This window comes from Coregonus lavaretus, assembly GCF_964263955.1.
Source record: "Coregonus lavaretus genome assembly, chromosome: 15".
NCBI lineage: Eukaryota > Metazoa > Chordata > Actinopteri > Salmoniformes > Salmonidae > Coregonus > Coregonus lavaretus.
In genome coordinates this window covers 48,405,519-48,477,607 of record NC_140002.1, presented here as the reverse complement: position 1 = coordinate 48,477,607, position 72,089 = coordinate 48,405,519, and the positions used below count along the sequence as shown (strand labels likewise).

The following is a 72,089-nucleotide window of genomic DNA, read 5'->3' as shown; positions in this document are numbered from 1 at the left end:
CATATCCTGAATGGCATGTCACAGCTACCGCTTTCACTCGATCTGGTCTGGAAACTGCTTTTTGTTGGTCAAGTAGAGGCTGTTTAAAGAGCGGATGATTGCCAAATTGTGGTGTTCGGTTTGGAAGTTGATGTTGCCATGTGTCAGTGCTAGAAGTATATGAACAAGTAGGAGAGATAAAGACGTTTTCCACCAGTGAAAACAAAACCAGTTGCTTTAACAATACTCTGAGCATGTTTGCCATTGTGAGCCCCATGCTGACAACTAAGTAAGAGGGAAATGTAGCTGTTCTTCTGTGGATTTGATATGGCGGTGGGCATCCAACTTTAAGGTGCATTACCACCACCAACTGGACTGGATTGTGGACCTCAGACAGTGAAGGTCTAAATCCTACCCAATATTCTCCTCTCCCTAAGGAAACGAAATACATAATTAAATACTATATCCCCTGAAGATTTCCCCAGCGATCACTTAATCCTGGCTCTTCAACCCAATTGCTCATCAAATCACAATCACTCCGTTTCCCTCCCATATTTCTGGCACTGAAATAGAACATGTGCTACTGTCTCCATCTCCTCCTGACAATGATCACACTTCCCAGTCGGACGTTTCCCACCAATTTCAATGTACTATTGATTTAGATTTTAGTCATTTAGCAGACACTCTTATCCAGAGTGACTTACAGGATCAATTAGGGTTAAGTGCCTTGCTCAAGGGCACATCGACAGATTTTTCACCTAGTCGGCTCAGGGATTCAAACTAGCGACCTTTCGGTTACTGGCCCAACGCTCTTAACCACAAAGCTACCTGGCGCCCCTGATCCTTGTTTGTCCCAGTCTCAACCTTGTGATTTACACTTTCCTCCCTTCTCTCTCAACCTAAGGACCTCCCTGCCCCCATCTTTTCCTGGATCTTATACAGGTGTCTTCCCATTCTCTCCCTGTTCCACAACTCTTGCCATTTGTTTTTAACCACTGTTCGTATTAACCCCTTGGCTTCTGCTTTACTGATTGACAATTCCATCTCAACATTAGGATATTTAAGAGCCTGCTTGGCGATAACATCCACCTTCTCATTCCCCTCTATTCCCACATGAGCTGGTACCCAGAGGAATATCACAAATACCCCCATCTGTTTCACCCTATACAAGCACTGAAAAACCTCATTCAATACATCCTGTTGGCTCTGAGAGACAAATTAATTTAAGCTCATCAGTGCTGCACAGGAGCAGATGACTACTCTGTCTGGCCTCACCTCCTCCACCCACTCTGCAGCCAACAGTATGGCCAACAACTCCATTTTGTCACTATCACAAACTCAGGAACACTAAAAGCTACACCTGTCCTCCCTGTTTTTGGGTCATTAGATCCATCTGTGAATATATTCAAGAAAGCATAGTATTGTGTTCTTAAATGTTCACTTACAACTGAATCTACTCCTTCCTCAACATCTCTTACCCTCTCAAGCAGCCCTAGAGCTATCACTGGCTGAGGGAGAAACCAAGGTGGTGTTGTGGAAATAAGGACTCTAAGTCAAAGTTAAATGAACAGATCTTTATTATCACAGCTGGAGAGGTTACAACAAACTTAATACTCAAAGTACAAGTCTGTCAGAAGCTCTGAAGGGATGCTCATGCACAAACTAGGCGTCTCTGCCTTCAGGGTGCAGTAGGCTGATCATGACCTTGCACACACAGTTTCTAGGCATTGGGCCAAAGTAACAATGTGTTCCCTTCTTTCTGTTCTTCTATCAATCCTTTCCATGAGAGCAAAGTCACAGAACATCCTAACACAATAACAAGAAACAATACACTACAAGTAGTCACGCATTTGCAGAGATATAGAAAACACTAAACATTTCCACTACACTCCCTCCTTTTATGACCAAATGTGATAACAAACAATTATTTTACTTCTTAACATACATTCAGTCTATCAACAGGAGTGCATTTAGTAAATACCGATTAGTACATACAATAGGCATAACAACAGACAAAAATCCATCTTCATATTTTATCCTTTTTCCGTTACCCTTTACATTATAAGGTTGCTGTCATTTAACAACCTAACTTAAAACCTTCATGTACTTAATCAAACATGGATACTAACTCATTATTTAATATTATCATCCATTATAGGGGGAAAGGGGAGTTCCTGGAGAGACAGCAAGCTATCAGTATCACCTTCTTTCGTAGCACTGAACATGATAGTTGCTGAGACTCGAGTTGCCAGGGAAGTACAAATGGCCTTACAACACTAAATCAATGTTATCACACACCCAAGGACATACACCCAACATAGCCCATTTTGCAAAGTTCACAGACTATGATTCAAACATAGTTGACAGCCAAGCTGTCACCCCCTCATTATCTTCATTGCCAGAGCAGCTTCTAGCAGTTTCTGATAATGACATTTCAGCTGGAGCTTTTGACTTTCTCTTCCTCCTTCGGGTTCCTAAGAGAGTGACAGCAAAAGGCTTGAAAAGAAAAGAAAAACAGAAAATATGACAAGTATTAGTAATGCTTTATGCTATTGTAAAGGACATTTTACTTTGTGCATCTTATCTTTGGTGTCATAAACAATCCTTGGTTCCTGCCTGTGTCTGGTCAAGATATGGGGGGTGGGGATCGTCGTCATGGCCTCCTCCGGAGGAACATCTGGCAGAATGGCCAGAATATGTTCTTTAAGTTAAGACCGGAGACGGCGCCAGTCACATGTAGGAACCAATCCAATGAATCATGTTTATGTAGGTTTAGGTAGCCATATATAAGACTCTATGTAAGGAACGCCCTTTTAGAGCTCACTTCAGACCGTTACTTTATGCATCTAAGTTTGACTGTGACCTCTACAGCTTGCTGACAATAAAGAGTGATTCATTTAAGATTGACTTCGAGTGTCCCTGTGTAAGAATGTCCACAACAATTTGGCGTCAACAAACAGGATGATTGATTCTGCCTGCGGAGCTTAGAACAATTTGGCATCAACGAACAGGATGATTGATTCTGCGTGCGGAGCTTTCCAGTGGGGGTCTGCGAGGAAAACCGGTGGCACATTTTATGAAGCGTGAGGGACATTCCCGTCTGACCAAAAGATGACGAGACCCGCCCAGAACAGATCCTTACTGTGAGCTGCCCAGGAGGAGACACATCATCCGTGAACAGTTGAGGGATGGCAACTGATTTCAGTAAGTCCATTTAAATGAAACTGTATACAAATTTAAAATAAATGATACAAAATAAAATCAAGGCGAGTAACGCATAAAAAGGTACCCATAGTCTTATAGAAAAGGCTATTCACTAGTTTATGAGAAGACTAGAGCGAGGGCGTAATGGTACCATGGAAAGCTCTCCTGACAGCTGTCTGTTGGCATTTATAAGATATGTCTACGTGGTCTGCAGCCACTACAAATAACACAAGGTATTTTTGAAAATGGGATTATACATGTGGTGCATAGCAAGTAACAACAAGAGAATCATTGAAGATGCACATGGGTAATAAGGGAGATTACCGAGTGTGTTTGAGAATAGTACTAAGTGAATGTGGATGTGAAAGTTGTGTGATTGTGAGATATGACACATTAAGCTGATTGAAATTTGGATAATAAATAGATTGAAATTAGTACTATTAAGAATGAAATTTGGATTGAAATTTGGATATTAAGCTGATTGAAATTTGGGTAATAAATTGATTGAAATTATTACTATTAAGCTTAAAATTTGGATGATAAGATTGATTGAAATGTGGATATTAAGCTGATTGAAATGTGGATAACAAGATTGAAATATGGATAATACACTGATTGAAATTTGGATAATAGGAGATAGAAATTTTGCTATAACGTACAGAGTGAATGAGAGCTGTCAGGGGACTAGCTCCAGTGTGAATGTGAGCGGAGTTTTCCAGTTCTGTGTGAGAGAGTTTTTCCATCTATAACGTTATCTAGGCGTTCCGTCCACCACCACCCATCGTAGTCTTGGACTACTTATAATAGCATATTATCAAGGGGTTCCGTCCACCACCACCCATCGTAGTCTTGGACTACTAATAATAGCACGTGATGTTATTGAACACGGTGTTGTTTTATATGTATAGGAAGTAGCCGTCTATAGGCATTTCTGAATTGTCTATGTGGTCTGGGACCACTATCTCTGGGAGGCTAGAAGATACACTACCAGTCAAAAGTTTGGACACACCTACTCATTCAAGGATTTTTCGTTATTTTTTACTATTTTCTACATTGTACAATAGTAGTGAAGACATCAAAACTATGAAAGAAAACATGGAATCATGAAGGATCCAAAAAAGTGCTAAACAAATCAAAGCATATTTTATATTTGAGTTTCTTCAAATAGCCACCCTTTGCCTTGATGACAGCTTTGCACACGCTTGGCATTCTCTCAACCAGCTTCATGAGGTAGTCACCTGGAATGCATTTCAATTAACAGGTGTGCCATCTTAAAAGTTAATTTGTGGAATTTCTTTCCTTCTTAATGTATTTGAGCCAGTCAGTTGTGTTGTGACAAGGTAGGGGTAGTATACAGAAGATAGCCCTATTTGGTAAAAGACCAAGTCCATACTATAGCAAGAACAGCTCAAATAAGCAAAGAGAAATGACAGTCCATCATTACTTTAAGACATGAAGGTCAGTCAATACGGAACATTTCAAGAACTTTGAACGTTTCTTCAAGTGCAGTTGCAAAAACCGTCAATCGCTACGATGAAACTGGCTCTCTTGAGGACCGCCACAGGAAAGGAAGACCCAGATTTAACTCTGCTGCAGAGGATAAGTTCATTTGAGTTACCAGCCTCAGAAATTGCAGCCCAAATAAATGTTTCACAGAGTTCAAGTAACAGACACATCTCGACATCAACTGTTCAGAGGAGACTGTGAATCAGGCCTTCATGTTCGAACTGATGCAAAGAAACCACTACTAAAGGACACCAATAATAAGAAGAGACTTGCTTGGGCCAAGAAACATAAGCAAAGGACATTAGACTGGTGGAAATTTGTCCTTTGGTATGGAGTCCAAATTGGTCTGGAGCTCCAACCGCCGTGTCTTTGTGAGACGCAGTGTGGATGAACGGATGATCTCTGCATGTGTAGTTCCCACTGTGAAGCACGGAGGAGGAGGTGTTATGGTGTAGGGGTGCTTTGCTGGTGACATTGTCTGTGATTTATTTAGAATTCAAGGTACACTTAACCAGCATGGCTACCACAGCATTCTGCAGCGATACACCATCCCATCTGGTTTGGGCTTAGTGGGAATATCATTTGTTTTTCAACAGGACTATGACCCAATACGCGTCCAGGCTTTGTAAGGGCTATTTGATCAAGGAGAGTGATGGAGTGCTGCATCAGATGACCTGGCCTCTACAATCACCCGACCTCAACCCAACTGAGATGGTTTGGGATGAGTTGGACCGCAGAGTGAAGGAAAAGCAGCCAACAAGTGCTCAGCATAATGTGGGAACTCCTTCGAGACTGTTGGAAAAGCATTCAAGGTGAAGATGCTTGAGAGAATGCAAAGTGTGCAAAGCTGTCATCAAGGCAAAGGGTGGCTACTTTAAGGAATCTCAAATATAAAATATATTTTGATTTGTTCAACACTTTTTTTTTTGGTTACTACATGATTCCATATGTGTTATTTCATGGTTTTGATGTCTTCACTATTAGTCTACAATGTAGAAAATAGTAAAAATAAAGAAAAAAACATGAATGAGTAGGTGTGTCCAAACTTTTGACTGGTACTGTATATATGGTGCATAGATGCACATGGAGTGGTGTGGGTGTGAATACCTAATTATAGTTATATAGGGAAAATAATGAATACCCCAACCAGTTCTGTGAGCTGAATCTTTAGATCTATAACGTTATCTAGGGGTTCTGTCCACCACCGCCCATCGATCTACAGGAGAAGCCATTGAAATATATGAGAGGGTAACAGCCCCCGGACACTGATTTCCTCGATATGAAAGAGATGTGTACCTCTCAGGCTGCTGCGTTGTGATCGTTGCTGCAGTGTGGAGGTGAAAACCTAAAGATTTATAACGTTATAGAGGGATTCTGGATGGAGATATGAAAAAATAGAGTATTATTCCCGAATATGCTGTTAAATAGAACACTAGTGTAAATATCTAAACCCCTGTATAAATAGTACACTTGTCTAAAGGAGGAATTGGTGAAGAAAAGTATAATGGGTTACTAGAGATCTGATGAAGTAACAATATAAATAATTATAATATACAACTTGCACACTCCTACGTAGACGTACGTAAGTGGTGTAAAAAATATTCTGAGAAATGTTCAGTGGTCCCTTTATGGATCATTTGAGGTATGACGAATACAATAACACACAACACACAATGCACGACAGAGGGTTAAATAGGGGAAACAATACAACATAATGGGGAACAGGTGTACACAATCAGGACAAAACAAGTCAAACACCGAAACATAGATCGGTGGCAGCTAGTACTCCGGGGACGACGAACGCCGAAACCTGCCCGAGCAAGGAGGAGGAGCAGCCTCGGCTGATTCCGTGACAGTACCCCCCCCCCCCCCCCCCTTGACGCGCGGCTCCAGCCGTGCGCCGACCCCGGCCTCGGGGACGGCCAGGAGGACGCGGAGCAGGGCGAGTCGGATGACTCCGGTGGAAGTCCCTCAACATGGAGGGATCTAGAATGTCCCTCCTGGGGACCCAGCACCGTTCCTCCGGACCGTACCCCTCCCACTCCACGAGATACTGCAGGCCCCCCGTCCGACGCCTCGAATCCAAGATGGAACGGACTGAGTACGCCGGAGCCCCCTCGATGTCCAATGGGGGCGGAGGAGCCTCTCGTACCTCATTCTCCTGGAGTGGACCAGCCACCACCGGCCTGAGGAGAGACACATGGAACGAGGGGTTAATGTGATAATACCTGGGCAGTTGTAACCTATAACATACCTCGTTCAATCTCCTCAGGACTTTAAAGGGCCCCACAAACCGCTGACCCAGCTTCCGGCAGGGCAGGCGAAGGGGCAGGTTTCGGGTCGAGAGCCAGACCCGGTCTCCTGGTGCATACACCGGAGCCTCACTGCGGTGGCGATCGGCGCTCGCCTTTTGCCGCCTGATGGCACGCTGCAGATGGACATGCGCAGCGTTCCAAGTTTCCTCCGAGCGCCGAAACCACTCGTCCACCGCAGGGGCTTCGGTCTGGCTCTGATGCCAAGGTGCCAGAACCGGCTGATAACCTAACACACACTGGAAAGGCGTCAGGTTAGTGGACGAATGGCGGAGGGAGTTTTGGGCTATCTCTGCCCAGGGAATATATCCCGACCACTCCTCTTGCCGGTCCTGGCAATATGACCTCAGAAACCTACCCACATCCTGGTTAACTCTCTCCACCTGCCCGTTACTCTTGGGGTGAAACCCTGAGGTAAGGCTAATCGAGACCCCCAGACGTTCCATAAACGCCCTCCAGACTCTAGAGGTGAACTGGGGACCCCGATCAGACACTATATCCTCAGGCACCCCATAGTGCCGGAAGACGTGTGTAAACAGGGCCTCAGCAGTTTGTAGGGCAGTAGGGAGACCTGGCAGGGGAATGAGACGGCAGGCTTTAGAAAACCGATCCACAACGACCAAGATCGTAGTGTTCCCCTGGGAGGAGAGAAGGTCCGTGACAAAATCCACCGATAGGTGAGACCACGGCCGTTGTGGAATGGGTAGGGGTTGTAACTTCCCCCTGGGCAGGTGTCTAGGTGACTTACACTGGGCGCACACCGAGCAGAAGGAAACATAAACCCTCACGTCCTTAGCTAAGGTTGGCCACCAGTACTTCTCACTAAGGCAATGCACTGTCCGACCAATACCCGGATGACCAGAGGAGGGTGACGTGTGAGCCCAGTATATCAACCGGTCGCGAACCTCGAGCGGCACGTACCTCCGACCCTCTGGACACTGTGGAGGAGTCGGGTTGGAACGTAACGCCCGCTCGATTTCCGCATCCACCTCCCACACCACCGGTGCCACTAAACAAGACTCCGGGAGTATGGGAGTGGGCTCAATGGACCTCTCCTCTGTGTCATATAGTCGGGACAGGGCGTCTGCCTTAGCGTTCTGGGACCCTGGTATATAGGTGAGCTTAAATACAAAGCGGGCAAGAAACATTGACCACCTTGCATGGCGAGGATTCAGCCTCCTCGCTGCCCGGATGTACTCCAGGTTACGATGGTCAGTCAGAATGAGAAAAGGGTGTTTAGCCCCCTCAAGCCAATGTCTCCACACCTTCAGGGCTTGAACCACAGCCAGCAGCTCCCTATCCCCCACATCATAATTGCGCTCCGCCGGACTGAGCTTCTTAGAATAGAAAGCACAGGGGCGGAGTTTAGGTGGCGTACCCGAGCGCTGAGACAGCACAGCGCCGATCCCAGCATCGGAGGCGTCCACCTCCACCTCCACCTGGAATGCCAAAGAGGGATCCGGATGCGCCAGCACCGGAGCCGAGGTAAACAGGTCCTTCAGACGTTTAAACGCCCTGTCCGCCTCAGCTGACCACTGCAGGCGCACCGGACCCCCCTTTAGCAGAGAGGTAATGGGAGCTGCTACCTGTCCAAAGCCCCGGATAAACCTCCGGTAGTAATTGGCAAAACCCAAGAAGCGCTGCACCTCCTTTACCGTGGTGGGAGTCTGCCAATTACGCATGGCAGAAACGCGGTCAATCTCCATCTCTACCCCTGATGCGGACAACCGATGTCCCAGGAAGGAGATGGACTCCTGGAAGAACAGACATTTCTCCGCCTTCGCATACAGGTCATGCTCCAACAGTCTACCAAGCACTCGACGCACCAGCGACACATGCTCGGCTCGTGTAGCGGAATATATTAGAATGTCATCAATATATACCACAACACCCTGTCCATGCAAGTCCCAGAAAATCTCGTCCACAAATGATTGGAAGACTGAAGGAGCATTCATTAACCCGTATGGCATGACGAGGTACTCATAGTGACCCGAGGTGGTACTGAATGCTGTCTTCCACTCATCTCCCTCCCTAATGCGCACCAGGTTGTACGCGCTCCTGAGATCCAATTTTGTGAAGAATCGCGCCCCATGTAAAGACTCCGTCATACTAGCAATCAGAGGGAGAGGATAGCTGTATTTGATGGTGATCTGATTTAGACCACGGTAATCAATACACGGGCGTAAACCCCCATCCTTCTTCTTCACAAAAAAGAAACTCGAGGAAGCAGGGGAAGTAGACGGCCGTATGTAACCCTGTCTCAAAGATTCGGTGACGTAGGTTTCCATAGCGGCCGTCTCCTCCTGAGACAGAGGATACACGTGACTACGTGGAAGCGCAGCGCCTACCTGGAGGTCTATCGCACAATCCCCCTGTCGATGAGGTGGTAATTGAGTTGCCTTCTTCTTACTGAAGGCGAGAGCCAAATCGGCATACTCAGGTGGAATATGCAAGGTGGGAACTTGGTTCGGGCTTTCCACCGTCGTTGCCCCTACGGAAATGCCTACACACCGCCCAGTACAGTGATCAGACCATCCCTGGAGAGCTCTCTGCTGCCATGAAATGTTGTGGTCATGAGCGGTTAACCAGGGAAGCCCCAACACCACGGGAAACGCAGGAGAATCAATCAAATACAAACGTACTATCTCCTCATGACCCTCCTGCGTTTTCATCCGGAGAGGCGCCGTGACCTCCCTAATCAACCCAGACCCCAACTGGCGTGTCACGTCCGTCGTAAGAAGTGGACCAAGGCGCAGCGTGATATGCGTACATCTTTTAATGAGTACTTTTCAACAATAACAAAACAACAAAACGATACGTGAAGTCCTAAGGTTAACAAAACACAAACATCTCCGGAACAAGATCCCACAAATGACAAGTGCAAAACAGGCTGCCTAAGTATGGTTCCCAATCAGAGACAACAAGCCACAGCTGCCTCTGATTGGGAACCACCCCGGCCAACATAGAAACACATGAACTAGAACATGAACATAGAACACTAAACATAGAAACTAACACCCTGGCTTAACATATAAGAGTCCCCAGAGCCAGGGCGTGACAGGGCGGCTATCTAGGGCATGAATGGGGAAGGGCACATCAACAGGTACGATAGGAATCCCTAACTTATAGGTGAACTGGCGATCAATGAAATTCCCAGCTGCACCTGAATCTACTAGCGCCTTATGCTGGGAGTGAGGAGAAACCTTGGGAAACACCACTTTAATACACATATGATCAGCAGAGAGCTCTGGATGAGTTGGGTGCCTACTCACCTGGAATGACTCATCAGTGCGTCGCCCACTGCCTCGATTCCTAGGAGGCCCTCCCCAGCACCGACCAGCAGTGTGTCCTCTGCGGCCACAGTTGGTGCAGGGGACGGCCTCCCTCCTGGTCTCCCTAGCACCAGCACCCCCGAGCTCCATAGGGGTCGGCTCGGAAGTGCTGGGGGATGGAATGGACGGCCCCGAATCCGGACGTCCGCGGGTAGCCAACAGGGTATCCAGGCGAATCGACATGTCCACCAGTTGGTCAAAGCTGAGGTTGGTGTCCCTGCAGGCTAATTCCCAACGCACGTCCTCCCTCAGGCTGCATCTGTAGTGGTCGATGAGGGCCCTCTCATTCCATCCCGTGTTGGCTGCTAGCGTCCGGAAGTCCAGCGCGAACTCCTGCGCGCTCCTCCTCCCCTGTCTAAGTTGGAATAGACGCTCACCCGCCGCTTTACCCTCTGGGGGATGATCGAATACTGAACCGAATTGTGAACTCTGCATAGCTGACCGTAGCGGCGTCTATCCCACCCCATTCGGCGTTGGCCCATTCCAGCACCTTGCCGGACAGACAGGAGATGAGGGCGGACACGCTCTCGTATCCCGAGGGCGCCGGGTGTATGGTTGCTAGGTAGAGTTCAACCTGGAGTAGGAAACCCTGACACCCGGCCGCAGTGCCATCATAAGCCCTCGGGCTGATGGTGGTGGTATCGTAGGATGAGGTGTGGGCAAACCTCCACTCTCCCATCGCCTCAAGGTGTCCATCACCCCTTGGATGGTGGTGCCCAGGTGCTGGATCACGGCCTCTTGTTAGGTTACACGCTCCTCCAGTGCTCCCCTGAGCGCGGACGATCCTGCTGACTCCATCGGAAGGTGTGTTATTCTGTCAGAAGGCGACGGTGAAATGCGGTAGGCGAAGTCAAACGCAGGACACAGAGCTTACTGGAGGAGCAGCCTCGGCTGATTCCGTGACAACATCCGACAAGCGTCGGAGCCGGTGTAGTACGATTCAATCTCAGTCCTGTATTGACACTTTGCCTGTATTGACTCTTTGATGGTTCGTCGGAGGGCATAGCGGGATGTCTTATAAGCGTCCGGGTTAGAGTCCCGCTCCTTGAATGCGGCAGCTCTACCCTTTGGCTCAGTGCGGATGTTGCCTGTAATCCATAGCTTCTGGTTGGGGTATATACGTACGGTCACTGTGGGGACGACGTCATCGATGAACTTATTGATGAAGCCAGTGACTGATATGGTGTACTCCTCAATGTCACCGGAAGAATCCCGGAACATATTCTAGTCTGTGCTAGCAAAACAGTCCTGTAGCTTAGCATCTGCGTCATCTGACCACTTCATTATTAACCGAGTCACTGGTGCTTCCTGCTTTAGTTTTTGCTTATAAGCAGGAATCAGGAGCATAGGATAAATTGTTGGTAATTTTGTACCTCTGCGCTTCCATGGCTTTCTGTTGTACTTCTCATCCTCCATATGCTGCACTATGTTATCCGTCACAGTTACAACATTTAACATCAGGCCCACATTTCCCATACTCGTGATCAGTGGCGACGCGTCATTCAGGGCAGGTGAGCCCCACCTGTTTAGCTTGCATGTTATTTTGGCATTAATACGTGTCACATATCAGTTTGCAAACAATGTAAAAATATATATAATCATTGAGTTAATAAAGCCGCAAACAAACAGTCTCTTTTTTGCTTTCTTGAGTAAAGCAGCTCCGAAATGCAGGTGTTTCAGCCTAGCTCAGCGCTTTCTGTGGTGGTGGGGCAGTCATCAGAAAATACGGAGCGTAGGGGTTGGTAATGTTCTCTAGTTGTGCCGTGATTGGCTCAGTGTTCTGTCAGTCATGGGGACACTACGTCACTGCAAAATCTACAGGTAAAGCTCGAAAATTCAAGCCCCTTGTGTGCTGCCATAGACTTACATTGGAAGTGCCCATCCAAGGAGGCTCAAGGTCATTGTCCACAGATAAAATGACTTAATATCACGTTATATCTACCGTAGCTTTGATTGGACTGATCATGTCAACATCATACTTTCAAAATCTTAGCTAGCAAGCTAGACAAGCAGTCATCATCATGCATCAAGTCAGCAATCTACTGGCAAATCCTTTTCAATCCTTATCATGTGAAGAGAAATTATAGATAAAACGTATCAGTGCTCATCGGCCATTGGACATAAACATTACAAGTTGGAAATCGCAAATTCAACAATGAGTGCTAAGGCGCCACTGCAGCCCCGAGTTCTAGCGACTCCTTGTGGCGGCCTGGCGCCAGCAAGTTGACTTCGGTCATCAGTTCGACAGTGTTTCCTCCGACACATTGGTGCGGCTGGCTTTTGGGTTAAGCGAGCAGTGTTTCAAGAAGCAGTGCGGCTTGGCTCTCGACCTTCTCCGAGTCCGTAGGGGAGTTGCAGCGATGAGACAAGATCATAACTACCAATTGGATATCACGAAAAAGGGGTTAACACCATGGACCAGAAAAGTTTGAATACATTGGCCATGCTGTCAATCCAGCATGACTTCTGCCGCGTTCAAAACAACTGGAAACTCGGAACTGGGAAATCTCAGACTTCAGTGAGTTCAAGACAAATGGGAACTCGGATAAAACTAGCTCAGACTGGGAAAATATGGAAAATAATTTTGAACGGTCATCCAACTTGGAATTCCAAGTCGGGATTTCGGGCCTCTTTCTAGAGCCCACAAGAAGGACCGCCGCGCCACCTTCCTGTTCAAGTGAGCACAGCACAACAAGGTGAGTCCAAAAATGTACTATATGCTGCTTCATAAATGATGTAATATGCCAGGGAGATATGTATACTGTAGCCAAGAAAGTAATATTAAGTGTATGTTGTGTAGTAAGCTGTTAGTAGCCCATGTGCCTCACCCTAATAATTTGGTCCCTTTCCCCCTCATAACTTAGCCTACTGTTCTGACTTGATGGTGCACATGTAGCCTATAGCCTATAGCCTGTTTTAGAGAAATGTAATCATTGAATATTATAAGAGCTTTCATTGTCTGCTTATATGCCCCCTTTATTTATCCTACGGTTCTGACTTGGTGTACAGGGAGAATACTGTAAGATCTGGCCCATGTCCTGAATTATGTACATTTCAAAAGTGCTGAACAAATAGTTACATTGACTACGTCCATCCTAGCTCGCTCATTAATGTCGTAATCGAAATGACAGATTGTCTCTTATCCGCTCGTCGTTCCCTTATGCCATAGTTTGTACATCTCAATATTCAGTAGAAACCGCAATTGTTTAAGCAAGACAGCCATATCAGCTATGTTTTCTAAAAAAGCAGTAAATGAGGCTGAATGAACTGTTTCGCTGCCAGACAAGGCTCTGCTGATAGCCAGGTGTAGCGGTGTTAAGGATTCAGCTTTATGTAGGCCCTAACAGTTTGTGGGCACCGTTTGTCACCGTTATAGTGCAATGAATGTATTGTTTAATGTTGTGTTGTGTAGTGGCTTTGCTGGCATGCATCCCAAAAAATGTTTTTAGTTTGCCCCACCAAGTTTACATGCTAAAATCACCACTGCTCGTGATCCCTACCACACTTTGCACATCTCATTTTACCTTTGCACACATTAGCAACATGCCTCATCCGTTGGCACTTAAAGCACCGAAGTGGAGGCGGCACATACTTTCTAAATGGATAACTGAGTGATCCTAGCTGCACCCTATTCGGCAGGTTCCCCTCAAATTGTAACAATACAGTTGTAGTGTAACAGTACAGTTGTAGTGTAACAATACAGTTGTAGTGTAACAATACAGTTGTAGTGTAACAATACAGTTGTAGCGTAACAGTACAGTTGTAGTGTAACAATACAGTTGTAGCGTAACAGTACAGTTGTAGCGTAACAGTACAGTTGTAGCGTAACAGTACAGTTGTAGCGTAACAGTACAGTTGTAGTGTAACAGTACAGTTGTAGCGTAACAGTACAGTTGTAGTGTAACAATACAGTTGTAGTGTAACAATATAGTTGTAGCGTAACAGTACAGTTGTAGCGTAACAATACAGTTGTAGCGTAACAGTACAGTTGTAGCGTAACAGTACAGTTGTAGCGTAACAATACAGTTGTAGCGTAACAGTACAGTTGTAGTGTAACAGTACAGTTGTAGTGTAACAGTACAGTTGTAGCGTAACAGTACAGTTGTAGTGTAACAACATACAGCCCCCTGTAGCTCAGTTGGTAGAGCATGGCGCTTGCAACGCCAGGGTTGTGGGTTTGTTTCCCACGGGGGGCCAGTATGAAAATGTGTGCACTCACTAACTGTAAGTCGCTCTGGATAAGAGCGTCTGCTAAATGACTCAAATGTAATGTAAATGTAACAATACAGTTGTAGTGTAACAATACAGTTGTAGTGTAACAATACAGTTGTAGTGTAACAATACAGTTGTAGTGTAACAATACAGTTGTAGTGTCCACTCCACTGCCACTCTTTTTGCTTTTCATCCTTTTCGAGTCAATAACTTTTCCTCCTTTCAGGGAAGCCTTAACTTCTTCCATGATAATTTCCAATGACATCCCAGCAATTACTCCTCTCATTTTAGATATAGCACTGGGAATGTGACATCCTTAAATCACCCCAATCTCTTCCCTAGTTGCTTTTGTCAAATGCAATGGATGAAAGTACTTAATTGCTGTTTCTGGGAACACTACCATAACTGTATAACTTTACTCCAACCTCTTTGTCTAGAGTGGTCCTGTTCTTTACAGGTCTACTCTCAACACTACTCATTGTTTCCCCAGCAGTCTTCTTTCCACCAATATATTTAATTGGCAGGCATGTTATCGGTGACGTTCAATACCTTAAATTTGGTTGCCAACCACCATATAAATCCACAGAAGAAGAAGAAGAAAGAAGAAGAAGAAGGTGACGTTCCAGGTTGTCTTTTTTGCAGTCGTGTTGGCGCTTGGATAAGTGTTCTCAGGAATCACATCCATATGATATAGCAATCTTCTGAGCTGTGCAGCGCGACTGCAATAAAGACAACCTGTAACAGACCTGTGGATTAAGGGAGGAATGCATTGTAGGAACTTGGATAGGGCAAACGGCTAGTAAAAATGGAACAATCACTGCCAGGCAGAACTAGGGATTGGGGACTACAGTGGGGAGAACAAGTATTTGATACACTGTCGATTTTGCAGGTTTTCCTACTTACAAAGCATGTAGAGGTCTGTGATTTTTTTTATCATAGGTACACTTCAACTGTGTGAGACGGAATCTAAAACAAAAATCTGGAAAATCACATTGTATGATTTTTAAGTAATTAATTTGCATTTTATTGCATGACATAAGTATTTGATACATCAGAAAAGCAGAACTTAATATTTGGTACAGAAACCTTTGTTTGCAATTACAGAGATCATACTTTTCCTGTAGGTCTTGACCAGGTTTGCACACACTGCAGCAGGGATTTTGGCCAACTCCTCCATACAGACCTTCTCCAGATCCTTCAGGTTTCGGGGCTGTCGCTGGGCAATACGGACTTTCAGCTCCCTCCAAAGATTTTCTATTGGGTTCAGGCCTGGAGACTGGCTAGGCCACTCCAGGACCTTGAGATGCTTCTTACGGAGCCACTCCTTAGTTGCCCTGGCTGTGTGTTTCGGGTCGTTGTCATGCTGGAAGACCCAGCCACGACCCATCTTCAATGCTATTACTGAGGGAAGGAGGTTGTTGGCCAAGATCTCGCGATACATGGCCCCATCCATCCTCCCCTCAATACGGTGCAGTCGTCCTGTCCCCTTTGCAGAAAAGCATCCCCAAAGAATGATGTTTCCACCTTCGTGCTTCACGGTTGGGATGGTGTTCTTGGGGTTGTACTCATCCTTCTTCTTCCTCCAAACACGGCGAGTGGAGTTTAGACCAAAAAGCTCTATTTTTGTCTCATCAGACCACATGACCTTCTCCTATTCCTCCTCTGGATCATCCAGATGGTCATTGGCAAACTTCAGACGGGCCTGGACATGCGCTGGCTTGAGCAGGGGGACCTTGCGTGCGCTGCAGGATTTTAATCCATGACTCCGTAGTGTGTTACTAATGGTTTTCTTTGAGACTGTGGTCCCAGCTCTCTTCAGGTCATTGACCAGGTCCTGCCATGTAGTTCTGGGCTGATCCCTCACCTTCCTCATGATCATTGATGCCCCACGAGGTGAGATCTTGCATGGAGCCCCAGACCGAGGGTGATTGACCGTCATCTTGAACTTCTTCCATTTTCTAATAATTGCGCCAACAGTTGTTGCCTTCTCACCAAGCTGCTTGCCTATTGTCCTGTAGCCCATCCCAGCCTTGTGCAGGTCTACAATTTTATCCCTTGATGTCCTTACACAGCTCTCTGGTCTTGGCCATTGTGGAGAGGTTGGAGTCTGTTTGATTGAGTGTGTGGACAGGTGTCTTTTATACAGGTAACGAGTTCAAACAGGTGCAGTTAATACAGGTAATGAGTGGAGAACAGGAGGGCTTCTTAAAGAAAAACTAACAGGTCTGTGAGAGCCGGAATTCTTACTGGTTGGCAGGTGATCAAATACTTATGTCATGCAATAAAATGCAAATTAATTACTTAAAAATCATACAATGTGATTTTCTGGATTTTTGTTTTAGATTCCGTCTCTCACAGTTGAATTGTACCTATGATAAAAATTATAGACCTCTACATGCTTTGTAAGTAGGAAAACCTGCAAAATCGGCAGTGTATCAAATACTTGTTCTCCCCACTGTATGTGGCGGACCAAATATTTTCCGATAGAAGACGAAGGCCAAGATGTCGACACAAGTCCAGAGGATAGAATAGACGCTGGAAAGGAAAGGAGGGGGGAAATGGAGTCCTTTTGAGAAGGCAAGAAATAGATATTGGTTAGGAGAAATGCAGTATTATCATAAGGAGACGTATACTTGGAGGAATGAGGAGGAATGGAGGGAAAAAGAGAGGCAGAGGAGGTCTAAGAGAGAGAGGAAGACTGTGAGTTTGAGTCTGTAAAAAATGGCGGGGAAAAGGGAGAAGGTTTGTTAAAGAAGAGTGGTAGGAAATGTAAGCAAAGTGAGCTGAAGACAGGAGGAGAAATGGAAGAGCGTGAAGTATCGGAGGTGGTAGGTCAATTTGTGGTTTCAAGATGGGTGAAAAAAGCATTGGGTATAGTGGAATCGGTGAGGGTAACCAGAAGTGGTCTAGTGATAATTGTTTGTGTTTCTGTTGGGCAGAGGGAGAAGGCGCTCAGAGTTAAACAAATGGAGGAAAGAATTGTGAATTGTTTTACATTTTACATTTACGTCATTTAGCAGACGCTCTTATCCAGAGCGACTTACACTGGAAGAAAAGGGCGCCATTGAGAGGAGTGATTACTGGGGTAGCAGTAAATGTAAAAGTGGATCAACTGAAGGAGAAGATTCCCGGTGTGTTTGATGCTCGTCGTTTGGTGCGACGTAAACAGGGTGGCGAGAATGGGGAAACAGAAGAGTCATTGTCTGTTCTTTTGAGTTTTGAAGTTGAGTCTTTGCCGGATAAAGTGAAGTTAGGATATACAAGTTATCCTGTGCGAGCGTATGTACCGAGTACGTTAACTTGTTACAGGTGTCAAACTTATGGGCATGTGGCAGCAGTATGTAGGAGGGAGATTCCAAGGTGTGAGAAGTGTGCAGAAGGGCACGAGACTAAGGAGTGTGAAGAAGTGGGGAAAGTAGTGGTATGTGCTAATTGTAGGGGTGGCCATGGGGCTGGAGATCAGACATGTCCAGTGCGAGAGAAGCAGGTTGAGGTTTCCAGGGTAAGAGTAGAGAAGAAGTTGTCATATGCGGAGGCAGTGAAGAAAGTAGAGGAAGAGGGGTCAAGGGGGGGGGGGAGTGGTGAGAGTAGGAGATATGTACCAGTACAGTGGGATAGGCAAGCAAGTGATATATGTTTCAGTAAAGATTGGGTTTTTAGCGTTTATAGCAATGGTTATTAATTGTACTGCAGGGATGGAACGCAAATCGAAGAAAATTGAGGTTGTGGTGGCAGCTGCAGAGAGATATTTGGGTGTGCGAGACCTGACAGCAGAAGAGTTACAGGGAGTGTTAAGTGGTGAAATGTAAAGTGTTAAATGACTAAAATGTAAATGTAATTGTGATGTCCCATCAATTCAGGTTGAGGGCATGAGGTAGGAGTGAGTATATTTAAATAGTGGAGAAGGGTGGGGTTAATTATTAGTAGTAGTTTTGAAGTTGTGAGTGTAGTGTTAGATGGTAGGATATTTCTTTGCTTTGTTTTATTTTATTTTTCAAGAAAAGATAAGGGAGTTGTACTCCAGTATAGTAGGTGGCGGTAATGCAACAAATTGGATGCCAACCGCAGTTAAACCTCATTGAAGAAGAAGAAGAAAAAGAAGAAGAAGAAGAAGAAGAAGAAGAAGAAGAACAGGCAGAACTAGCCGATTGATAAAAACATCCAACTGATCCATGCAGATGTGTAGTGTAAAATATTTCTAAAATTGTTTTTTAAACAGTAAATTGTTACGAAATCATAATTTATACTATATTTGACAATAAGACCAACTTCATAAAAGTGTATACCACCATAGATACAAATGTAACACGCTTAAAAATATAGGATGTCACTTCATTCACGTAAACATGTTTGAGGACCTTGAAAGGTAAAACAAAATGGCGGGATTTCAGAAAACAGGGTCAGAGCTGCAGACCATAAAGCAGTTAAAATAAATCTACAAATGAATATATACTGTAATGATCTAGATTGGCAAACGAACCACTATCAAACATTTTAATAGTATTCGTTTCTTTTTAATTAGTTTTAACTTTCTCCTGTTGGTGTTTACCGGCCGTATTTGTAACTTTACAAAGGTAAGAGCGCTATGCTAGGCTAATCAACTTGGCTCTCTAGCATTATCGAACGTTAGCCAACTAACAGCTAGCTAGTAAATCAACAAAATGTACCAAGTTGTCTGGCTTGCCCGCTGTATAAAAATGGTTAAAATAACACATTTTGGAGAGTTTGCTGTATGTGTTGTTTTTGGTTCTGATTTGTAGTTCGCTAGCTAACTATAGGGTAACTAATGATCTCAGACCGAATAAACTGGAATGGTCTCGCTAGCTATGGTAACTACTAGCTAGCCAGCAAGTTATTACATTTTGGTTACTACTGTTTGAAAGAACTAACGCATATGTTATATTACTAGGCTGTTGATCCTATGGAAAGTAGAAAACACATGCGTCTAAAGATTTTGCCCATTCATCAGAAAGAGGGAACATCAGGGTGTATTCATTACCTCTTGCAAAGGAAACAGTTTACCGTTTAAGAACCAAACGACACGGAGGGACCTACCCGAATTTGTCCAATAAGAACTCGCGTTTCCGTTGCAAAACGTTTTCCGTTTGGAGTAAACTGTTTCTGTTGCAAAACGTTTTTTAATAGACGGAACGTTTGGCAACAATCGGCATAATGAATACACCCCAGCTTACTGCTGGTTCGTTCAGCCATTCATGGGGGGAAAGAATCGGGTTTTGGGATAAACGCCGAAAATAAGCTCTGAGGTTTACACAGGCTTAGGAGAACTTATACGTTTTGTTCTATGAGATAAAATCAGTCAGTTAACATGGCCTTTATGAATTATGAAGCCTTTATGTGCTTTTTCTGATTACATAAATGCTTAAATTCACAAAAAGTAACATTAGGTCTTGAAAATTAGATATCCTAAGCCTGTGTTGGCCACTTACCTTATTTTCTGCATTTATCCAACCACCCCCCCCCCCCCCCCCCCCCCCCAAAAAAAAAAAAAACTCAATTAATTTCCCCACAGGCTTTGTCCAACGAACCATGGCGGAGTTAGTGCCTATAAAAATACGCCATTACTATTGCTCCCTATGAGAGTTGAAATGTTGTGTTTAGTGACGTTTTACAGTAGAATGGGAAAGCTGGCCAGTGGTGCTGCTCAGTCATCTGATCTGTAATATCTCTACCACTTATCATGAGATGTCATGTTTCCCCCTTGATACATGTAATCTTGCATTTCTCCACCATTCGTTCAATTCACCATCCATTCGTGAATTGCCAGAAGCCTAACATTAGATACAGTGATGGTCTGGGACATGGCCTGGATTCAGATGCATGCTTTGTGTTCAAAACAAGATGAGTAGTTTTTGAATGAATCAGAACAGTATGTTTTCTTTCTAAGATGCATCTAGAAGTTATTTATAACATGGACATTATAACTCAAAACTAAGAAAAAAGACAGTTCCCTTTGTCGGTCAACACTGTACAACATAGCTATGGGGAGATCGCACGCTAGCTCCCTCTACTGAAGAACATTAGAATGACACCTGATGTGATTCAATTATATATTATGGTAAGTTTAATTGAAACGACTGTTGCTGGTTAAGCTCTTTCTGTAACTTTCCTTAGAAGGTTTGGTGGGACTGAAGTTGACTTTCCTCCCCTGGGTGCCTGTACCTTGGTGGAGTCGGAGTTGCAGGATACGGGGTTGGATCTGGGCTTGGGATCGAATCACATGGAGCTATACTCCCAGCATGGCAATATAGAGCCGGCTGATATCTCGGTGTCCTTCGGTGTTACATAGGACTCACGTTCGGATGACGACGTGGTTTCTCTGGCCGGTTAATTTTTTTCTGAGACAGTGATGGAGGGTTTGGCTTTGGGGCAGCCACATGTCCCTGATACGGATGTAGCAGGGGAATCCCTGGCTTCTAGCGTGCCGCTCATTGAGCTATGTCGCCAAGCGGCTGCGCACTTGTCAGTGGAGTGGCCGTCCTCCCCCCGCGGCAGAAGGCATTCAGGTTTGGTGGGAAATATCTGCCACCGGTCAACCACCGCTTGCCTCTTTTTCCAGACTTCGTTCGATGAGCTTAAGACGACCTGGGCCCAGCCGCATTCAGCCAAGCTGATGTTGAATGGGTAGTCCCACTTCATGAATATGGAGGGGGCTTGTCCACGTGGCTCTGGTGGATGGGAAGCTAGCTGGCTACCTAGCCCCTTTGGCTAACAAAAGGATGGCTAACCCCAACCCGTCACTTCCGAATAAGCACTGTCATTTTGCACTACTTTGCGCTCTGCTAATGCCATTTAGAATTGGTTAGGCTAGGCTATAACCCCCTAAACATAGGCAGGTTCCACACTGAAAATATGTAAAAACATTAGTTTGATAAAGACAGAGCGTATTTTCATCAGAATCATTAAGCATATGCCTTCTCACTAAACAGATGTTGTGGCCGTGCATCACCATGCAGTGTTCAATGTGGAATTGTTCATCCATTTAGAAAATTCTAAAGAACAGGCAGAATAAACTAATTGAAGATCGTGTTCCACGATATAATAGAACAAGTTGATATTACGGTTTCAATAAATGGCACTTGCTTTTTTATTGACTGAATATATGCGCTCTATATGGGGAAATTTAGCCATTAGGATGTGTTATCTGTAATGGTTATGATAAATTAGGCATTGCTGCGATCTGATGGCATATAGATAAATGCGCATATTTTTTTCCAGTGCTGGCCTTGTCTTCTAAAAATATATAACCACCCATACACAAAAATGTATGCACGCATGACTGTAAGTCATGATCCCTAGTGCGGATCTGCTATCCAGGGTGGGGGCCCCCACTCTCGGGGGTGGAGGCTGCACCCCTGGGTGATCTTCCAGATATAGGAAATGGTCGGCAGGGCTGACGTAGCTCTTTACTAGGGATGCAAATTAGCCGTTTTGATCTCAGAATAGACCATCCACGTGAATCGTGTAGATCTGAAGGAAAAAAGATATTTGGCGGAGCCTCTGGACTGAGCACAGAAAGTTAAATGTATTGAACTAACTTATTAGAAAAGTAGTTCAATTGCACTCGTTTCTCATAATTCCTGAAAAGAATGCATCAGTGAATCGTATTCCTGCAACTATCTGAAGAAGTAATGCCTGTTCTTGTGTGCCTGTGTGTGGTTGTGTAGCCTGTTAGCATGCCTAAACAGTCATTTCTAAAACCTTACCAATTAAATGTTCACTGCAAATAGGCCTACCTGGCAGAATGATATCATGTTGATTTGTATCAATCGGGTGGGCATTTGTTTCGCATCCCATGAAACATCGCTACAAGAACCGCTACAGAAACTCCGCTACCAAACACAATGGTCTCTTGCTGGTGCACAATTGAATTAAATGGCAACTACAACTTATTTGTCACATGCGCTGAGTACATTGATATATAGAATGAGCTAATTATTTCAAAAGGCATCAAACGTATTTGGTTGTAATGTTATAATGTTTTACATCAGGGTTGGTCAACCATCTTTTAGGAGAGCTAATAGGTGTGCAGGCTTTTATTCCTGTCCACCTCTAAAGGCATCAGCATGCTTCAGTTCGGCTGGCGCCTAGCCAAACTCGGCTAGCCGAACCGAACGCGTGTGCTCGCATATTCCCATAAAAGACCTTCGCTTGAAAAATGAGAAAAAAGTGGCAATAGTACTGTTTGTCCATTTTGAGACTCGTAGCCAGTATTCACTTCCTCAAAATAGTTAACCCTAAGATAACTCAAGAAATCTGTCATTAATTTACATGTTTGGTGCAGTATTTCGCAATGAAAAAATGTGCATGAAAACAGGTAGTCTCTCGTTGAATGACTACAAATACTTTATTGAAGAATCCCTACTGTTGACCAATCACCGACGAAGGGGCATAGACTTCGGCTCCAAACTTCGGCTTGCCTCCAGAAAACATTTAGTGTGCCCGAACAGCCGAAAAAACCCTCACCGAAGTCCAAAACGTCGCATAATGTCATGATAATATATGCACGAACTCTGCCAAACTGTTTAGTTTGGGAAGCATGCGGATGCCTTAACAAACCACATTTTAGAAATGAGCTAGTCAACCGGACCTTGATAAACTGTCTCTGATGTGTTTGAGCAGGGCTTGATCAAAAGCCTGCACACCCAGTAGCTCTCCAGACTGAAGGTTGACCACGTGTTTTATACAGTTGCCTAACAGGTATTCATTCTACTTTGTGGTATGAAGTGCCTTGCTCAATGACAGGAGATGGTACATGGGATCAGAGTGCAGCCTCCCAGTGTTGATACCACATTACGCTTACCTTTGTATACGTACATAGAGAGGCCACCAATTGTTGGTCATGGAAATTTGGTTAAAAGTTATGGGGAAACCATGAAATTCCAGCTGTCAAAATGTGTATGAACCCTGTTACTAGCGTATGCGCCTAAATATTTTGCTGTGTGAACTGGAATTTTAATTTAGGAGCACCAGTGCACCTAGAAAAAAAAGCTTTATTACCTCAAAATGTTTCATTGTGCTCCTAAATTTCTTTGTGTGCACCTACATTTTTCAACGTATGTGCACACATGCTCCTTGTAAAAAAAAGTAGACTCTAAGGTGACGTTGCGTCGTAATGTGGCCTTCGCCCTTAAGGTCATGAATGCCCTACAGGTCTCTAGCTTTTGAGCCTTTTCCCTTCTCTGTTTGCTTCTTTACATTTACATTTTTAGTCATTTAGCAGACGCTCTTATCCAGAGCGACTTACATGATCTGTTTATTTTATTTTTCATACTGGCCCCCCGTGGGAATCGAACCCACAACCCTGGCGTTGCAAACGCCATGCTCTACCAACTGAGCTACATCCCTGCCGGCCATTCCCTCCCCTACCCTGGACGACGCTGGGCCAATTGTACGCCGCCCCATGGGTCTCCCGGTCGCGGCCGGCTACGACAGAGCCTGGATTCGAACCAGGATCTCTAGTGGCACAGCTAGCACTGCAATGCAGTGCCTTAGACCACTGCGCCACTCGGGAGTCCGCTTCTGTGGAGCAGCGGCAGTTACATGTCCGGTACGAGTGTTGCGCATGTACATTGAGCGTACCAGGGGTGTCTGTTTGTGTGACCAACTTTTTGTCTATTTTGCTAATCCAGCTCATGGTGGAGTGCTTTCTAAGTAGCGTCTCTCCCACTGGATTGTGGAGGCTATTTCTCTGGCATATGACAGCAGAAGGCAGGAATTACTTAATGGTGTACGCGCCCACTCCGCCAGGGGTCTGGTGGCGTCTTGAGCGTTGTTTAAAGGGTTGCCTGTAGGAGATATTAGTGCTGCGGCGAGTTGGGCATCACCACACACTTTTGTGAGGTTTTATCACTTGCATGTCACTGCCCCCAGTGAAGCCCACAGTGTGCTTACGGCTGGGGTGGGAGAGGGTCATTAGTCAGTGTGCAGATTGTGCAATACCTGGGTTCCACACGTTTTCCTGTTTGGTTGTAACTCTGGGTGGGCTGCCGTGGGCCATTTCATTTGGTGTCCACTGAGGTCGGCTTGGGGCATGATTTTGTATCCCCATAGCTGTATTGAACCGAGTTAACCGACTAAAAGGGAACGTACAGATGACTATAACTACTGTTCACTGAAGGAGGGAAACAACGTGCAACACCTGTTCGGCCCCGCACCGCCCAGTTCTGGACTCGGTGAAGATCGGTACTGAATTGAAGAAATTAATCTGTGCTTCGAGTTATCACCTGTGGAAGGTGGCCTTGTCAGGCGTGATTTGAATGTTCTTCGGTAGAGGGCGCTAGCGCGCGAACTCCCCATAACTGTGTTTGACCTCGTTTCCTTTCTTCAGGAAACAGTAGTTATAGTCATAAGTAACTGTACGGTTTCTTTCAGCTTGACATCCCTCCTCATTGACCTCTGCGCGATCCCTCTTATCCAACAGCCACCATGGCTGAGGAGCGGAGGCCGAAGCAGTGCACTGTGGTTCTGCCCACTGAGTCGATGAAGGCCATGGCAGAGTCCATTGGAGTGGGGCAGCTACAGGAGGAGAGCTGTGCCGCCCTGAGCGAGGAGGTCAGCTACAGAATAAAGGAGATCGCTCAGGTAAGAGCAGGGCCGTGTTCCGTAGGGCACACAGAAGCAAAATGATTTGCAACAGAGAATGATAAACTGTGATCTTATCGGAAGACTCACTTTGACATGTCGCACCTCAGTTCGTATCAATACCAATGAACACACAGGGTAATTGTGTTACGAAATGTGATCCTTTGCTCATATCTTTTGTTTTCCACCTCCCTTTGTCTTCTAGGACGCGTTGAAGTTTATGCACCACGGAAAGAGATGTAAACTGACGACCAGCGACATAGATCATGCTCTTAAACTGAAGAATGTAGAGGTGAGGGGGACTATAATACGCCATAATGGAGAAATTGTTCTTTCTTTGGAGAACTTTTCGCAGAAACTCAATGGAATATTTAGGCTATATTGAAAGGAACATTTTAGGTTTCATTTGCATGAGCAGACTTGTGAATTTAATGATATCAATCAATTGGTGGGATACAGTGCCTTCGGAAAGTACTCAGACCTCTTGACTTTTTCCACATTTTGTTACGTTACAGCCTTATTCTAAAATGGATTAAATAAATAAAAATCCTCAGCTATCTACACACAATACCCATTAACAACAAAGCGAAAACAGGTTTTTAGAAATGTTGGCTAAACCCCCCCCCCCCCCCCCCCCCCAATAAAAACAGATACCTTATTTACATAAGTATTCAGACCCTTTGCTATGAGACACAAAATAATTGAGGTCAGGTGCATCCTGTTTCCATTGATCATCCTTGAGAAGTTTCTACAACTTGATTGGAGTCCACCTGTGGTAAATTTAATTGATTGGACATGATTTGGAAAGGCACACACCCATCTATATAAGGTCCCACAGTTGACAGTGCAAAAACCAAGCCATGAGGTCGAAGGAATTGTCTGTAGAGCTCCGATACAGGATTGTGTCAAGGCACAGATCTGGGGAAGAGTACCAAAAAATGTCTGCAGCATTGAAGGTCCCCAAGAACACAGTGGCCTCCATCATTCTTAAATGGAAGAAGTTTGGAACCACCAAGACTCTTCCTAGAGCTGGCCGCCCAGCCAAACTGAGCAATCGGGGGAGAAGGGCATTGGTCAGGGAAGTGATCAAGAACCCGATTAAGTGGTGAATTATTATTAATGAACTGTAGAGTTTTAGTGTACTGTGAGATGAAACTGGGTTAATCACAACAGTAAAGTTAGAATTCTTTGTTACTGGGCCAGGAATTGTATTGGGTCATTTAGTTTCACTGTGTGGGTGAGTAGAAAGGGAATCTGCCCTAGGGTCAGAGTGCTTGCTCTTACTTAAATCCATGGCTGTCTTATCTGATGAGAGACTGAAACTAGCTTGTGGCCTTTTGTCTCTCTTCAAACACCGTGAAGGGAGTGGCACCAGGGTTGAATAGAGTTTGGGCTAGACCTTTGTCTCCTTGGTATATTCTTGATTGATTACAGCATGATGGGGTGGGGTTTGTGTATGTTTCAAGGATTTAGGGCCTTGTCATGTTTAAACTAAACATGAGTGTGTGTGCAAGACAGGGGAGTGAGTGATTGGTTGGAGTACTATGTGCATAATAAAAGTCGAGTTTAGCCGCCCTCAGAGACAAAGGAAGTGGAGTGGAAAAGAGTGGGAGACTGTAGGAGGAGGGATTTTAAGTGAAGAGAGAGACGGAAGTAGGTATATATAGAGGGAGAGCAAGAGCGAGGCGGGGCTACTCTGCAGACCGGCCTGGCTTTGTTGAAACTCGAATAAAGTCATTTTTTTGCAACAAAAACTCAAAGTATTTTGATTTCTTATAAAGTACAGTGATTAATTTTCCACATCAATGGTCACTCTGACAGAGCTCCAGAGTTTCTCTGTGGAGATGGGAGAACCTTCCAGAAGGACAACCATCTCTGCAGCACTCCACCAATTAGGCCTTTATGGTAGAGTGGCCAGACGGAAGCCACTCCTCAGTAAAAGGCACATGACAGCCCGCTTGGAGTTTGCCAAAAGGCACCTAATGGACTCTCAGACCATGAGAAACAAGATTCTCTGGGCTGATGAAACCAAGATTGAACACTTCGGCCTGAATGCCAAGCATCACGTCTGGAGGAAACCTGGCACCATCCCTTCGGTGAAGCATGGTGGTGGCAGCATCATGCTGTGGGGATGTTTTTCAACGGCAGGGACTGGGAGACTAGTCAGGATCAAGGCAAAGTTGAACGGAGCAAAGTACAGAGAGATCCTTGATGAAAACCTGCTCCAGAGCGCTCAGAACCTCAGACTGGTGCGAAGGTTCACCATCCAACAGGACAACAACCCTAAGCACACAGCCAAGACAATGCAGGAGTGGCTTCGGGACATGTCTTTGAATGTCCATGAGTGGCCCAGCCACAGCCCAGACTTGAACCCCATCGAACATCTCTGGAGAGACCAGAAAATAGCTGTGCAGCGACGCTCCCCATCCAACTCAACAGAGCTTGAGAGGATCTGCAGAGAAGAATGGGAGAAACTCCCCAAATACAGGTGTGCTAAGCTTGTAGCGTCATACCCAAGAAGACTCAAGGCTGTAATCGTTGCGAAGGTGCTTGAAGGAAGTACTGAGTAAAGGGTCTGAATACTTATGTAAATATTATATTTCCGTTTTTTATTTTTTATAAATTTGCTTACATTTCTGAACCTGTTTTTGCTTTGTCATTATGGGGTATTGTGTGTAGATTGATGAGGGGAAAAAACGATTTAATCAATTTTAGAATAAGGCTGAAACTTCACAAAATGTGGAAAAGTTCAAGGAGTCTGAATACTTTCCGAAGGCACTGTAGTTATTGATGGAAGTCACTGCACTGGTACATGCACCATTTCAGTTTGTCTGTATCTATACAACCATCACAGTCATCCTACTTGGTTTCATAGCGGCCTCCTCTCTCTCCTCTCTCCTCCACAGCCTCTGTATGGCTTCCAGTCGCAGGAGTTCATCCCGTTCCGCTTCGCCAGCGGAGGAGGGCGGGAGCTTCACTTCTACGAGGAAAAGGAGGTGGACCTCAGTGACATCATCAACACACCCCTCCCTAGAGTCCCACTTGACGTTTCGCTGAAAGGTATTCTTCAATTTGTTTATATATTTTTTTTTTTTGGGGGGGGGATTTTACAAAAACGCAACTATATATATCTTAAACTATTTCAAAGGTAAAGGTATACCTTTGTTGATGTTGATTGCATTGAGTAAGTAGATTTAATTTAAAAAATATATTTAATCATTTTTCAAAAGTAATTTCAAACTCCTTGACAGAATTGTTGTGAACAACAGTGTTTGGGTTTGTTGATTATACAATTTCTTGTTGTAACTCCTCTCATGTTTTCTGTTCCTCAGCTCACTGGTTAAGTATTGAAGGTGTCCAGCCTGCTATACCAGAGAACCCACCCCCAGGTGAGACGTCTGTCCGTCCGTCCGTCTGTCTGTCTGTGTTTGTCTATGCATTCTTCTTGAAACAACCACATTTGCAATATGTGTATATACCATCTCCCTTCTGTCCCATTCTCTTTCCCTCAGCCCCCAAAGAGCAGCAGAAGGCTGAATCTACAGAGCCCCTCAAAGCGGTCAAGCCTGGTCAGGAGGAGGAGGGGGGCTCCATCCAGAAGGGCCAGGGTGCTACATCTGCAGAGGCTAAAGGTCAGTGTATTCTCTGTTTGTAATGTCTACTGTCTCTCCATCCGTCTGTCTGTACTGTCTGTGTGTCTGTACTGTATGCCATCTTAAAATTGTACATGCACAAGTAGAGTTGGATTATGTATTTTTTAAATATTACATTGAGATTTATTTAATTGTATGTGTGGGACAAAACAAACCACATCCATGACATTCAAGATATTCTTCAGTATTAAACACATTCTTAAAGGGGCAATCAGCAGTTTAAACAATATCAAAGCGTTCTCTCCGCTTTGGTTGGGTGATGTCAACCTTTGTCCTATCATGATTATGTACTCATAAAACATTGGGATATATTTACATTTTAGTCATTTAGCAGACGCTCTTATCCAGAGCGACTTACAGTCATTATTTTTTTCATACCCCCGTGGGAATCAAACCCACAACCCTGGCGTTGCAAAGAAACACAGTTGGGCTGAAACCACCGTTAGGCTATAGTGCGAAATCATATGCTACAACAGGACGAATCATGATGAAAGATAATGTTGTTGAAAGGCTAAGTACAGGCAAATATTTTCTAATATTCCTTTCTGGTGGAGCTTCGTTATGGAACAAGTTGTGTGTGTTTGTGTGTGTGTGTGTCTTGCGAGATGGTGGAACTTTGTTCAGTGAATTCATTGTTTGATCAGGAGAGAAAGCATGCATGCATAAAACGATGAAAGCGTAGCCTAGCCCAAAGTCATATTGAATGGAGAGACAAGGGAATATAGCCTACGTTTTTTTTAAACCGCTATACACAACATAGTTAAGTGTCCGTTATAATTTTTTAAAAATATGTTTAGGCTATAAGGCCCATGCATCCGACATAGCGAAAGAGAGAAAGAATATTTTCTGACTGGACAATTTGCGCCGCTTTGGTGGAATTCTCCACTCTGTCTAGCCCACATTCCTCTCTTGCGTTCTGTATGCCTGTTTAATCTAGGTTATTTACTGGGAATGTCACTTTTGTGCTGCCCTGCCGTGTGCTGCCCGACTCCGTTTACTGCACAGCGCCAGTTCAAATAGGCTAAACCATCGTCTGTCACACGATGTCGTCACCATCAACGATGGCTGTCAATCATCGTCGATAGATGATACTATGGTAATATCGCCCAACCCTACCCCACCCACCACTGTTTGGGATGGGGCCGGAAAATGTAACCATTCTCACATTCATAGACGGAGCTATATGGATGCATGACCATCCAGGATATCAACGTTTTAACCATGTTTTGAGGCTATACAGTGTTTTATTTTTGACATTTACTTTGTGTACAAACATTGGAGTAAAACAAGCTTATATGTCGGGTTGTTACAGGCTTTGGTTTTTCCATTTATGTTTTGAGATTCAGCACGTATAGCTCGTTAGCACGGAGGGCGCACCGATAGTCAGTATGTGTTACGCCTGTGCTGGTTGCCATCTCGTTAGTGGGAAGGTGTTTCACCTGTGCTGGCCCAGTGCTCCAGTTGTCTTGAAAGATGCGGAGGGTTAACACCTTTAGTTGGCTCTCCCTATTTGGTTTCTAGACAAACAATCCTTTATCTGATTTTGTTTTGCTCCACTTTTTGGTTTGCTTCCTGTCTTTTAAGTTTGGTGTGGTTTTTCTTTTGTTTGCCTCTTGGTCAAATTTAGTGAGTGCTCATGGTGGGTGTCTTTCAGGTTCCAGTTGTTGTTGCTAGTCAACTTTCAATGGAGTGTCTTTCAGAACCACTCCTAAAACCCCACCTGTTTCGTTTTGGTTGTTGGTCAGTGACACTTTGTTAGTTCCCCCTTCTGTTCGAGCGACATTTTTAGTTTTCTTGCTGGGGAACGTAACAGGGTTCTGATGGGGTACAACAATTGAACTAAGCCCATGAGGCATTTAGAAGTTATATTCTTCAAGAATCAATGGGTACATATAATTAAGTCAAAAAATGGATGTAGATCTGCAGATGGCCCCTTTTAAGGAAAAGCAATTCCTATTTAATAAACATTTGATTGCATGGCTCTCTTTCCCTGTGTGTTTTTCTACCTCCCGATTCCCAGGTAAGAAGGAGGGTCTGATGAGGATGAAGCCCCGCAGTACTCACGAGCTCTCAGTGGAGCAGCAGCTTTACTACAAGGAGATCACAGAGGCCTGCGTCGGATCCTGTGAGGCCAAGAGAGCAGTGAGTCAACTGTGTGTGCATGTGAGAGAGAGTTGTGTGTGTGTGTGTGTCTCCTCCAAAATTATTGGCACACTTGATGAAGATGAGCAAAAGACTGTAAAATAAACAATACAAATGCTGAGCTACACTACATGGCAAAAGGTTTGTGGACACCCCTTCAAGTTAGTGGATTCGGCTATTTCAGCCATACCCGTTGCTGACAGGTGTATCAAATCGAGCACGCAGCCATGCATTCTCCATAGACAAACATTGGAATGGCCTTACTGAAGAGCTCAGTGACTTTCAACGTGGCACCGTCATAGGACGCCACCTTTCCAACAAGTCAGTTCGTCAAATTTCTGCCCTGCTAGAGCTGTTATTGTGAAGTGGAAACGTCTAGGAGCAACAACGGCTCAGCCGCGAAGTGGTAGGCCACACAAGAACTGGACCGCCGAGTGCTGTAGCGCGTAAAAATCGTCTGTCCTCTGTTGCAACACTCACTACTTAGTTCCAAACTGCCTCTGCAAGCAACGTCAGCACAAGAACTGTTCGTCGGGAGCTTCATGAAATGGGTTTCCATGGCCGAGCAGCCGCACACAAGCCTAAGATCATAATACCAAGCGTCGGCTGGAGTGGTGTAAAGCTCGACGCCATTGGACTCGAGTGATGAATCACGCTTCACCATCTGGCAGTCCGATGGACGAATCTGGATTTGGCGGATGCCAGGAGAACACTACCTGCCCCAATGCATAGTGCCAACTGTAAAGTTTGGTGGAGGAGGAATAATGGTCTGGGGCTGTTTTACATGGTTCGGGCTAGGCCCCTTAGTTCCAGTAAAGGGAAATCTTATTGCTACAGCATACAATGACATTCTAGACGATTCTGTGCTTTTTAAAGTTTTAATGACTCCAACCTAAGTTTATGTAAACTTCCGACTTCATCTGTATGTGTGTATATTTGTATATACGGGTAACTGCCAAAATAAAGGAAACACCAACGTGTCTTAATAGGGCGTTGGGCCATCACGAGCCAGAACAGCTTCAATGTGCTTTGGCATAGATTGTACAAGTGTCTGGAACTCTAGTGGAGGGATGTGACAACATTCCTCCATGAGAAATTCCATCATTTGGTGTTTTGTTGATGGAGAACACTGCCTCAGGCGCCGCTCCTGAATCTCCCATAAGTGTTCAATTGGGTTGAGATCTGGTGACTAAGACACATTTTACATTTTAGTCATTTAGCAGACGCTCTTATCCAGAGCGACTTACAGTTAGTGAGTGCATACATTATTTTTTATACTGGCCCCCCGTGGGAATCGAACCCACAACCCTGGCGTTGCAAACGCCATGCTCTACCAACTGAGCTACATCCCTGCCGGCCATTCCCTCCCCTACCCTGGACGACGCTTGGCCAATTGTGCGCCGCCCCATGGGTCTCCCGGTCGCGGCCGGCTACGACAGAGCCTGGATTCGAACCAGGATCTCTAGTGGCACAGCTAGCACTGTGATGCAGTGCCTTAGACCACTGCGCCACTCGGGCGAATATGCACACACACACCCTTTATGCTCCTATGAGAGCACTCTTTGAAAGTCACTGAGATCTCTTCTTCTAGCCATGGTAGACAAAATAATGGTAAACTGGGCATTTCTATACATGACCCTAAGCATGATGTTAATTGCTTAACCACACCTGTGTGGAAGCACCTGCTTTTAAAATACTCAGAGTGTACAAAACATTAGGAACATGCTCTTTCCATGACATCGACTGACCAGGTGAATGCTATGATACGTTATTGATGTCACCTGTTAAATCCACTTCAATCAGTGTAGATGAAGGGGAGGAGAGAGGTTAAAGAAGGATTTTTAAGCCTTGAGACATGGATTGTGTACGTGTGCCGTTCAAAGGGTGAATGGCCAAGACAAAAGATTTAAGTGCCTTTGAACAAGGTATGGTAGTAGGTGCCAGTCACACCGGTTTGAGTGTGTCAAGAACTGCAACACTGCTGGTTATTTTACGCTCAACAGTTTCCCGTGATTATTAAGAATGGTAAATTGGAGTCAACATGAGCCAGCATCCCTGTGGAATGCTTTCAACACCTTGTAGTCCATGCCCCGACGAATTGAGGCTGTTCTGAGGGCAAAAGGGGTGCAACTCAGTATTAGGAAGGTGTTCCTAATGTTTTGTACTCTATACTTTGTATCCCTCATTTACTCAAGAGTTTCCTTTATTTTGGCAGTTACATATCTGCTGTATGTGTGTGGTTTTCTTATTGTTGCATCATGTCATCCCTCTGACCCATGTCTCTCTTGTCTCCTTCAGGAGGCTCTACAGAGTATCGCCACAGACCCTGGGCTCTACCAGATGCTCCCCAGATTCAGCACTTTTATTTCTGAAGGGGTGAGCTGTTTTTTCTGTCAATTACTCTCACCTAGGGCTCTAAAGTGCGACCAATTTGGGCGCATATGCAACAAAGTATTTAGCTGTGCGACCAGGAGTTTTATTTTGGGAGCACTGTGTGACTAGGAAAGAAATCTCCTAGATAAAAATGTTTTTAATGCGAAGGCTACGCTGTACCGTTGTTTCCGAGTTCCCTAGAGAAATAAGCGAATGCAGATTCGATAGCGTCATGGTCACACCATTACTACTACGAAAACGTCTTGCTTTGTAGTCCAACCAGGTCAAAAGATCTGACCCATATTACCAGCGCAACATTTTTTACTTCCTATAGCGGATCACCATTTGTTTACGCTTTATAGTCATGTTACCTCATTGGCTAGCTAGCTAACATCCTGGTAACTTTACCGGTATAGCCAAACATTTTGGGGCACAGAAAGAACGGAAAAGGGCTAGCTTCTTCGGGAGCTCAATGATCATAGACATTTGTATTATTTTGTAAAGCAATTCAAAATATGCAATTACATAAAAAACAGAGTATACAAACATTACAAACAACAGTCGGGAATACAGACAATACATTATGTAAAGACCTTGTAAAAAGTACAAACATTACGTTTTGATAGCTTTTTTGTTATGAGAAGAAGGAATTATTTTTCATATATTGTTTAATTTAATTCTAAAAAGGAGGTTTTCGAATATGGAATTTAGCTAAAATATCAATGAGGTTGATTAAGAAGAAAGGCTTCGCATAGTCTTTGCTATACCTTTTAAAAACAAATATCACATTTAAGTAGAAGGGCAAAATGTGGATGTACAGCGAGCTCCAAAAATATTGGGACAGTGACACATTTTGTGTTTGTTTTGGCTTTGTACTCCAGCTCTTTGAAATTATACAATGACTATGAGCTTAAAGTGCAGACTGTCAGCTTTAATTTGAGGATATTTCCAAAAGTATTGGGACAAATTCACTTATGTGTATTAAAGTAGTCAGAAGTTTCGTTTTTGGTCCCATATTCCTAGCACGCAATGATTACATTTACATCAAGCTTGTGACTCTACAAACTTGTTGGATGCATTTGCTGTTTTTTTCTTTTTTTATTCAGATTATTTTGTGCCCAATAGAAATTACATAATGTATTGTCACTTTTATTGTAAATGAGAATAGAATGTTTCTAAACACCTCTACATTAATGTGGATGCTAGCATGATTAGGGATAGTCCTGAATGAATTGTGAATAATGATGAGTGAGAAAATGAAAGACGCACAAATATCATGCAGGGTTCATACACATTTTGACAGATGGAATTTAATGACTTTTCCATGAGTTCTTCATTACTTTTGACCAAATTTCCATGACCAACAATTGGCGGCGTCTCTATGTACATACAGTGGGGGGAAAAAAGTATTTAGTCAGCCACCAATTGTGCAAGTTCTCCCACTTAAAAAGATGAGAGGCCTGTCATTTTCATCATAGGTACACGTCAACTATGACAGACAAAATGAGATTTTTTTTCTCCAGAAAATCACATTGTAGGATTTTTTATGAATTTATTTGCAAATTATGGTGGAAAATAAGTATTTGGTCAATAACAAAAGTTTCTCAATACTTTGTTATATACCCTTTGTTGGCAATGACACAGGTCAAACGTTTTCTGTAAGTCTTCACAAGGTTTTCACACACTGTTGCTGGTATTTTGGCCCATTCCTCCATGCAGATCTCCTCTAGAGCAGTGATGTTTTGGGGCTGTCGCTGGGCAACACGGACTTTCAACTCCCTCCAAAGATTTTCTATGGGGTTGAGATCTGGAGACTGGCTAGGCCACTCCAGGACCTTGAAATGCTTCTTACGAAGCCACTCCTTCGTTGCCCGGGCGGTGTGTTTGGGATCATTGTCATGCTGAAAGACCCAGCTACGTTTCATCTTCAATGCCCTTGCTGATGGAAGGAGGTTTTCACTCAAAATCTCACGATACATGGCCCCATTCATTCTTTCCTTTACACGGATCAGTCGTCCTGGTCCCTTTGCAGAAAAACAGCCCCAAAGCATGATGTTTCCACCCCCATGCTTCACAGTAGGTATGGTGTTCTTTGGATGCAACTCAGCATTCTTTGTCCTCCAAACACGACGAGTTGAGTTTTTACCAAAAAGTTCTATTTTGGTTTCATCTGACCATATGACATTCTCCCAATCCTCTTCTGGATCATCCAAATGCACTCTAGCAAACTTCAGACGGGCCTGGACAAGTACTGGCTTAAGCAGGGGGACACGTCTGGCACTGCAGGATTTGAGTCCCTGGCGGCGTAGTGTGTTACTGATGGTAGGCTTTGTTACTTTGGTCCCAGCTCTCTGCAGGTCATTCACTAGGTCCCCCCGTGTGGTTCTGGGATTTTTGCTCACCGTTCTTGTGATCATTTTGACCCCACGGGGTGCGATCTTGCGTGGAGCCCCAGATCGAGGGAGATTATCAGTGGTCTTGTATGTCTTCCATTTCCTAATAATTGCTCCCACAGTTGATTTCTTCAAACCAAGCTGCTTACCTATTGCAGATTCAGTCTTCCCAGCCTGGTGCAGGTCTACAATTTTGTTTCTGGTGTCCTTTGACAGCTCTTTGGTCTTGGCCATAGTGGAATTTGGAGTGTGACTGTTTGAGGTTGTGGACAGGTGTCTTTTATACTGATAACAAGTTCAAACAGGTGCCATTAATACAGGTAACGAGTGGAGGACAGAGGAGCCTCTTAAAGAAGTTACAGGTCTGTGAGAGCCAGAAATCTTGCTTGTTTGTAGGTGACCAAATACTTATTTTCCACCATAATTTGCAAATAAATTCATAAAAAATCCTACAATGTGATTTTCTGGATTTTTCTTTCTCAATTTGTCTGTCATAGTTGACGTGTACCTATGATGAAAATTACAGGCCTCTCTCATATTTTTAAGTGGGAGAACTTGCACAATTGGTGGCTGACTAAATACTTTTTCCCCCACTGTATATAAAAGTAAGCGTAATATCGACACTGGGAGGCTGCGCTCGGATCCCATGTATCGTCTCTTGTCATTGAACAAGGCACTTAACCCCCCCCCCCCCCACAAAGTAGAATACCTCTTAGGCAACTGTATGAAACATGTGGTCAACCCTCAGTCTGGAGAGCTACTGGGTGTGATCAAGCCCTGCTCATACACATCAGAGCCAGTTTGAGCGGTCCGTTTGAGCAGCTCATTTCTAAAATGTGGTTTGTTAGAGGGTGACAGAAATAGAAGCCTGCACACCCATTAGCTCTCCTGGAGGATGGTTGACCACCCTTGATGTAAAACACTGCAACATTACAACCAAATATGTTTCATGCCTTTTGAAATAATTAGCTCATTCAATATATCAAATGGCTATGGTAGGCCACAAATCATTTTATTCAGTTGAAGAAAGCCCACAAATGTTCTTCATGAAAATGTACCTTTTCTAGTTTAGTTATTTATCTTAGCTACCTTACATGTGTTTACTTTGCAGGCTGACTAGAATCTATTGCAATGTCCCATACATTGAATGCCCAAATCAACTGGAAGTATCTACAAAACAAGTTTTGAAGCCACATAATCCAAAAGAAAGGCTATCTCTAATATTTTTTCCTAAAATTAATGTTCACGATTCACAATTGAACCGAATACCAACTAATATTTCGGCGAAGTAAATCGTTTGTTTCGTTGAAAATAATAGTTTAATTGAATTATATGAATCATTTAAAAAAGTAAATCAACTTTGTGTGGCCTTATTCGCGAGTGTCGGCGATACGTTTTTTAGGACATGAGATGACAAACATTAATAGCCTACATGCTAATAATAGCTAAACAGTTAACTAGAGGGTACAAGATATGTTTTGAATTGGCTACCTAGTTAGTCTGTTCTCTATCATATTTTATAGGCTAGCCCTACCTGCTGCTGCAATGTCCGACTGTCTTTCTCTCTCCTTGAGCAACGGCCGACTGGTCTCACACACATGCAGGTGATGCGTGCTAACCCTGATCATAATGCTCACCTCCCCTGTTATTGTAATGGTGAGAGGTTAGCCCTGTCTTGGGGGTACGATATTTGTGCGTCAAACTTTCTCACTCATTATTCACGATTCATTCAGGACTATCCATAATCATGGTAGCGTCCACATTAATGTAGAAATGTTTAGAAACATATTATATTCTTATTTACTCCAAAATGACACTACATTATTTACCATTTACCAAAGTAATCTGAAACGCAACCAAAACAAACAGCAAATGCATCCAACAAGTTTGTAGAGTCACAAGCTTGATGTAATCATTGCGTGCTAGGAATATGGGACCAAATACTAAACTTTTCATTACATTAATACACATATAAGTGAATTTGTCCCATTACTTTTGGTCCCCTAAAATTGGGGTACTATGTTAAAAAAGTGCTCACTGACCCAATCCTTTTAGATCTCACTGTATATGATCTAAAACATATCCACAGATATCTTGCCACAACTTCCGGGTAAAAAGCAATACCAAAGTATATGTAAAAGTACAATAAGTCCAGAGGGGATTGCATCAATAATGATCATAGCAATAAATGAATGAATGACAGATCTTCTCTTGCATGTCATCCTCACAAACCTGACATTTTTAAAGAGACAGTGTACAATTTTCAATGTAATGCATCTTAATAGACAAAGTGCTTTTACACAATGTAGAAACCTAATATTCCACAAATGACTTTATTTCAATGACAGATATCTGTATCGACATCTTAGCTTTTATAGTAAACGTATGTCTTTACAGTGTTACATATTAGTTTCTAGGGCACAACATGTGCTTCAAAAGTAGCTAGAATTCATATATATGCCTTATTTCATTCAATTACATTTTTTTTTTCTTTTTTTTCTGGTGCTCCTAAATGTAATGTGGTACACCTAACTTTAAGTTATCAGTGAGAGCCCTGCTCTCACCTGCCATCTACCCTCCTAGATGCTGTTTTGCTGGGTTGTGTTCATTAGGGCACACAATAGAAAACTTTTCAAAACATATTTTCAACAAAAATATTGTTACCTGGTAGTGCCTCCCTGTTTCAATACATCTTTCATCTGCTTGGTACCTAATGAATATGATGCTGAGGTGTCTCAGTGCAGTAGGGATCATGACCCCGTTACCTTTAGCTTGTTTTTCTCTTACGTCTTTCTCTTCTCCTGTAGGTCCGTGTGAACGTGGTGCAGAACAACCTGGCCCTGCTCATCTACCTGATGAGGATGGTCAAGGCCCTCATGGACAACCCCACACTCTACCTGGAGAAATATGTAAGCACAGCCATGACACAGAACCTGCCTCTGTCAAATTCGAACAAAGCCAAATACCGTAAAAAGTCAACTGAAAACAAAATCAAAACGCATTGAAACCGAACTATGACGCGGATCAATATTACACACAGTAAACTGAAAACCAAATCAGAATAAAATCAACTTTATTTATAGAGTATACGGACCTCAACTCAGTGCTGATCATAAAATCCCTTTTGTGTGTCCCTCTCTTGCGCCTCACCCTGGTTCCCTGGGTCGTGGTCTAGCTGCATGAGTTGATCCCAGCGGTGGTGACGTGTATAGTGAGTAAGCAGCTGTGCTTGCGGCCTGACGTGGACAACCACTGGGCTCTGAGGGACTTCGCTGCCCGTCTCATGGCCCAGAGCTGTAAGACCTTCAGCACTACCACCAACAACATCCAGTCACGCATCACCAAGACCTTCACCAAGGTATGTGGAGATGCATCCGATTGATCAACTTTTACTAATAAGGGTGTGTGTGTCTTTTGTAAAAAATTAAAAATAAAAACATTTAATTAAACATATAATACTGGGATTGAGACAATAGACAATAAGCGGTGTTATTATTACTAGCCATGAACATCACCTTCCATCTCCTCAGAGCTGGATGGATGACAAGACTCAGTGGACAACACGCTACGGCTGCATCGCTGGACTGTCTGAACTAGGACCTGACGTGAGTTGTGCCTTTCTGTCTCTTGCACACTTGAAGAAATGTTCTCACCCCATAATGTTTTCTCTCTTTCTCTCTCTTCAATTCAAAGGGCTTTATTGGCATGGGAAACATACAAAAGTATGTGGACACCCTTTCAAATTAGTGGATTCGGCTATTTCAGCCACACCCGTTGCTGACGGGTGTATAAAATTGAGCACACAGCCATGCGCTCTCCATAGACAAACATTGGCAGTAGACTTACTGAAGAGCTCAGTGACTTTCAACGTGGCACTGTCATAGGATGCCACCTTTCCAACAAGTCAGTTGGTAAAATTTCTGCCCTGCTAGCGCTTCCCCGGTCAACTGTAAGTGTTGTTATTGTGAAGTGGAAACGTCTAGGATAAACAATGGCTCAGTCGCGAAGTGGTAGGCCACACAAGCTCACAAAACGGGACCGCCAAGTGCTGAAGTGCGTATCGCGTAAAAATCGTCTGTCCTCGGTTGCAACACTCACTACCGAGTTCCAAACTGCCTCTGGAAGCAACGTCAGCACAATAACTGTTCGTCGGGAGCTTCATGAAATGGGTTTCCATGGCCGAGCAGCTGCACACAAACCTAAGATCACCATGCGCAATGCCAAGCGTCGGCTGGAGTGGTGTAAAGCTCGCCGCCATTGGACAGTAAACATTACAAATGTCGTATTATGGCTATATACACTACCAGTCACACCTACTCATTCAAGGGTTTTTCTTTATTTTTACTATTTTTTACATTGTAGAATAATAGTGAAGACATCAAAACTATGAAATAACACATGGAATCATGTAGTAACCAAAAAAGTGTTAAACAAATCAAAATATATTTTATATTTGAGATTCTTAAAATAAAGGCAAAGGGTGGCTATTTGAAGAATCTCAAATATAAAATATAATTTGATTTGTTTGACACTTTTTTGGTTACTACATGATTCCATATGTTTTATTTCATAGTTTTGATGTCTTCACTATTATTCTACAATGTAGAAAATAGTCAAAATAAAGAAAACCCTTGAATGAGTAGGTGTCTACACTTTTGACAGGTAGTGTGCAGGGTTGTAACAATGTGCAAGTTGTACAAATGGGAAAATAAATAAACATAAATATGGGTTGTATTTGTATCAAGGCTATGCTCACAGAGTCTGTACATAGTCAAAGCTTTCCTTAATTTTGGGTCAGTCAGTGGTCAGGTATTCTGCCATTGTGTACTCTCTGTTTAGAGCCAAATAGCATTCCAGTTTGCTCAGTTTTTTAGTAAATTCTGCATGCAAAGTCTCAATTTGGTATTTGTCCCATTTTGTGAATTCTTGGTTGGTGAGCGGATCCCAGACCTCTCGACCATAAAGGGCAATGGGTTCTATAACTGATTCAAGTAAAAATAATACATTATTATTAGGATCTAAAAATACTTGAATCAGTTATAAACTCGGCAAAAAAAGAAATGTCTTCTCACTGACAACTGTGTTTATTTTCAGCAAACTTAACATGTGTAAATATTTGTATGAACATAAGATTCAACAACTGAGACATAAACTGAACAAGTTCCACAGACATGTGACTAACAGAAATTGAATAATGTGTCCCTGAACAAAGGGTGGGGGGTCAAAATCAAAAGTAACAGTCAGTATCTGGTGTGGCCACCAGCTGCATTAAGTACTGCAGTGCATCTCCTACTCATAGACTGCACCAGATTTGCCAGTTCTTGCTGTGAGATGTTACCCCACTCTTCCACCAAGGCACCTGCAAGTTCCCGGACATTTCTGGGGGGAATGGCCTTAGCCCTCACCCTCCGATCCAACAGGTCCCAGACGTGCTCAAGGTCCTTGGCACATCTGAGATCCGGGCTCTTCGCTGGCCATGGCAGAACACTGACGTTCCTGTCTTGCAGGGAATCACGCACAGAACGAGCATTATGGCTGGTGGCATTGTCATGCTGGAAGGTCATGTCAGGATGAGCCTGCAGGAAGGGTACCACATGAGGGAGGAGGATGTCTTCCCTGTAACGCTCAGTCCGATGATGCTGTGACACAGCTCCAGACCATGACGGACCCTCCACCTCCAAATCGATCCCGCTCCAGAGTACAGGTCTCGGTGTAACGCTCATTCCTTCAACGATAAACGCGAATCCGACCATCACCCCTGGTGAGACAAAACCGCGACTAGTCGGTGAAGAGCACTTTTTGCCAGTCCTGTCTGGTCCACCGACGGTGTGTTTGTGCCCATAGGTGACGTTGTTGCCGGTGATATCTGGTGAGGACCTGCCTTACAACAGGCTACAATCCCTCAGTCCAGCCTCTCTCAGCCTATTGCAGACAGTTTGAGCACTGATGGAGGGATTGTGCGTTCCTGGTGTAACTCGGGCAGTTGTTGCCATCCTGTACCTGTCCCGCAGGTGTGATGTTCGGATGTACCGATCCAGTGCAGGTGTTGTTACACGTGGTCTGCCACTGCGAGGACGATCAGCTGTCCGTCCTGTCTCCCTGTAGCGCTGTCTTAGGCGTCTCACAGTACGGACATTGCAATTTATTGCCTTGGCCACATCTGCAGTCCTCATGCCTCCTTGCAGCATGCCTAAGGCACGTTCACGCAGATGAGCAGGGACCCTGGGCATATTTCTTTTGGTGTTTTTCAGAGTCAGTAGAAAGGCCCCTTTAGTGTCCTAAGGTTTCATAACGCTGAACCTAATTGCCTACCGTCTGTAAGCTGTTTGTGTCTTAATTAATTAATTTAACGACCGTTCCACAGGTGCATGTTCATTAATTGTTTATGGTTCATTGAACATGCATGGGAAAGAGTGTTAAACCCTTCACAATGAAGATCTGTGAAGTTATTTGGATTTTTACTAATTATCTTTGAAAGACAGGGTCCTGTCTTTTTTTGCCAAGTTTAGAACCCATTGCCCTTTATGGTTGTGAGGTCTGGGATCCGCTCACCAATCAAAAATTCACAAAATGGTATGTCGAATTTTATGTTCCTCTCTCTCCCTCCCTCTTCTCTCCCTCTCCAGGTGATCAAGACTTTGATCCTTCCCAGGCTCACTGTAGAAGGAGCTCGTATCAAATCAGTGTCTGATGGACCCGTTGTCTCTAACATCGATAAGATAGGAGCAGACCACGTCCAAAGCCTTTTACTGGTGATGAACCAAACACAAACTGTTATTGTTCTATTGTTAACTCAAATTGTCATACTCATTTATGTTCATTCCATTTGATGCCTCTTTATGATAGAACATGTTTCTGTTTTATTCTCATGTACCTGATTGTTAAAACAAATAGGATCACAGACAACATACAGTATTATAGACACCTCTACATACATACATTTTAGGGCCAGTTTCCCAAATTCTGGACTTACATTTACATTTTAGTCATTTAGCAGACGCTCTTATCCAGAGCGACTTACAGTTAGCACATACATTATTTTATCGAACCCACAACCCTGGCGTTGCAAACGCCATGCTCTACCAACTGAGCTACATCCCCTTAAAAGTTTAAAAGCTCCACTGAACATGCTGGCTTAATCTGTGTCCGGGAAACTGGCCTTTAAAGTCACATACCCACCTGTGAGAGATACAAAGATACTTGACTAATATCCTCTTCTCTCTCAGAAACACTGTGCCAGCGTCATCGCTAAAACTCGTCCCCTGCCTGACAACGTGGAACAGTACCGGGTGGACTATGGTTATCTTGGGCCCATGCTGTGTTCTCATGTGGTCAAGGCCAGGGCCCAGGCAGCACTACAGGCCCAGCAGGTCAACAGAACCACACTCACCATCACACAGGTAGGGCACCTGGACGTCAAACACCTGTTGACCCGGCTTAGTTTTAGGTAAACATTACATGTTATTTAAATGTTGGTGTAAAAAATATGTACATGAACTGGGGTCATTTCCATTTAAATTCAGGCAGTTCAGGAAGTAAACTTAAATTCCAATTCTCTTCATTGAAAACAGTTGGAATTGACTTCAACGCTGATATGAACTGACAATATCAGCAACTTCATCCTGTTAGTGTAAAGTAACATAACAAAACCCAATCTGAAGTCCTACTGTATCTGTTTGTTTGTATTGCAGCCTCGGCCCACCCTAACAGTGTCTCAGAGCGGGATAGGAGGGTCAGGGGGGTCCCGTACCCCCAGCATCATCAAGGTACCCAGCTCCCTCACCCTCATGTCCACCCGACCAGGCACCCCAACACAGCCATCGCCCCCGGCAACCAAGTACATCGTCATGGCAACCAGCTCAGGCGCATCTTCCACCCAGCAGGTACTGTGGACTGCAGTTTTGTTTGTTTTTGTTTTCTTTGAAATAGTAACAAAGACGATTTTATTTAAGAGCATGAATACTATTCACTCTGTCCTCCTAGATTCACATATAAGGTGTGGTCGTAAATAAACATTTAATATACGGTCATTGATATCCTATACATTCACTTTTTAATAGACATTTAAGTGTCTCTAATAAAAGTCATTATCTAGATGTCCTAGTAGTGGTGATGTGTTATGTAATATTCCCCTCTCCTTTACTTCAGGTGATCACGCTGAGTTCCTCCTCTGCCTCCTCAGTGACCAGCACGGTCGCCAGCGCTACCTCCACCCTGCAGCCTCTGGTCAAGCTGGAGTCCGGAGGGGCCGGCAGCCTGGGGGGGTCGCGACCCCTCCAGAAGTACATTGTGGTGTCCCTCCCCACGTCCACCTCCTCCTCTCTGGAAAGTAAGAGTGGCGTGCTCCCTCCCTCCTCCTCCACCTCCCCCATCTTGCTGGAAGCCGGGATGAAGATGGAACGCTCAGACTCCCCCGGCGCCAGCACACATTCCCCGCACTGAGACTCTGGCTGTGTCCCAAATGGCAACCTATTCCCTAAATAGTGCACTACTTTTGACCAGGGTCCATAGGGCTCTGGTCAAAAGTAGTGCACTATATAAGGAATAAGGTGCCGTTTGGCACAGGCACTGGCTTGTAATTGGCTGAGTGTGGTGAGACAGCCCGCTGATGGTGACGACAGAGACCTCTACCTCTCTGATTGGACAGAGACTAGGTGCCTGGGGTTGGATGACTTTTGGTGGAGAGGTGGAAACTACCTACTGGAGTAGTGAAGGAATTGTCAGAAAACGGGGGATATTATGTGATAATATGGTGGATAGAGAGAAGAGGGAGGAATGGATGGGTGCACAAATTGCATCTCTCCCTCTTGTTCTTATTGTACATACATTCACACTTGCCTAAAAGCTGTGTGGGCATTTATAATGGTTCAACCAACATTCTAATTGATTTCATGTTCCTTTTTTTACACCCTATAATAAAACTGCTTTTGTAATGATTTTATGGCGACTGCTTTGTTTTTTCATTATAAGAGTGGAAGAGGGCAATGATATGGTTGATAGCTGATGATAGCAGTAGCACAAACACTGGTAGCTTAAAGGACTACATTCTTGCATTCATCGGAAATAATTCAGTAGCAGGTTATTTTGCCATACATAAGTTCTGTTGGACTACTTCAGTTATTTTCTCATTCTTGACAAGGAGCCGTTGTCTGTGTTGATGCTGGAAGACGTAATATGTGATTATAATATTATTATTATATTAAAATTATAATATGTCACTTCTATTGATGAGCAGCATGCAGAGCTGTGTCTGTGCTCTGTTCCAGGGCGTTAGCTCCTCCACAAATGTTATTTAGTCCTAACGCCCGCCCTCATGAAAAAGTACTACTGAATCACTACTACACAAGATCTACACAAAACCCACTGGTTTTACTACTTGATTGCTGTTGAGGTGTAGTAAAGCAGTAGTGATTTCTGTAGTAATTTAAGGAGTAATGAGTGATAAATTGGGACGTTTCATTACTGGTGAACACTACCTATTTCCTATTCAAATCACTACATAATTCTCCCTTAATATCGCATTTGGGTGTCTACTACTTAATACCTATACATACAGTGCCAGTCAAAAGTTTGGACAAACCTACTCATTCAAGGATTGTCATTTATTTTTAGTATTTTCTAAATTGTAGAATGCCAAGATATATATTTTTATATTTGAGATTCTTCAAATAGCCACCCTTTGCCAGCTTTGCACACGCTTGGCATTCTCTCAACCAGCTTCACCTGGAATGCTTTTCCAACAGTCTTGAAGGAGTTCCCACATATGCTGAGCACTTGTTGACTGCTTTTCCTTCACTCTGCGGTCCGACTCATCCCAAACCATCTCAATTGGGTTGAGGTCGGGGGATTGTGGAGGCCAGGTCATCTGATGCAGCACTCAATCACTCTCCTTCTTGGTAAAATAGCCCTTACACAGCCTGGAGGTGTGTTTGGTCATTGTCCTGTTGAAAAAAAAATGATAGTCCCATTAAGCCCAAACCAGATGGGATGGCATATCGCTGAGGAATGCTGTGGTAGCCATGCTGGTTAAGTGTGCCTTGAATTCTAAATAAATCACAGACAGTGTCAACAGCAAAGCACCATAACACCTCCTCCTCCATGTTTTACGGTGGGAACTACATATGCGGAGATCATCCGTTCACCCACACCGCGTCTCACAAAGACATGGCGGTTGGAACCAAAAATCTCAAATTTGGACTCCAGACCAAAGGACACATTTCCACTGGTCTAATGTCCATTGCTTGTGTTTCTTGACCCAAGCAGGACATTTCGTCTTATTGGTGTCCTTTAGTAGTGTTTCTTTGCAGCAATTCGACCATGAAGGCCTGATTCACACAGTCCCCTCTTAACAGTTGATGTTGAGATGTGTCTGTGACTTGAACTCTATGAAGCATTTATTTGGGCTGCAATATCTGAGGCTGGTAACTCTAATGAACTTATCCTCTGCAGCAGAGGTAACTCTGGCTCTTCCATTCCTGTGGCGGTCCTCATGAGAGCCAGTTTCATCATAGCGCTTGATGGTTTTTGTGACTGCACTTGAAGAAACGTTCAAAGTTCTTGAAATTTTCCGTACTGACTGACCTTCATGTCTTAAAGTAATGATGGACTGTCGTTTCTCTTTGCTTATTTGAGCTGTTCTTGCCATAATATGGAATTGGTCTTTTACCAAATAGTGATATCTTCTGTATACCCCCCCCTACCTTGTCACGACACAACTGATTGGCTTAAACGCATTAAGAAGGAAATAAATTCCACAAATTACCTTTTAAGAACGTGCACCTGTTAATTGAAATGCATTCCAGGTGACTACCTCATGAAGCTGGTTGAGAGAATGCCAAGAGTGTGCAAAGCTGTCATCAAGGCAAAGGGTGGCAATGTGAAGAATCTCAAATATATAACATATTTTGATTTGTTTAACACTTTTTTGGTTACTGAATGATTCCATATGTGTTATTTCATAGTTTTGATGTCTTTACTATAATTCTACAATGTAAAAAATAGCAAAAATAAAGAAAAACCCTTGAATGAGTAGGTGTGTCCAAACCTTTGACTGGTAGTGTACCTACAAAATTCCTACATGTTCACTATTGAATTACTACATAATGCCTACACCTTACTGCTGTATGCCTACTCAATCCCTATTGAATTTCTACTGCCATTTGTGTGGGTAGTGTTGTCACTACTGAATTGCTCCTGATATCTTTTCATTTCCAACATAAACCCTTGAATTACTATTGAAAACTGACACATTTACTGTTTGCCTATTCAAAATCACCATTGACATCTTGTTTCACTACTGTGTAACTACTAGACTAGTGTACATTTCCTCAAGTGTTTAACTAGTTTTATCAAACAAATAATACGCTTATACATGTAATTGCATTAAAAAATAAAATAATACATTAACTTTTTTAATAACTTTTGAGGCCTTGTGACTTGTCATCATTCAGCTTTGACGTAACTATCTTCAGATTCTCTTTTTTGTTACATCCACATTTTTCCACCACGTAACATTTTAGAAAAAAGAGAACCAATTATAAGCCATTATCAATAATCTAACAGAGCTCACATAAGACAACACAGAAAAACTTTTGATAAACAGTGTTAATCTTACCAACAATGGCCTCCAGTCTTCTTATGTCGAGGGCCTCCTTGGCAACAGGTCAAAAGAGGTAAGTATACCAATATGAACATACATACACTATATATACAAAAGTGGGCATTAATATAGAGTTGGTCCCCCCCTTGCTTTAACAGCCTCCACTCTTCTGGGAAGGCTTTCCACGTGATGTTGGAATATTGTTGCGGGGACTTGCTTCCATTCAGCCACAAGAGCATTAGTGAGGTCGGGCACTTATGTTGGGCGATTAGGCCTGGCTCCCAAAGGTGTTTGATGGGGTTGAGGTCAGGGCTCTGTGCAGGCCAGTCAAGTTGTTCCACACCGATCTTGACAAACCATTTTCTGTATGGACCTCGCTTTCTACACAATCAGTTAGGAAAGCAAAGGCTAGCTTTTTCAATCAGAAATGTGCATCCTGTAGCACTAACTCCCAAAAGTTTTGGGACACTGTAAAGTCCATGGAGAATAAGAGCACCTCCTCCCAGCTACCCACTGCACTGAGGCTAGGAAACACTGTCACCACCGATAAATCTACGATAATCGAGAATTTCAATAAGCATTTTGCTACGGCTGGCCATGCTTTACACCTGGGTACCCCTACCCCGGCCACCAGCTATGCACCCTCCACTGCAACCTGCCCATGCCCCCCCCGCTTCTCCTTCACCCAAATTCAGAGTGCTGATGTCCTGAAAGAGCTGCAAAATCTGGACCCCTGCAAATCAGCTGTGCTAGACAATCTGGACCCTTTCTTTCTAAAATTAGCCGCCGAAATTGTTGCAACCCCTATTACTAGCCTGTTCAACCTCTCTTTTTTATCGTCTGAGATCCCCAGAGATTGGAAAGCTGGCGCGGTCATCCCCCTCTTCAAAGGGGGTGACACTCTAGATCCAAACTGTTACAGACCTATATCCATCCTGTCCTTCGAAAGTATTTGAAAGCCAAGTTAACAAACAGATCACCGACCATTTCGAATCCCACCGTACCTTCTCCGCTATGCAATCTGGTTTCCGAGCTGGTCATGGGTGCACCTCAGCCACGCTCAAGGTCCTAAAACGATATAATAACCGCGATCGATAAAAGACAGTACTGTGCAGCCGTCTTCATCGACCTGGCCAAGGCTTTTGACTCTGTCAATCACCGCATTATTATTGGCAGACTAAATAGCCTTGGTTTCTCAAATGACTGCCTCGCCTGGTTCACCAACTACTTCTCAGATAGAGTTCAATGTGTCAAATTGGAGGGCCTGTTGTCTGGACCTCTGGCAGTCTCTATGGGGGTGCCACAGGGTTCAATTCTCGGGCCGACTCTATTCTCTGTGTATATCAATGATGTCGCTCTTGCTGCTGGTGACTCTCAGATCCACCTCTACGCAGACGACACCATTTTGTATACATCTGGCCCTTCATGATACACTATGTTAACAAACCTCCAAACAAGCTTCAATGCCATACAACACTCCTTCCGTGGCCTCCAACTGCTCTTAAACGTTAGTAAAACTAAATGAATGCTCTTCAATCGAACGCTGCTTGCACCCGCCCGCCGGACTAGAATCACTACTCTCGGCGGGTCTGACTTAGAATATGTGGACAACTACAAATACCTAGGTGTCTGGTTAGACCGTGAACTCTCCTTCCAGACTCACATTAAGCATCTCCAATCCAAAGTTAAATCTAGAATTGGCTTCCTATTTCGCAACAAAGCCTCCTTCACTCATGCTGCTAAACATGCCCTCATAATACGGACTATCCTACCGATCCTTGACTTCGGCGATGTCATTTACAAAATAGCTTCCAACACTCTACTCAGCAAATTGGATGTAGTCAATCACAGTGCCATCCGTTTTGTCACCAAAGCCCCATATACTACCCACCATTGTGACCTGTACGCTCTCGTTGGCTGGCCCTCACTACATATTCGTCGCCAAACCCACTAGCTCCAGGTCATCTATAAATCACTTCTAGGCAAATCCCTGCCTTATCTTAGCTCATTGGTCACAATAGCAACACACACCCGTAGTTTGCGTTCCAGCAGGTATATCTCACTGGTCATCCCCAAAGCCAACACCTCCTTTGGCCGCCATTCCTTCCAGTTCTCTGCTGCAAATGACTGGAATGAACTTCAAAAATCTCTGAAGCTGGAGACACTTATCTCCCTCACTAACTTTAAGCATCAGTTGTCTGAGCAGCTTACCGATCACTGCACCTGTACACAGCCCATCTGAAATTAGCCCACCCAACTACCTCATCCCTATATTGTTATTTGTTTTGCTCATTTACACCCCAGTATCTCTATTTGCACATCATCTTCTGCACATCTATCACTCCAGTGTTAATACTAAATTGTAATTATTTTGCACTATGGCCTATTTATTGCCTTACCTCCTTAACTTACTACATTTGAACACACTGTATATAGATTTTCTATTGTGCTATTGTTAATTCCATATGTAACTCTGTGTTGTTGTTGTTTTTATCGCACTGCTTTGCTTTATCTTTGCCAGGTCGCAGTTGTAAATGAGAACTTGTTCTCAACTGGCTTACCTGGTTAAATAAAGGTGAAATAAATACAATTAAATTCTGCACGGGGGCATTGTCATGCTGAAACAGGAAAGGGCCTTCCCTAAACTGTTGCCACAAAGTTGGAAGCACAGAATCGTCTAGACTGTCATTGTATGCTGTAGCGTTAAGATTTCCCTTCACTGGAATTAAGGGGCCTAGCCCGAACCATGAAAAACTGTCCCAGACCATTATTCCTCCTCCACTAAACTTTACAGTTGGCAATATGCATTCGGGCAGGTAGCGTTCTCCTGGCATCCGCCAAACCCAGATTCATCCGTCGGACTGCCAGATGGTGAAGGGTGATTCATCACTCCAGAGAACGCGTTTCCACTGCTCCAGAGTCCAATGGTGTCGAGCTTTACACCACTCCAGCCGACACTTGGCATTGCACATGGTGATCTTAGGCTTGTGTGCGGCTGCTCGGCCATGGAAACCCATTTCATGAAGCTCCCGGAGAACAGTTATTGTGCTGAAGTTGCTTCCAGAGGCAGTTTGGAACTCGGTAGTGAGTGTTGCAACCGAGGACAGACGATTTTTACACGCTATGCACTTCAGCACTCTGTGGTCCAGTTCTGTGAGCTTGTGTGGCCTACCACTTTGCCGTTGTTGTTCCTAGACGTTTCCACTTCACAATAACAGCACTTACAGTTGACCGGGGCAGCTCTAGCAGGGCAGAACTTTGACGAACTGACTTGTTGGAAAAGTGGCATCCTATGACGGTGCCACGTTGAAAGTCACTGAGCTCTTAAGTAAGGCCATTCTATTGACTGGCTTTCATCAAGCTGCCCACTCAAGAAAAAGCTTCAAACTGTAACCAGTGCCTGCAACCTGGTTCAGGTTATCAGTCAACCTACCAGAGTAGTTACAAACAGCACAGGAATTAAATCATCAACTGTATTGATCATATCTTTACTAATGCTGCAGAAATGTGCTTGAAAGCAGTAGCCAGATCCATCTGATGTAGTGTTCACAATATAGTAGCCATATCTAGGAAAACCAAAGTTCCAAAGGCTGGGCCTAATATAGTGTATAAGAGGTCATACAATACGTTTTGTAGTGATTCCTATGTTGTTGATGTAAAGAATATTTGTTGGTCCGTGGTGTGTAATGAGGAGCAAACAGACGTTGCACTTGACACATTTATGAAATTGCTTATCCCAGTTACTAATAAGCATGCACCATTAAGAAAATGACTAAAAACGGTTAAATCCCCGTGGATTGATGAGGAATTGAAAAATTGTATGGTTGAGATGGATGAGGCAAAAGGAATGGCAAATAAGTCTGGATGCACAACTGATTGGCAAACGTTCTGAAAATTGAGAAATCATGTGACTAAACTGAATAAAAAGAAGAAACTCCACTATGAAACAAAGATAAATGACAAAGAATGATAGTAAAAAGCTTTGGAGCACCTTAAATGACATTTTGGGAACAAAGGCAAACGAAGATCCATCATTCATTGAATCAGATTGGTCATTCATCACAAAACCCACTGATATTGCCAACTACTTTACTTTCATTGGCAAGATTAGCAAACATAGGCATGACATGCCAGCAACAAACGCTGACACTACACATCGATGTATATCTGACTGTTATGCGGAGTGGAACTGGGGAACCCAAGAGCAGACTAAGACGAGGAGACTGGGATGAAGTAACCAAGTTATTTATCGATACACAGGGGGGAGATGGAGTGCAGGTCAGGGGAAACTGCTGGAAACCAGGTGCGGAGGCGGAGGCTGGAGCGAGGGGGGGTTGAGACAGGGTAAACAGGTCCAGAGGGGAATCCAGGACAGAGTAGCAGGATGACGAGACGTGGGACTAGAGACGGGGAGTCGAAGCGGGCAGAACTGTAGTGGAGAGGAAAACAGCGTCAGGAGAGGAAAACCGGCACAACAGGATAACAGGATCTGAACAGTAACAAACGGCTAGAACCGTAGACTGACTGAGCATTGATTACGATCTGGCAGTGTGGAAGTGGCAGGACTGAGTATTTGTAGAGGTCTTGATTATGGAACAGGTTGCAGCTGGTGGGGATCTGCTCTGACTCCAGCACACCTGTCTCCGCCCACACAATCACACACACACAGAGAGAGAGAGAGAGAGGGAGAGGGAGAGGGAGAGAGTACTGGAGGAGTGGCGGCAGGTCAAGGAGACACAGGATGAGCAGTAGAGGGCTTTGCAGGAGCAGATGTGACACTGACCAAATTATGAAAGACAAGAATTGAGTGAGTGTGGAAGAGGTGAAAAAATGGTTGTCTATCAACAATGACAAGCCACCGGGGTCTGACAACCTGCATAGAAAAATACTGAGGATAATAGCGGACGATATTGCCACTCCTATTTGCCATATCTTCAATTTAAGCCTACTAGAAAGTGTGTGCCCTCAGGCCTGGAGGTGTATAGGATCCGTTACCTAAGAATAGTAAAGCCCCCTTTAATGGCTCAAATAGCAGACCAATCAGCCTGTTACCAACCCTTAGTAAAGTTTTGGAAAAAAATGTGTTTGAGCAGATACAATGCTATTTTACAGTAAACAAATTGACAACAGACTTTCAGCACGCTTATAGGGAAGGACATTCAACAAGCACAGCACTTACACAAATGACTGATGATTGGCTGAGAGAAATTGATGATAAAAAGATTGTGAGGGCTGTTTTGTTAGACTTCAGTGCGGCTTTTGACATTATTGATCATAGTCTGCTGCTGGAAAAACGTATGTGTTATGGCTTTACAACCCCTGCTATATTGTGGTTAAAGAGTTACCTGTCTAACAGAACACAGAGGGTGTTCTTTAATGGAAGCCTCGCCAACATAATCCAGGTAGAATCAGGAATTCCCCAGGGCAGCTGTCTAGGCCCATTACTTTTTTAAATCTTTACTAACAACATGCCACTGGCTTTGAGTAAAGCCTGTGTGTCTATGTATGCGGATGACTCAACACTATACACGTCAGCTACTACAGCAACTGAAATGACTGCAACACTTAAAAAAGAGCTGCAGTTAGTTTCAGAATGGGTGGCAAGGAATAAGTTAGTCCTAAATATTTCAAAAACTAAAAGCATTGTATTTGGGACAAATCATTCACTAAACCCTAAACCTCAACTAAATCTAATAAATAATGTGGAAATTTAGCAAGTTGAGGTGACAAAACTGCTTGGAGTAACCCTGGATTGTAAACTGTCATGGTCAAAACATATTGATACAACAGTAGCTAAAATGGGGAGAAGTCTGTCCATAATAAAGCACTGCTCTACCTTCTTAACAGCACTATCAACAAGGCAGGGCCTACAGGCTCTAGTTTTGTCTCACCTGGACTACTGTTCAATCATGTGGTCAGGTGTCACAAAGAACAGGGCAGCACGGCTGGCCCTTGGATGAACTCAGAGAGCAAACATTAATAATATGCATGTCAATCTCTCCTGGCTCAAAGTAGAGGAGAGATTGACTTCATCACTACTTGTATTTGTGAGAGGTATTGACATGTTGAAAGCACCGTGCTGTCTGTTTAAACGACTAGCACACAGCTCAGACACCCATGCATACCCTACAAGACATGCCACCAGAGGTCTCTTCACAGTCCCCAAGTCCAGAACAGAATATGGGAGGCGCACAGTACTACATAGAGCCATGACTACATGGAACTCTATTCCACATCAGGTAACTGATGCAAGCAGTAGAATCAGATTTAAAAAACAGATAAAAATACACCTTATGGAACAGCGGGGACTGTGAAGCAACACACACATAGGCACAGACACATGCATACACACACATGATAACATACGCACTATACACACACGTACACATGGATTTTGTGTTGTAGATATGTGGTAGTGGAGTATGGGCCTGAGGGCACACACTTAGTGTGTTGTGAATTCTGTAATGAATGTACTGTAATGTTTTTTAAATTGTATAATTGCCAGGAGCAGCAGCTAATGGGGATCCATAATAAGTACAAATACAAAGTCAGTTAAGAACAAATTCTTATTTACATTGACGACCTACCAAAAGTCAAAAGGCCTCCTGCGGGGACAGGGGCTGGGATTATAATATTTAAAATATAGGACAAAACACACATCACGACAAGAGAGACAACACTACATAAAGAGAGACCTAAGACAACAACATAGCATGGCAGCAACACATGACAACACAGCATGGTAGCAACACAACATGACAACAACATGGCAGCAACACAACATGGCAGCAGCACATCATGGCAGCAGCACAAAACATGGTACAAACATTATTGGGCACAGACAACAGCACAAAGGCAAGAAGGTAGAGAAAACAATACATAACGTGAAGCAGCCACAACTGTCAGTAAGAGTGTCCATGATTGAGTCTTTGAATGAAGAGATGGAGATAAAACTGTCCAGTTTGAGTGTTGTTTTGCAGCTTGTTCCAGTCGCTAGCTGCAGCGAACTGAAAAGAGGAGCGAGCCAGGGATGTGTGTGCTTTGGGGACCTTTAACAGAATGTGACTGGCAGAACTGGAGTTGTGTGTGGAGGATGAGGGCTACAGGAGGTATCTCAGATAGAGGGGAGTGAGGCCTAAGAGGGTTTTATAAATAAGCATCAACCAGTGGGTCTTGTGACGGGTATACAGGGATGACCAGTTTAGAGAGGAGGATAGAGTGCAGTGATGTGTCCTATAAGGAGCATTGGTGGCAAATCTGATGGCCGAATGGTTAAGAACATCTAGCCGGTCGAGAGCACCCTTACCTGCCGATCTATAAATTATGTCTCCGCAATCTAGCATGTGTAGGATGGTCATCTGAATCAGGGTTAGTTTGGCAGCTTGGGTGAAAGAGGAGCGATTACGAGTTAACCTTAGCCTGCAGCTTTGATAAGTGCTGAGAGAAGGACAGTGTACTGTCTAGCCATAATCCCAAGTACTTTTATGAGGTGACTACCTCAAGCTCTAAACCCTCAGAGGTAGTAATCACACTGGTGGGTAGAGGGGCATTCTTCTTACCAAACCACATTACCTTTGTTTTGGAGGTGTTAAGAACAAGGTTAAAGGCAGAGAAAGCTTGTTGGACACTCAGAAAGCTTTGTTTTAGAGCGTTTATGTCACGATCGTCGGGAACAGATGAGGACCAAGGCGCAGCGTTGCAGGCAAACATACTCTTTATTGAGCGAAACGCGATCAAAACAACAAAGACGGTAACGTGACAGTACACGGTCAAACACAACCAACTTGAAACAAGAACCCACAAAAAAACAAAGGAAAAACCGACAGTTTAAATATGGCTCCCAATCAGAGACAACCAGCAAACAGCTGACACTCGTTGCCTCTGATTGGGAGTCACTCAGGCCAACATAGAAATAGAGAACATAGATCTACACACCCTGGCTCAACATAACAGTGTCCCCAGAGCCAGGGCGTGACAGTTTAACAAAACATTCTGGGGAGGGGCCAGCTGAAATAGCCGATCAGACTATTGTATTGCCTGTGTCTGTGTAATACAAGTGTCCAAGGCCCTGATCCGGGCAGGACACACTTGGGGAAAAAAACATCCAGCTCACCCGCAGCTGCGTGAGGAGCATATGTGGACAAATATAAGGGCCGGTTCACATGTCTGTCAAACAGGACCTTCGGCAAGAATGAGGGGTAAGACGGAGGGTGACACTCCTCTTGTCTAGACCCATTCTGAAAAACATTCAGGGCTCATTGAAAAGGCATGAAGTTCACTCACCCTCGTAGTGGAGATAATAGACAACAGGAATGCCACCTTCATGGATAGGTTCTTCAAAGTCATCGACTCTAGGTGCTCGAGGGCGGCTTAGCAAGCGTTGACAGCACCACGTCAAGGTTCCAGTTTGGCACCGAGCGGGCCATTGCTGGACACAGACATCAAACTCCCCGCATAAATTTGGAGAGCAATGGGTAGCCAGACATGGGTCCCTCTTGGCCTTAGTCATGGCATACCGAGATAGCGGCTAAATACACTCTCAATGTGGATGCCGCTCTGCAAGCATCAAGCAGTGACTGTGAAAACCGTAAAACCGTTTGCACATACGGCTCTCAAACCAGGTACATTATATGCCCCACCACATTTGATATATGACGCATTGGTGGAAGAAACCATGGCGGTCCACAATGTGTTCACCACATGGTCCTGAAGGAATAGACTGGTCCGCTAATGCCTCTCAGAGGCCAAGCCCGAAGCTGGAGGTGGTGCGGGTCCGAATGCCACTGTGTCCCCCCAGCCTGAAGAGAAGGTCGGGCCTCAGGGGCAGCTGCCATGGTATCCCAGAGACGAGAGACAACAGAAGGCTGAACCATGGTGGTCTCGGCCAGCATGGAGCTATCAAGAGCAGCTGGTGGCCAATCAAGATTACCCTGTCTAACGTAGCTGTGATCAGGGGAAATGGTGGGAAAGCGTAAAGCGGCGTTGCCGGCCAATCGTGAGCAATGTCCTCCAGGCCCATAGGGTCCGACATCGAGAACCAGCTAGGGCAATGAGTGTTCTCCTGAAATGCAAACAGGTCCACCTGTTCTCTCCTTAACCTGTCCCAAAGCTGTAGCACCACTTGAGGGTGTAGATTCTAGTACCCCCGCGGCGAGCCGTCTCTCAAGATCATGTCCGCTGCATTGTACAGGACTCCGGGTATATGTGCTGCTCGCAGCGATGCCAAGCGGGTCTATGCCCACACCAAGAGCTCCCGAGCCATTGGATCAGGACATGCTGTCCTACCAGTTAGGGCTGGAAGAGCTAGGCAAACCACCCTGCTGAGCTCCAGCACATTGATGTGTTGACCACTCCATGGGGGTATCCAGCGGCCAGCTTCTTCTGAACACGGCACCTCAACCCATCAGAGAGGCTTCAGTGCACACCAGCTCTCTGCGGTGGACTCTGATCAGGCTCACCCCCTTTAACAGGAAGGAGCGGGATAGCCACTTAGATAGGGTCCTCAAACATGCACTCATTACTAACAGTTGACGGTGTTGTTTTGGGTGCCAGCCGTGGGAGTTGAACCATCGCTGGAGTGACCTGATGAAGAATGGCCAGCGGAACCATCAGTGAAGCCACCGTCAGTAACTGTTGAACTCTAGCACCGGCATGGCTCGTCCGAGCTGGAAACAGTTGAGGTAGGATATGATTTTGTTACTCTCACCTGAGGGAGACGTGCCCTCATGAGAGTCGAGTCTATGGACATCCCGAGGTAGACCACCTTCCGTGAGGGGGTCAGGTGACTTTTCTCCTCATTTAAGGTGAGGCCCAGAACTCGAATGTGGTTCAAGAGGGTCCTTGTGTCCGTTGTGTCCTGTTCCCTGGATGGGGCAGACTATCCAATCGTCCAAGTAAGGCAATTACTCCTCCATTAGAATGTGCCACCACAGCAAAAGGCAAAGGCTAGAGGGCCAGCCAAAATGCTGCAGTAACAATGTCCACCATGCAATGTCGAGGTCCGGTCGGATAGGCCCTGGCCAAACCTCTCTCACCATAGTTAACGAAAACTGTTAAAGCTTCCGTATTGCCTGTGTCTGTGAAAAGTGTCCATTGCCCAGCCGGGCACAACACACTGGGGTAAGCCCCTAGTTCACCCACAACAGCGAGAGGGGCGTGTGGACAACTGTAATGGCCGGTTAACGTGTCTGTCAGACAGAACCCTTGGCCAGAATGAGGGGTTTGGGTGTAGGTTGACACTCCTTCATCTGAACTCATTCGGAAACATTCAGTCAACCAGGGCGTCAACACTAGAAGACCCTGAGACATTTGGGGTGCCAGAACTATAGCGATGGCCAGTATCGGAATTGGAGTTCGTAGCCTTCCATCACTGTATTCAGTGCCCATGGGGACTCAACTTGCCTCTCTCACTTTGGCCTTTGTGCCTGTGAGAAGCTGCCAATGCCAGCGGCAAGCACTGTAGAGTGCCACCCTTCTTAGACGCAGTCCGCTGCCTGTGGGCAGGGACAACTCGCATTTCTCAAGGTGAAAAGCCATACTGGAAATGGTAGTTTCTCTCTGTGGGAAGAAGAGATGGATAGTGTATACCCTACAGTATAACAAAAGAATATGGCAACCCCAGTTACACACTGTGTAAGACCAGCAGTGTAATCTAGCTGTTATGTGAGTTTCTAAGGGAAACTAGGATAGTTACTGTCTTAACTGTAAGTACAACAGAAAACTAGTAAACCCAGCTACACACTGTGTGAAAAAAAACAGTAGTGTAATAGAGCTGTCAGTTTCCAATTAAGGGATAGTTACTGTCTGTACTGTAAAGTAGTTCAACAGAACTATAGTAAACACAGCTATATACTGAAATCCTCAGTGTAGTAGAGCTGAGATGTGAGTTTCCAAAGGGAACTATGATAGTTACTGTCTGTACTGTAAAATAGTGTAACCCAGCAACTGTGTGAAAAAAAAACACCAGTGTAATCTCACTATGGTTTGGCTAACATAAACTCAGCCCATTACTGGAAAATGAAGCCAACGGTGTAATAGTACTGTGTCTATAGTATTGACTGTGCGATACTGTACGATAGTATAGAATGGCGCCTACAGTATCAGCCTTAGTCTCATACACTGTCTGAAGGAGATGTCACGTTCGTTTAAGGACGGGTCAGACCAAGGCGCAGCGTGAAATGCGTACATGTTTATTTACACTGTTAAACACACGACAAAACAACAAACGAACGACGCGTGAAGTCCTAAGGCTACACACAAAACAAGCCTACTCACGGAACAAGATCCCACAACTACCTAGTGCCAATAGGCTGCCTAAGTATGATCCCCAATCAGAGACAACAAGCGACAGCTGCCTCTGATTGGGAAACAAACCCGGCCAAACATAGAACTACACATACTAGATACAAACATAGAAATACTAACATAGAACATTCACACCCTGACTCAACATATAAGAGTCCCCTGAGTCAGGGCGTGACAGGAGAGGAGACGTGAATGGCTGTACCTTTCCTTATGGAAGAAATTAAGCTAACAGTGTAATATACTGTTTATAGTAAACACTGCGCGATACTGTATAATAGTAAAGATCACTACAGACCTACAGTATCAGCCTTTGTCTCATACACTATCTGGATGGAGAGGAGACATTAATGGCTGTAACTTTACCTTGTGGAAAAATAATTAAGCCAACAGTGTAAACTGCCTGACCATGAAGGGGCATTCTACCTCACACCTTTATAGCTTATTCTTGCTTTATACGTGTGGGTCGGCTTTAACTCAAGCCACGTTTATTACTTATCTCCTGCTATATACGTGGGTTTGCTGGTTGGCAGGACTTAAGGGAAAGTGTGTTTATAACCGTGCTTAGTCCTGCAATGGTCACCTCTCGTTAAACTAGCTACTTTGCATAGCTCGTTCACCGTGGAACACACTAGAGTCTAGACAAGATGGCTGTGAGAGATGAAACATGGTGCCCCTCGTGACACCTAGCTCACTCTCAGGGGAGAACTGCAAGCCCGCCGGAGCGAAACATACAGTCTCCCAATCTTGCGGGAGAGAGCACCCAGATGAAGAGGCTAGCTAGCTGCTCCAAGCTATTGAATAGCTGCGGGTATCAGTGTTGCCAACTAATTTTCAGGGGAAGTTGCTAGAGGCAGGTCGATTTGTTGCTAAAAGTTGCTAAATGACGTTGTGATGTCATTGCGTGATGACGTCATTACGTAATAACGTAAAACTGCGTCATTACGTAGAATACACAATAACGTTACTCAAATTGACTGGCCATCTCGGCGACAAATATGATTTGACATTTGTTAGTTTAGATGTTTGTTTATTATCACATATTTTTATTTGTAAAAGTAAAATAAACACAACATTTTATATGATCAGAAATTTTATTTTTAAACAAAACACATTGAATTATTGAACAACTAAATTTAATTTAATTTCTTATTAACTAGTAAACCTACACATTCTGAACAATTATAGTTTTAAGCAGTGTATTGGTAGTTAGTTAACTTGCTACCTAACTGATCAACAATTATAGCTACAAGCTAATAACAAAGTATATATGCTATCTTATTGAACAAGCAACTTAACTCAAATAATGATGTGTGCGCTAGGCATCTCTCTCCAGCTCTCTCCAGGTTGTTGGGCTGCTTGGCTGGCCTGCTTCTGCCTGTGCACGAGTTGAGCGCCTGCTGCTGACATCACTCACAATACACTTTTTGCAGCCAGGCACCTGTGTTGTGACTGAGTGTGTGACAGAGGAAATCATTTTTGTGTCATTTAGAGGGGAAATGCGTGCATTTTAGCGTTTGAGTCATTTTTCAAAAGTTGCTAAAAGTTCCAAATACGTTTTAAAAGTAGATACATTTGTTGCTAGGTGCTTTTTGAAAAAAAAGTTGCCAGGGTAGTCTGAAAAGTTGCTAAATCTAGCAACAACATTGCTAAGTTGGCATCACTGGCGGGTATACTTCTGCGCTTATACACTCTAACATAGAAATCTAACCAAGCAAATCCTCTATGGAATGAGACGAGAAAAGAAGAGGTTGAAGTAGTGCATGCTTTTAGTTTAAATGAGCATTAGTATTAATATTATGGCTAATATTAAACACATTTTTTCATGATTAGGGTGCTAATAGCAATGTGGTCATCAATAACACGAACACTGAATCAATCAATAATTAATTGCATAAGACTTTGGTGCAGAGTCTTAGAAAGAATACCACAATGCCAACTCCGGATCTGCATTTAAACAAGCAAACCCCTCACCTGCTGACAAAGGGCTTTCATTTTTTTACTGTTTTGAAATACCTTTGCTGTGCCAACCTATTCACGAGTGCTGTGTTCAATAATTGTGAAATCTCATGTGTGCAATAACACATGCCAATAACCCATGTCCTAAATTCTCACGTGTGCTATCTATTAAACTTGTTTGCAAAGTACATGCTCTAACCCAAATTGAGATGTGACATTCCTGCATGCCACTCTTTCTGCTCGAGGTGAAGAAAATGAACAGGACTCCCGAAAAGACCAAAGTGCAATAGTTATGAACTATGTGGAATGTTTTTGGACCATTGGCTTCCCTGTAAACAGGTACTGACAGGAGGCACGAGCCTATGAGGCACTATACGTGTCTAAACCTCGATTGTAAACTGTAATATTCAACTAACAACTGATAAGACAATGCCGCAATAGAGTGATTATTGGAAGACTTGAACTGCTCATGCAACGAGAACCGGAAGTGATTACTGCTAAGGGGAGGAGAGTGGACGATTGTAAGTGGAAATTTCAGTGCAAACTTCAGTTCAAACTTCTTTGGAAGGAGACAGTAGGGAGCACAATGTGTAGCTACAGCTCAGACTGCTATGGAATGTTGAGTGGAAGCTTAGGTTACGTGGAATGACTAGCTAGTGTAGTCCAGGGGACGGAATGGAAGGTATGAGGTCTGATGTGATTGCGTGCTGCTAAAATTGCTTAATTGTTTTGATTGGTTCAGCATTGTAATTTGTTGGTATTGCTAGATAGCTAGCTAACAAGCTAACTGTTGCAAGATAGCTATATGCTAACAGCAGCTAGTTAAACTAACTAGTTACCTAGATAGATTACATTCAATTTGGCTCCATTGTGGCTACATTAGCTGTTATGATTAGTTTCTCTGGTATCAAGTAATTCAGGATGCAAGAAGATATTTAACACTTAGATGGAGAGTTGATACAAAGTATTTAATACATACAGTACCAGGTTCGCATAACAAACGGCACATGCGCGGTACCGGATTCGCATAACAAACGGCACATGCGTTGCCTCTTGTCATCCAAACTCCTAGACAAAGAAAATATCTCTCTTCTTATAGTCCCTGTTACATATTGCTTCAACAACATCTGGTAACCATCAGTGGGCACTCCCCACCCTGATGGTATCACCTTGTACCCAAGGCAGGATATTCCATCTATCAATCATTCTAAGATAAACACCAGTAAGCTCCCTTGACATACTGGAATCCTTGGCATTCAGACTCTGTGGCATCAAGAGTGACCTATCTAATGAATTTGACCTTGTTCCTACAACACTGTGAAAACACGTCATATCAGTAGCTATCTAGCTCTCTCTCACTGACGTTAGCTAGCTAGCCAAGCTAAACTCAAATCTATTGTAAATCATGGAGTTGAGTTAGCTTGTCTAGCTAGCTACTATAGCTGTTTTAGATGCTGACCAGATGGGCCACTTCGCTTGTCTAGCTAACCTAGGTAGCTAGCTATCTATATAGCAAACAAAAGGGCTAATGTTAACCCACTGATGGGTGATGAGCTGCAAGTCATATTACCTGGAAGGTAACTATTAGTGATGTACTATTAGGTATTTGCATTCAGAAAATATTCAGACCCCTTCCCTTTTTCCACATTTTGTTACGTTACAGCCTTACTCTAAAATGGAATAATTAAATGTTTTCCTTATCAATCTACACACAATACCCCACAATGACAAAGCAAAAACAGGTTTTTAGATTTTTTTTGCAAATGTAACGCTACAAGCTTCGCAGACCTGTATTTGGGGAAGTCGGAGGAAGTCGTGACAGTACCCCCCCTTGACACGCAGCTCCAGCAGCACGCCAACACCGGCCTCGGGGATGGCTAGGAGGATGCGGAGCAGGGCGAGCCGGATGTCGACGGTGGAAATCCTGCAATAGGGAGGGATCGAGGACATCCTTCACCGGGACCCAGCACTGCTCCACCGGACCGTACCCCTCCCACTCCACGAGGTACTGAAGGCCCCCCACCCGACACCTCGAATCCAGGATGGAAAGGACGGAGTAGGCTGGGGCCCCCTCGATGTCCAGAGGGGGCGGAGGGACCTCCCGCACCTCAGACTCCTGGAGCGGACCAGCAACCACCGGCCTGAGATACGTGAAATAAGGGGTTAATACGGTAATCAGGAGGGAGCAGCAACCTATACGTAACCTTGTTAACTCTCCTCAGGACTTTGAACGGCCCCACAAACCGCGGGCTCAGCTTCCGGCAGGGCAGGCAGAGGGGCAGGCTCCGGGTCGAGAGCCAGACCAGATCACCCGGGACAAAGACCGGGGCCTCACTGCAGTGGCGGTCGTTGGCTTTCTGGACATTCGTCCACCACAGGAGCTTCGGTCTGGCTCTGATGCCATGGTGCCAGGACCGGCTGATACCCTAAAACACATTGAAAGGGTGACATGTTGGTGGAGGAGTGGCGGAGAGTTCTGGGCATATTCGACCCATGGCAAGAACACCGACCACTCCCCCGGCCGGTCCTGGCAGTAGGACCGCAGATACCTACCCATATCCTGATTCACCCGTTTCACCTGCCCATTAGACTCGGGGTGAAACCCAGAGGTCAGGCTGACCGAGACCCCCAGACGTTCCATGAACACCTTCCAGACCCTAGACTTAAACTGGGGATCCCGGTCAGACACTATGTCCCCTGGCACCCAGTAGTGCCGGAAGACGTGAGTAAACAGCGCAGTTTGCAGGGCCGTGGGGAGACTGGGCAGGAGAAGGAGGCGGAAGGCTTTAGAAAAGCGGTCCACAATGACCTGGATAGTGGTGTTACCCTGAGAGAGGGGAAGATCAGTGAGAAAGTCAATCGATAAATGGGACCATGGCCATTGTGGAACTGGTGAGGGATATAACTTACCTGCTGGAAGGTGCCTAGGTGCCTTACTCTGGGCGCACACCGAGCAGGAGGAGACATACACCCTCACGTCCTTAGCTAAGGTAGGCCACCAGTACTTCCAGGCCGATGCCTGGGTGACCAGAGGAGGGGGACGTGTGTGCCCAATAGATCAGACGATAATGGACACTAGACGGCTGGGCACTGAGGTGGAGATGGCTCTGTGCGTAACGCCCGCACTATGTCCACGTCCACCGCCCACTCTACCGCCGCCACAATGCAGGAGGCCGGGAGTATGGGGGTGTTGTCTATGGGCCTCTCCTCTGTGTCGTACAGCCGTGACAGTGCGTCTGCCTTCACCTTCTTTGTACCTGGTATATAGGACAGAGTGAAATCAAACCAGGTGAAGAACAAGGCCCACCTGGCCTGGCGAGGGTTCAGCCTCCTCGCTGCCCGGATGTACTCTAGGTTACGGTGGTCAGTCCAGACGAGGCAAGGGTGTTTCGCCCCCTCGAGCCAGTGCCTCCACGTGGTCAGGGCTCTGATGACAGCCAACAGCTCCCAATCACCAACGTCATAGTTCTGCTCCGCCGGGCTGAGCTTCTTAGAGAAGAAGGCACAGGGGCGGAGCATGGGCCTACCCCTACCTCGGACGCATCCACCTCCACTACGAACAGCAAGGATTACTGAAAGCCCTATCAGCCTCAGCAGACCAGCAGAGCCGGGATGGCCCACCCTTCAACAGAGAGGTGATGGGAGCTCCGACCTTGCCAAAGCCCCGGATAAACCTCTGATAGTAATTGGCAAAGCCAATGAAACGCTGCACCTCTTTTACCTTGGTTGGAGTCGGCCAATTACGCACGGCTTTAATGCGGTCTCCCTCCATCTCCACACCTGAGGTGGTGATGTGGTATCCGAGGAAGGAGACGGATTGTTGGAAGAAAATACACTTTTCTGCCTTGGCAGGTCATGCTCCAACAGTCGGCCCAGCACTCCGCGAACCAAGGACACTAGCTCAGCGCGTGTAGCGGAATACACCAGGATATCATCGATGTAGACCACCACACCGCGACCAAGCATGTCCCGAAACACCTCGTTCACAAAGGACTGGAAGACTGATGGAGCATTCATTAACCCTTAAGGCATCACCAGGTATTCATAATGCCCCGTGGTTGTCTTCCACTCATCCCCTTCCCGGACACGCACCAGGTTGTATGCACTCCTGAGATCTAATTTCGTGAAGAAGCGTGCTCTATGCTATGATTCGATAACAGAGAAGATGAGGGGTAGAGGGTAACTATAGCTGATGTTAGTTTGTTTGATTAAGTGCACGGTAATCAATGCAAGGGCGCAGACCCCCGTCTTTCTTCTTCACGAAAAAAAGAAACTTGAGGAGGCTGGTGAAGTGGAGGGACGTATGAACCCCTTGCGCAGGGACTCGGAGACGTATGTCTCCATAGCCTCCGTTTCAGCCTGCGACAGGGGATATGCATGACTCCAGGGAGGCACAGCATCTACCCGGAGGTTTATCGTGCAATCCCCCGCCCGGTGGGGTGGTAATTTGGTCACCTGCGTTTTGGAAAACGTGTGCGCCAAGTCGAGGTATCTGGACTTTCCACCGTGGTTGCACCAACAGAAACACCTAGACACCTACCCTGACCCTCTCGCATTCACCCCGTGAGAACCCTCTGCGGCCATGAAAAGGTGGGGTCATGTAGTGCTAGCCAGGGAAGGCCCGACACAACAGGGAAATCAGGGGACTCAATAATATAAAAGGTGATTTGCTCCCTATGGCTCTCTTGCATAATCATAGTGACTGGTGCGGTAACCTCCCTAACAAAACCTGACCCTAATGGTCGACTGTCAAGTGCTTTGATGGGCAATGGAATGGACAGGGGAACAAATGTAATACGTAGACTATGAGCTAAAGACCTGTCCATAAAGTTCCCAGCTGCGCCTGAATCGACCAGCGCCTTACACTGGGGATCTACCGTGTAATCAGGGAAGTGGACGTGGATGAAAACAAATTTGAAAAAAATGTATGCACTCTGGATAAGAGCGTCTGCTAAATGACTAAAATGTAAATATGGATGGTGAAATGCGCAGCAGAGGGCTCTGAACAAGTGTGGGTTTGCGCTACCTGAGGTGACGCGAGAGTGCCCTGCCTGCCGCCTCCAGACCCAGAAGAACTCTGACGACAGCGTGCAGCAGAATGTCCTCTCTTGCCACAAGAGTGACACTGGATCTGTCATCCTCCCGGATCGCTACACCACCCAGCTCCATCGGAACGTGATCCGGGTTGAAGGGAGGTGAAACGGGCATGTGCCTTTTACTGAGGTGGCTTCCGTCTGGCCACTCTACCATAAAGGCCTGATTGGTTGTCCTTCTGGAAGGTTCTCCCATCTCCACAGAGGAACTCTGGAGCTCTGTCAGAGTGACCATCGGGTTCTTGGTCACCTCCCTGACCAAGGCCCTTCTCCCCCGATTGCTCAGTTTGGCCGGGTGGCCAGCTCTAGGAAGAGTCTTGGTGGTTCCAAACTTCTTCCATTTAAGAATGATGGAGGCCACTGTGTTCTTGGGGACCTTCAGTGCTGCAGAAATGTTTTGGTACCCTTCCCCAGATCTGTGCCTCAACAAAATCCTGTCTCTGAGCTCTACGGACAATTCCTTCGACCTCATGGCTTGGTTTTTGCTCTGACATGCACTGTCAACTGTGGGACCTTACATAGACAGGTGTAGACCCATGGGGCGGCGCACACTTGGCCCAGTGTCGTCCAGGGTAGGGGAGGGAATGGCCGGCAGGGATGTAGCTCAGTTGGTAGAGCATGGCGTTTGCAACGGCAGGGTTGTGGGTTCGATTCCCATGGGGGGGCTGTATGTAAAAAATAATGTATGCACTCACTAACTGTAAGTCGCTCTGGATAAGAGCGTCTGCTAAATGACTTAAATGTAAACGTAAATGTGTGTGCCTTTCCAAATCATGTCCAATCAATTTAATTTACCACAGGTGGACTCCAATCAAGTTGTAGAAACATCTCAAGGATGATCAAAGGAAACAGGATGCACCCAAGCTTAATTTTGAGTCTCATAGCAAAGGGTCTGAATATTTATGTAAGTAAGGTATTTCAATTGTTAAATTTTTTATACATTTGCTAAATTTTCTAAATACCAGTTTTTGCTTTGTCACTATGGGGTAGTGTGTAGATTGATGAGAAAAATAATTTAATCCATTTTAGAATAAGGCTGTAATGTAACAAAATGTCAAAAAAGTGAAAGAGTCTGAATACTTTCCGAATGCACTATATGTTTATAATGGAGTTTCATATAATATTTTTTACAAGTGTACTGACAAGTGACTAAATGATTCCAGCTGCATCAGAAACCAATAAAGTGTTGACTTCAACTTCTGGATCAATTCATTGTGATATTCATTCAATGTATTTGGTAGTAACTAGCTACAATCTTACTGCTAAAACAAATGATGCAGGGAGTTGGTTTATCATTTCAACTTTCATTTGTTGGTAAGTAAACATGCTTCACTATAATAGTAGATTAGTCTGTCAATGTAGGAAATACGTAGACATGGCTTTTATTCAAGACAAAGTTTATTTGCTCTGGAGACCGACGTGAGTTTACACTGTAGTATGCAGGAACAGTTATGGCAATGTATGACATGTATACAGTAGAAGAAAAATATACTACTAACGTCTATAATAAATACTACAGTTCTACAAAGGGAATACTTGCATATGGTGAGTTTGGGGAATGCAGTGAGGTGTTCAGAGTCACTTTGACACAAGGGAAGATTGCTGAAATGGCCCCAACAACACACACAGGCAAGGGGATTCAGTGTCCTGTGCCTAGATTCTCCCCACATAGAACAAACCCCAAAAACAATCTGTAGGCCACCAAGCTGTACTCTGTAAGAGAATGACAAAAACACTATTAGACTTTCATGGGCAATCATTGTGTTCTTATTTAATTGTTTTGTCATTTAGCAGACACTCTTATCCAGTGAGTGCATACATAATTTTTTTTTTTTTTCATACTGGTCCCCCATGGGAATCGAACCCACAACCCTGGCGTTGCAAACGCCATGCTCTACCAACTGAGCTACATCCCTGCCGGCCAATCCCTCCCCTACCCTGGACCAATTGTGCACCGCCCCATGGGTCTCCCGGTCGCGGCCAGCTACGACAGAGCCTGGATTCAAACCAGGATCTCTAGTGGCACAGCTAGCACTGCGATGCAGTGCCTTAGACCACTGCGCCACTCGGGAGACTGTTCTCTCTGTATTCCTATTGTAGCAGCATGATGCAGAAAATTACACATCTCACAGACACCTGTTAGATAGATACAACACACGTATAGTTACTCAAAGCGAAATCATGAAGGCAAAGTCATTCCTACTCTTCTTCATCAACAAAAATTCCAGTTTTGCTCCTAGTCCTAATGAGATGCACTGAGGCTAGCTAACTAACATTAGCTAGCTAGTTAACTATAGCCTGGAACCTCGTATTATCGGCATATTCAACAGCGTTTAAGAAATATATTACCTTCAACAGTGTTATCTTGTGATCAAGCCATCAATGTTATGTGATTATTGGTGTCGTAAAAATGTTAGCTAACGGGGTAGCAATTAGCATGTTTGACATTTCAGTGGAAATACTACTATTATCAGCTTTTTGATAAGCGGTTTAGTAAAAGAATATGTCCCGTATTATCGGCATACGGCCCCCTGTTATTGGCCACCTTACTATTTTGTTCAATTACAACATATATCTGATTAACATCGCTCAATTATGTAGGGAGATTGGAAAAACACCCCAAATAGTGTCTACCAGGGAAGTTTCCCTTTAACGTTGGACCAGTTAGCTAGCTAGCTAACAAGCTTGTGTGTGCAGAGCAGCACCAGAATTAAAATAAAAACATCTTACCTTTTTGTAGTTAGAACCAGTTAAATGTAACTAAATGTAATTGAAAATATCATCTATGTAATCCCCAAAAGTAATGATTTATCATGAGAGGGTCAGAAACAATAACTAGCAATGCTGCATACTCAAAGAAAGATTAAAATTTCACCTTTCTGATTAAAAATAGTTATACATTGCTGAGGTGCAGTCACTTTTGAGGACACAAGCTCAAGTACACAGTACAAAAATATGAAAATATGAAATATTTGATATTATGTATTTCCTATTCAACAAAACTGTATGAATAAGGCTTGAAATTACTTATATGCTTTCTAAATATAGCATCATCAAATTATAAAATAACTAACTATAAGATTTCACCTTCATTATAACTGTAAAATACATATTTGTAGGTTTAGTGTTAGAGAAAATGTACATATTTTCTAAAGGTCTCTCTTGATCAAAAAGTTTGCCCCCATTGCTGTGAACATCTCACAGAGCTCTAGCTTGGCTTCCTGAACTCATTAGGAACCTGCCTTTCATCTCATATTAATATTGTCTGTCTATGACAAACCGAAAGGGTTTTTGTTTAAAATCCAATAAATAATTTAGATTAATGGCTATAAATCGATCTCTGAATGCGCTACCATTATGAAACCACTCTCCCCTGCTGCGCTATGATGTAACGATTGCAGTCATGTGCTTTGTCAGTAGCTGCAATGTAGAGTTCAGCCAGGAGTTGATGGACAGTCGGAAGAGCGAATTAAATGGTAGGAGTGACATCCCAGCTTCAAGTGGTTTCAGATTTCACATCCTACGTCACACAGGCTCAGACGTTTTTCCATCTACGTTATCCACAGATCAATTTATAAGTGAAAATGTCGGTCGGAACCGGTACCAGAACCACGCAGGTCCCCAAAACAGGCAACCTTACATCTAAGAGGTTTTAATCAATCCAATGTGAAACGATAGTATCCTTAACTAGCATTGAAAAAGTTAATCCATTCTTCTCTAATTAAAAATCTCTCCTTAATTACGCTTGTAACGTCAGTAGGCTACTAGACTATGCTTCGGAGGTAGAGGGGCAGGTTGCCTACACACGTGCACACACACACTGGCAAAGATTTTCAGCAGGCAGGCAGGCAGGCAGACACTGGAATACGTTTCTGAGTGACAGAGTGAGGGCTTTGCATTGGCGATTTATTGTGCTTTTTTTGTGGGCCTTGAAAAAAATGCCCCGAACGTAAAATATTAACCGGTTCCCATGCTTTTAAAATGACAGTTCCATTCCCGGTTCTGTTTCTGTTCCTAGAAAGAATATTGGTTATTTTCCTGTTTTTGGTTCTGTTCCCTGAACCGGTTCCAACCCCTGGAATTAATCAATAAACACAATAGTTGACAGACTGGGAGTATATGTTTTATTAGGCCTACATTGGCATAGGGCAGGACTACCCGATGCAAACCTGCATGAAGCAAGCTCAGTCCTGTGAGTTTTATTGTCAAATCATGTTGCTTTCTCTGTGTCTGTGTATACGAAACCTACCTAGTCATTATTTAAAATATAATTAATATGAACAAGTACAAGGTTGCTGCAGTTTTTAAAAAAAACATGTGACCTGATTAGAAAACTCTGGTCCCATCATAGCCCAAATGTGTCACGCCCTGGCTCTGGGGACTCTGAAATGTTGAGCCAGGGTGTGTAGTTTTTGTGTTATATTTTCTATGTTGATGTTCTAGATCGTTTAGATCTATGTTGGCCAGGGTGGTTCCCAATCAGAGGCAGCTATATCTCGTTGTCTCTGATTGGGGACCATACTTAGGCAGCCTGTTTGGCACTAGTCGGTGTGGGATCTTGTTCCGTAAAGGTTTGTTTTGTGTAACCTAGGACTTCATGTATCGTTTGTTTGTTGTTTTGTGTCGAGTTAAGTACTTCATAAAATGTACGCTTATCACGCTGCGCCTTGGAGGAGATCCTGGACGGGAAGGGATCCTGGACTTGGGAGGAGATTCAGGCCGGAATGGATCGCCGTCCTTGGGAGGAGACTGTGGAGGCGCGCTATAGAGAGGAGCAGCGGCAACGCAGAGGGTACCGGCCGAAGAGGAAGCCAGAGAGACAGCCCCAATAATGTTTTTTGGGGGGGCTAAAAGGGTGGTTGGCGGAGCCTTGGGTTAGAGCAGAGCCAACTCCCCGTACTCAGGCTAGGAAGCGTATGACTGGGCAAGCTCTGTGTTATGCGGAGCTACGTACTGTGCCGCGAGTGTTCCGGCACAGTCCTGTACGTCCTGTGCTAGCACCACGCACGTGTCGTGCAAAGATGGGCATTCAGCCAGGACGGGGTGTGCCGGCTCAACGATCGTGGTCTCCAGTACGCCTCCTCGGTCCCGTATATCCTGCGCCAGTGCCACGTGCTGTAGCGCCAGTACGAGTGCACAGCCCCGTACGTCCTGTGCTGATGCCTCACACGTATTGTGTGGAAGTAGGCATTCAGCCAGGACGGGTTGTGTCAGCTCTCCGCTCCAGACCTCCAGTCCGCCTCCACAGTCCGGCCCGGCCCGTTCCGGCTCCCCGCACCAAGCCAGTGGTGCGCGTCGCCAGCCCGGTCCGGCCTGTTCCTGCCCCTCGCACCAAGCCAGTGGTGCGCGTCGCCAGCCCGGTCCGGCCTGTTCCTGCCCCTCGCACCAAGCCAGTGGTGCGCGTCGCCAGCCCGGTCCGGCCTGTACCTATCCCTCGCACCAAGCCAGTGGTGCGCGTCGCCAGCCCGGTCCGGCCTGTTCCTGCGCCTCGCACCAGGCCAGTGGTGCGCGTCGCTAGCCCGCTCCGGCCTGTTCCTGCCCCTCACACCAAGCCAGTGGTGCGCGTCGCCAGCCCGGTCCGGCCTGTTTCTCCCCTCGCACCAAGCCAGTGGTGCGCGTCGCCAGCCCAGTCCGGCCTGTTCCTGCCCCTCGCACCAAGCCAGTGGTGCGCGTCATCAGCCCGGTCCGGCCCGTCCCTGCTCCCCGCACCAAGCCAGTGGTGCGCGTCGTCAGCCCGGTCCGGCCCGTCCCTGCTCCCCGCACCAAGCCAGTGGTGCGCGTCGTCAGCCCGGTCCGGCCCGTTCCTGCTCCCCGCACCAAGCCAGTGGTGCGTGTGTCCAGTCCGGCACGGCCCGTGCCTGTTCCACCGGTGCCTGGTCCGGCACCGGTCAGCTGCTCCACTCCGGAGCCAGAGCAATCCGCTCCACCGGGGTCCGGTCCAACTCCAGTCAGCGGATCCACTCCGGAGCCAGAGCAATCCGCTCCACCGGTGTCCAGTCCAGCTCCGGCCAGCGGCTCCAGTCCGGAGCCTGTACGGTTTGATCCACCGTTGTCGGGTCCAGCTCCAGTCAGCGGTGCCAGACCAGATCAGGGGCGCAACGGGGAGGTGGAGAGAAAGTGGTGGTCACGCCCGGAGCCGGATCCGCCTCCGAGGCGGAATGCCCACCCGGCCCCTACCCTGTTGTGTTTGTGTGGCGCGGTCACAGTCCGCGCCTTTGGGGTGGGGGGGGGGGGGGGGGTACTGTCACGCCCTGGCTCTGGGGACTCTGAAATGTTGAGCCAGGGGGTGTAGTTTTTGTGTTATATTTTCTATGTTGATGTTCTAGATCGTTTAGATCTATGTTGGCCAGGGTGGTTCCCAATCAGAGGCAGCTGTATCTCGTTGTCTCTGATTGGGGACCATACTTAGGCAGCCTGTTTGGCACTAGT

The 72,089-nt window shown here is 44.9% G+C and overlaps 1 protein-coding gene across 1 annotated transcript; it reads left to right on the top strand.

The window, feature by feature from the left end:
* The first annotated feature begins 18,913 nt into the window (after positions 1-18,913).
* Positions 18,914-44,647, top strand: LOC311143043 (transcription initiation factor TFIID subunit 6-like). Its single transcript, XM_084178845.1, has 15 exons — positions 18,914-19,119; positions 24,987-25,147; positions 25,353-25,439; positions 28,054-28,207; positions 28,480-28,536; positions 28,660-28,779; positions 30,821-30,942; positions 33,241-33,318; positions 38,516-38,617; positions 38,884-39,066; positions 39,239-39,313; positions 42,335-42,460; positions 42,935-43,108; positions 43,400-43,591; positions 43,857-44,647. The coding sequence occupies exons 2-15, from the start codon at positions 24,992-24,994 to the stop codon at positions 44,148-44,150; spliced, it is 1,920 nt and encodes a 639-aa protein (XP_084034971.1). The 5' UTR covers positions 18,914-19,119; positions 24,987-24,991; the 3' UTR covers positions 44,151-44,647.
* The last annotated feature ends 27,442 nt before the right edge of the window (positions 44,648-72,089 follow it).

Excerpts from the sequence above, each read along its gene's own strand:
- LOC311143043 (XM_084178845.1), top strand. The coding sequence starts at position 24,992 with ATGGCTGAGGAGCGGAGGCCGAAGCAGTGCACTGTGGTTCTGCCCACT. Across the intron at positions 25,148-25,352 it reads GAATAAAGGAGATCGCTCAG|GACGCGTTGAAGTTTATGCA; the intron begins GTAAGAGCAGGG and ends TTTGTCTTCTAG. Across the intron at positions 38,618-38,883 it reads CACTCTACCTGGAGAAATAT|CTGCATGAGTTGATCCCAGC; the intron begins GTAAGCACAGCC and ends GTCGTGGTCTAG.